The sequence below is a fragment of the Aplidium turbinatum genome, chromosome 4 (assembly GCF_918807975.1).
Source record: "Aplidium turbinatum chromosome 4, kaAplTurb1.1, whole genome shotgun sequence".
Taxonomy (NCBI): domain Eukaryota; kingdom Metazoa; phylum Chordata; class Ascidiacea; order Aplousobranchia; family Polyclinidae; genus Aplidium; species Aplidium turbinatum.
Window position 1 is genome coordinate 4,504,052 of NC_137475.1, and position 72,089 is coordinate 4,576,140.

At 38.9% G+C, this 72,089-nt stretch overlaps 3 protein-coding genes across 4 annotated transcripts in view; all 3 read right to left on the reverse strand.

The window, feature by feature from the left end:
- LOC145768477 (retinoblastoma-like protein 1) overlaps positions 1 to 5,453 on the reverse strand; it is a 17,244-nt gene extending 11,791 nt beyond the window's left edge. Inside the window, exons 1-8 of the mRNA XM_082579975.1 lie at positions 5,238 to 5,453; positions 4,343 to 4,482; positions 3,847 to 4,089; positions 3,699 to 3,763; positions 3,401 to 3,532; positions 2,788 to 2,984; positions 2,510 to 2,565; positions 135 to 306 (exon numbers count right to left, since the gene is read on the reverse strand). Coding sequence (XP_082436101.1) covers positions 135 to 306; positions 2,510 to 2,565; positions 2,788 to 2,984; positions 3,401 to 3,532; positions 3,699 to 3,763; positions 3,847 to 4,089; positions 4,343 to 4,482; positions 5,238 to 5,372 — 1,140 coding nt within the window. The 5' untranslated portion in view covers positions 5,373 to 5,453. The remainder of the gene's footprint in view (positions 1 to 134; positions 307 to 2,509; positions 2,566 to 2,787; positions 2,985 to 3,400; positions 3,533 to 3,698; positions 3,764 to 3,846; positions 4,090 to 4,342; positions 4,483 to 5,237) is intronic.
- Positions 5,454 to 21,588: 16,135 nt separating this feature from the next.
- On the reverse strand, positions 21,589 to 37,848 carry LOC145768626 (transmembrane channel-like protein 7). 2 transcript variants are annotated; one of them, XM_082580171.1, is made up of 18 exons: positions 37,762 to 37,848; positions 35,895 to 35,934; positions 35,031 to 35,330; positions 33,660 to 33,726; positions 33,239 to 33,320; positions 32,643 to 32,810; positions 32,206 to 32,291; positions 31,315 to 31,454; positions 30,776 to 30,920; positions 29,958 to 30,283; positions 29,365 to 29,494; positions 28,924 to 29,021; positions 28,167 to 28,277; positions 26,931 to 27,137; positions 25,832 to 25,987; positions 25,488 to 25,566; positions 24,799 to 24,875; positions 21,589 to 24,487 (listed from the first exon to the last, which is right to left on the reverse strand). In XM_082580171.1, exons 1-18 carry the CDS (start codon positions 37,766 to 37,768, stop codon positions 24,364 to 24,366), a joined length of 2,343 nt encoding a protein of 780 aa, XP_082436297.1. In that variant the 5' UTR covers positions 37,769 to 37,848; the 3' UTR covers positions 21,589 to 24,363. The 2 variants fall into 2 exon arrangements, with proteins under 2 accessions (XP_082436297.1, XP_082436296.1); XM_082580170.1 differs by lacking the exon at positions 37,762 to 37,848 and adding an exon at positions 36,459 to 36,620.
- Positions 37,849 to 71,200: 33,352 nt separating this feature from the next.
- Positions 71,201 to 72,089, reverse strand: part of LOC145768844 (protein FAM200B-like) — a 1,062-nt gene continuing 173 nt past the window's right edge. Inside the window, exon 2 of the mRNA XM_082580450.1 lies at positions 71,201 to 71,756. Coding sequence (XP_082436576.1) covers positions 71,201 to 71,756 — 556 coding nt within the window. The remainder of the gene's footprint in view (positions 71,757 to 72,089) is intronic.

Sequence of the window (72,089 nt, forward strand, 5' to 3'; positions counted from 1 at the left end):
CACCTTCAAAAGTAACAGTTACAGTGGTCATCAAAGTAATTCTCATTTTATGAGTTGTGGCAAAAATGATACATTTAAATATGTAACAATATCAGCAAAGCATCATCCGACATGCATGAAAAGACTGCGCTCACCACGGCCAGATGTTCGGCCACTTCGCGTTTTAATTGTTCCATCCGCGATTGGGCAGGGGGAGATTTGATGGGGGTACCCAATTCACGATCGACGTCGTCACAAAGAAACACCCGCTCATCGAAATCCCCTTCGGTTAGCACGAATTCTTCATAGATTTTGTTCATGGATTTACTGAAATCGACAAAAGTAATTGGAAATCGTGTTGGAAAACAATTGCATTGTACAAAACAGCATAGGCTATACTGTGAATGTGATATTCCAAAACCTTACCTAATAAAGATGCAGAATTACAACTTGATATTTTCTGACGTTCAAATATTGGTCTAGATCAGGGGTCCGCAAATAGTGGGTCGCGACCCAAATTTGGGTCGCGAAACCATCCGCAGTGGGTCGCAAAACGGCTTAAACTTACCATAAACATAACTTGTATGGCAAAAATAAATACAATCATATAGTCTTTGATGTTCTGAGTTTCGTACAATTTGGTAGGCTACAAGAAAATTTATACTTTCGATTGCAGTACAGTAGTTAAGCCCACGGTTATAGTGTATAGCCTGGAAGACACCTTGAGGCAGGGCATGAAAACTCTCTCAGCTTATCTCCAGAACTGGCGACTGAAACTCAGCGAAATCAAAACATTGGCGGCAGCTTTCCACCTACACAATCGGGAAGCTAATCGTGAGCTACAATGGAAAACTTCTGTCTTTCTGCCACGAACCAAAATATCTTGGGGTGGCACTATGACAGATCATACACATACCGCCACCATTTGGTGTCACTGCGCAAGAAAATGACATTCCGCGCTGCACTACTCAAGTGCCTGGCAGGCTCTAGCTGGGGGTCGAGTGCTGACACTTTGCGTATAGCAGCCTTAGCCCTTGTTTACTCTTCAGCAGAGTACTGTGCATATGTTTGGTGCCGCAGTGCTCACTGCCATAACATCGACACTGCCATAAACAGCGCCCTGCGCACAGTTACCGGATGACTGCGTCCCACACCATTGGACAATTTTGCTATTCTCGCTGGCATCCAACCTGCGGAGCTTCGTCGCGAAGAAGCCACTCTGTTTCTTGGCCGACGGGCACTAGAGCCTAACCATCTTCTCCACTACAAGATCTCTGCTCCCCCAAACCAGCACCCCCGTCGACTGAAATCAAGACATCCAATCGTGCCAGTCGTTCAACTTCTGATCAACGAAGCAGATGAACTTCATCTCTGCGACTACTTGGGCGGACTATAAATGGAATTCTGAATGGAAGTCAAGTACCACCAGACTCCATTCGTTCATCCCCGACGCCGACACATGCCCATCGGCCTGACACTACCTAGACAGGCATGAGTGCGCCTCAACCGTCTCCGTACAGGCGTCGGGCTTTTCCGCTCAACCGTATGCACCAAAGAGGAATCGGCCTCTTCCTCCTCCTGTGATTGTGGTGCCGAGGAACAGACCGCAGACCACATCATCAATGATTGTACCATCTTCAAGTCACCTAACGGAGTGGAAGGTCTGCGTGTCATGGATGATGAAACTAAAGACTGGCTGATCTCTAGTAGCCTTCCAGTGTAGTCTGGGAACATCTTGAATCGGGCGGTTAAAGGATAGAGTAGACCCTCGGCCCAAGAGGCTTGCACGACGACGAAGCACACGGTTAATAGGTCCACCCGCTTATTAAGCCCAATTTGGTCCATTCCGGAATTACTGAAGGTATAGGAGGGGTAGAAAATTGTCCCCCGCTTTATAAGCCAAAATCGTCCGGTCCGATGTGGCCTTAATAAGCGGGGACGACCGTAGGCTATTGGAATTGATATTAATTTGCAAAGTGTTTTGCGCATTCCGAAACCTTTGGGTCGCAAAGATTTCGAACGATTGCTTTTTGGGTCGCACCAAAAAGTATTTGCGGACCCCTGGTCTAGATAAGCAATTTTACTGTAACAAACTTATCTTAAAAGCTACATAAAAGTAAAACAGATCATTCAATATTATTGGGAAAATGTACGCCCGGTTAGCTCAGTGGTTACGCGCCCGGCTCAAGATCACGTAGCGCAAGTTCGACTCTAGGTGTGTGCGCTTGAGTAACGCATTCTAACGACTGCTCTCCATTCAGCGGCAATTAGTGCATGGAATAATTTCCTGGCAAAAACATTTCAACCATCGAAAACTTCACTCTGCCAATCTCGGTAACCGGCAATGCATCAAAAGCCGTTACTTCACAGAGCCTACAAGTATGCAAAACTACCAGGAGCAACCTATCAAGGCTTTGTCAGTCCGGGAATAAAGATTCAAAACCAAACCAAAATCATCAATCAAATGTGAAAACTGTTGAGTGTTGATATAATATATACTGTAAATAAACAGTTAAACACAACCTATTACCAATTCGTGTCGAAGTTTTCAGGTAAAAATAAACTTCGCTCATCTCCGACAAAGACCTAAAAAGTAGAAACTATTTAGCTGAACTTTCAAACTTGTAAGTTAAGTTGTCGGCTCACTTTTAGTCATTTACAACCCTAACCCACTTCTACCAAGGGTGTGATAAATGTAAGACAATGAATGTAACTAACCTTGCAACTATACAGTAATTTATACAGAGTTTTTTTTTTCTATGTAGTGCTGGTAGTGGACAAGTTTCTTTTAAGTTTATGCCAACTCACATCTTCAGTCGGGTTCAACAAATTGGCTATGAAAGTTTTCCAATTATGAATATTTCGAACTCGCGCTTGAAGGACAAATTCTTCGGCCTCCTCCTTAGACAACTGCAAGGCAGAATGCTGCTTCACAAGGATAGCAATAATGTCAAAGTCACCACTGATAGAGGACAGGCCCTCTTCTTCCCAACCATCGTGCAGCCCTGAATACAAACATTGAGTTGGATGAATTTTAGAAAAGTTTACTTTTGCTATTCTTGTTATATATACAGTATACAACATGAGTAACCTGTTTAGAGACTGATTGAAAGTTATGAAAAATAATTTATTGAAATCCTAAATCAAGAAAATGAAATATCTTCCGACAGGTGTCAAACCCACAACAATGCTTAATATGAACGACTCGGTTACATCTCTTGTAATGTAAATGAATATATTTTCACACGAATCAGTTCAATCATAAATGGCTAAAAATCGATTTCAATCAGCTAGTAGCTAGATCACCTTCGATTCTTCAGTTAAGCTTACTCAAATAGAAGTATTTGAACAAGAATGACATCTTAAATGTATGTTAATACTGCATAGAAAAATCTTAGAAATTCACTAAGTGAAAGCTAACCAGAAAATTCAGGATTTAGTAGAGCAGTTCGATGGTCGCACGCAAGCGCGTTCTTGAAGCACAGGTCGATAGCACTGAGCAAAAGCTGGAAAGAACTAATCAGTTCATCGCCCACATCTCTGTATTCAGTTCCTGGATAAACAATACAAATGGTATCTTTACAGCACTTACCGGTAGAATGTCATAGGCTATTCATAGCACTCAGGTTATCATATCCCTTAGTTAAATCATGAAATATATATTGTCGTTAGTAATTACCAAGCTTGAATGTATAAAATAAATGTAATTTTCAACAAACCTTTGGCATGAACGAAAAGAGTCCAACAGAAATTAAAGATTTCCCTTGTTGTGCACTGTCGCTTTCTGTAGGATAACATATGCAGTTGAAAACATGTAAAACAAATTGCAAAATAATTAGCTTCTCATGAAAACATTGTTACACTTACAAGTGCCTTCTGCTACGATGAGGACGTGATGGATTTTTGGTGCTTCCTTTCAAAACAGATTGTTGATTTGGGTGATCGGGATCTTTGAAAACGTGTCGGAAAACTAAATTATATTTCTTAAAAACCACAGTGGAAACTCTGAAACTTCGATCAAGTGTGGTAACATGTTCTGACAGAAGTTTGAGTGAACTCCTACTGTTCATGTTCAGCCACTTTTCCATCTTCTTCAAAAAACTTATAAAACTGTAAAAAAATTACATTATATTAATGTAATCTTAATCAGTGCTGGACAACTCTTCATTTTCACTTTAAACCAGACATGCAAACTTCCGAAACTCTAAAAATAAGGGAACACAAAACAGTGTGTAATTTACATTGGTGAGCTATGTGTGATTGGTTAATAATAATAAGTTTAAGTCACACACAAAAATTATTGTATCAAAATAAAAATAATCATAGCTAAATTTATTTATAAGACTGCTATAAAATCACTCACCTAAATTTTGCTTCTCTAAGCAACATTGTTAAAGATACGCAATTGCTTGATAACGATTTACCAGACACGGACTTCATCAAAGGCAAATTGCGTCGACAAGCAGAGTAAAGTGCACACACCAACCAATGAAGACTATCACCCTACAAGTAATAATAAGTGTATTTATATAGCACTATATCTATCATTCATAGATATATTGATATATATATTGATATAGATATATTGATACCGGCTCGGTGGCTTAGTGGTTAGTGCGCTCGCCTCTGAAGCGGTAGGCATGGGTTCGATACCTTGTCGGAATGTCGGGTCATACCAAAGACTTTTTAAAAATGGTACTGAATCTAATTTCTGCTTGGCACTGAGCAATGAAGTGGATTCGGGTAATAATGTACTCAGTTGCGCCTCTATACGGCTGCATTGACACTGTCTGCTTTGTAAAGCGCTGTAGAGCAACGCATTCTGCGATGGATACAGCGCTATATAAAAACTAACATTATTATTATTATATGATACACAGATATGTTGCTCAGCGCTTTACAAAGCAGACAGTGTCAGTGCAGCCGAGTACAACATCATCCTGAATCTATTCCTTTTGCTGAGTGCCAAGCAAAAACAAAATTCACTACCGCTTTTAAAAAGTCTTTGGTATGACCCACCAGGGCATTGAACCAATGCCTACTTATTCAGAGGCTGACACACCAACCATTAAGCCAGACATCAAAAACATGTTAAAGTCCGTGAAAAAGTGTCACAATTAAAAAATGAAAAATAAAAACCAAGCTCAAACGAGATAAAAATGGTACAAAGAGGTATGTATTACTAATGCAATGAATCAAATAAACAATGTCAATAAAAATATTGTAACAAGCTACTGAATAAAAATAATTACACTAACTTCAAGAGTGTAATTGGTTTTCGTCGTTTCATAAGCTTCCCAAGCTATTTCCATGGTAGGTTTATCCATGTTCACGGCAAGGCACAAGTCACGAAACCTTTGTTCCACTTCATCTTCTTCGTGGTCATGCTCCATTATAACTTTGACGATGGATTAAAACAATAATAAAATTAGTAAAACCAATGCTAGTCTAATATAGCATTATAGCAAACCTTAAAAAACTACAAATATATATATATGTCATTGATAACAATTGAAAGTTAACACAAATTGAAAGTTAACAGAAAGAAACACAAATTGACGCTGTTAGAAGGCTACTCAATATTTACAAACAAAATTTGCGTTCAAAGTCTATGTGCAAAATATGATTCTTCCCAACAAAATTGACAAAATTTTGCAAAAACTAGGCTATGACCTCAGAAACAACTTCACTTTGGTGCTGCCCAACTCTTTACTCTTCCTGACAAAATTGAAAAACTTTTAGTAATGCACCGAAGGCAACTTCTTGGCTAGAGAAAAGATGTTCCGGCTAGAGAATTACAACTCCGGCCGGAGCTTCCGGCCTTTCATAATATCCACTTCAAGTAGACAATGTTCCACTCGAGCGACTGTAGGCTACCACTCTTACCAAGCGCTCTAAAAGATGCCTCATTGTACTGGTAAGGAAGATGCGTTGTTTCAATAAAAATGTGAATCGTGGGCTGTATTGCGCGACAGCTCATATGAATGACTTTTGCTCATTGTGACGTAGCAGTAGTTCGTAGCAAGACAGGACGGAGCAATTGCATTGGAATTTTCTAGCTGTAGTAGCATTGGTAACACAACACATTATAGGCTACCGTACGTAACAGTTATTGATTTTGCTTGCACATATTTTAAAACTCTTTGGATCATCACCAGTTAATACACAAACCGAATTAAGATTGTGGCTCCTCCATTACAAATGATCACGAGCTGCCACACTGGAATGATCTATTCACTTTCAACTAACAAATTCAATGACAATTTGTAATAGAGACTCAAACAGGGAAATTAGCATCCAAAATAACGGCCGGACAGTCGGCCACTTCCTTTTGAAGCCACACCCACATACCTTGGGGTTCGATTTGATTGGTCTCTTACATACCGCAAACACCTGGAACACTTACGCGGAACAGTGACAGCTCGCTCTGCTCTCTTGAAACGTCTTGCTGGTACAAGGTGGGGTGCTAGCCCCTCAGTGCTGAGAACAAGTGGTTTAGCCTTAGTCTACGCCCCTGCTGAATACTGTGCTGCTACTTGGTGCAGAAGTGCCCATACATTACTGACCTTGTCGATGTGCCAATCAACAACTGCCCGCAAACTGTCACAGGTTGCCTCCTTCCAACTACTACTGACTGCTTGCCTGTCCTCGCAAACATTGAGCCAGCTGCACTACGGCGCCAACGTGCTGTTCTTTCCCTTAGTCGTAAAGCCCTAAACCCCGGCCATCTGCTACACGCAACCACGCTGAGATATCCACCAAAGCAGCGGCTAAAATCAAGAAAGCCATTTGTACGCACTGCACAAGACCTTCTGGCAGCCTCTGGTAGAAGCCCTAGCAAACAGTGGTGCCATGCGGCGTGGTGTGAACAATGGTCAAGCAGCACATCTCCACTTCGCCAAGTATTCAGATCCCCGCCCGAGAACCAGCTGGGCCATGGCCTAGGGATGGGCAATTCAGAATAAATCACTATTCCAGAATTATTCCGGAATACTAAACCGAATCCACAATACTGAAACCTATTAACTTCCAGGCTCCAGCAACGCAAAAAGTAAAAAATTTTAGACACAACAGCTACACAATCAAAGTAAATGTTTGTTGCAATTGCAATGTAACACATTAAGGCATTCTAAATGACTGCCAGCCAAACGGGAGCAGTGTTGCCAGATGATGGAAGCCACTTGGCACCAAAAAGTAACTAAAATTTCACCAGATATTTAAAACACCTTAAATAAAGCAATTTCGCCTAAAATACAAATAGTTTTTAAGACATAAGACACTGCCATCACGCATACACAAACCTCTTGCAAAACGTTTTCTATACGAGCAGGGATTATTTGCTAAACAGTTTTGAAAATTTAAAAACACTTTCTTGAAAAAAATTGAGTGGGGAAAATTCACCAGATATCACCAAAAAGTTATCTGGTCCCTAGGTCAAAATGCCTGGTGCCAAAGACCTCTAAATTTCATCACAATTTTTTAATTTGGTATTCTATTTCCACATCTGGCAACGCTGAACGGGAGCGCAGCTTAGTTGCCTCAAACCCGCACTGGAAAAGCATCTCTCCGAAGATGCTGATGTGGCAAGTACGCTGAGATATTTCAGAGCCAACTCCTTTAGCAGGGACATCTGCTCAATGTTGTTACGCCCACCAGCAAAACTATAGCAGAGTCGCATACGCACGTGGATAGAAAAAAGCATTGCACGACTGTGCATGTGTACAAAGCATGAAAAAATTTGCGCGCTTAGTTTCTTTGATTGCTCATGCGAGCGAGTGACATAGGGTTGCATGAGCCGTGCGCACACAACGCATGCAAAATGTTTTTGAAGGTGCGGAACTGCGGATGGTGTCAGTGCAAAGAAAAAAGTGATTAAACCACACTTTTTTCAGTTCACTGTCTCAAGCTGACAGCTTGCACAAGATTTATGCATATCTTTAAAACCGAATCTTATTACCCGGTTTTATTGCCGTTTTGGATTCGGATAGTTGAGGATCCGAATCCTTCTGCAGGCCTCAAAATTTGTACTTTTTTCCGGCGGTCAAGCATGTCCTACCGGACTGGTCCTTTCAGCGGACATTTAATATCTCAACGGGACATATTTTTTGCATACGTAGATTTTGCACAAAATTACACTACAGTATTGTGTAGTCGTGTTTGTAGAAGATTTTCTACAACAGAATAACTCTGCAATGGTTGATGGCTTAATTAACCGACCCTGAAGTAGGCTATACTGGAGCAGATTGCTTGCAAATAAATCAGTGCGTTAATGACAGTCGTGTAATGACGCAATAAACACAATTGAAAACAACAATCCAAATTTCTTTATTACAAAATCAACTACGATCACTTATTCCGTGGTTTTTGCGTTATAGAATCGTTGTGCCAAGCGATTACTGCCGGCGCGGGGTCGTAAATCTTCAGCACAGGACCGTCCAGACAAATGCGCATTAGTGACTCAATAGTGTTAGCCCTCAATAGTGTTAGTGTTAACTAATTAACACAATAGTGTTAGTCTAACACCCTCCCTTCTGTGCAGAAATTCTATTTCTATCAGTATCAGCGTGAATAAGGTCGCCACATTCGCCTGAGCACGTGCGGAACCCAGCTGAGACTTGCTTCTCTGTGACGTTTCTTATTAACAAACGATCAATGTAACGCAATAATCCTCATTGTTAAAATTAGAATACATATCCTGCCGAAAAGTTCAGACAACTTTATTTCAAGGCAACATTGCAAGGCGTTGAAATGATGTAAAAATGGCCACTTTTGCCATCAGCTCGTTAATCACGCCACTCTAATGTGATCTTTAAAGCAATTGCTTGTACTATTATTGCTTCAGCTCCGTATTTGTTCGCGTTAAACAAACAATTGTCACAATTCAAATTTAAAATATATTTTTGCTGCAATTAGCTCTATTTTTGTCAAGAATTTTGCGGCGGTCATTTATGACCGACCAATGAGTCGGCTTCGGCAGACATTCGAGGTCATTCCGGAGGTCATGTCCGCCATGACCGCCGGAATTTCGAGGCCTGCTTCTGGATTCGGTAATCTGAATTGCCCATCCCTACCATGGCCTCTCTAGACTTGCCTCATCGAGGCGTAACCGTTTGTTCACTGGTGTTGGACGCTATGGTGCAGACATGTTGCGCTGGGGCTTGGCAGAGAGTGTGGTGAAATGCAGACGGCAGCCCACATTATCAACGATTGCCGGCTATACAGACCACCTCATGGTATGGAAGGCCTAATTTCTATCGACGACGACACCAGGCAATGGCTAACCAACGGATGCCCTGACATATAGCTACAACACCAGAAAAGAATAATTAACTCAAGAATAAAATTTTAAAATGTTTGCGGAAACTCCAATCAGCGCCTTCGGCTTTGTTCTATTTTGTCTTTCGATCTTTTCAGGGGATGGAATAGGTTGCATCCACAATAAATTAAGTGGGTTTAGTTGCTAACGGCTGTCAACAGGAAAAAAATAAGGCTATTCTGCTCTTATTTATAAATGCCAAAGTCTTACATTTCTCCCTAGCTGCTTGGTATGGGTGCAACCTAGTTCGTACCCTGAACAGTTCGGACCCTCAGTTCGTACCCTGAAAAGATCGAGAGAAAAAATTAAAAAAAGCCGAAGTCGCTGATCGCAGTTTAATAGCACAAAGCCGAAGTCGCTGATCGGAGTTTCCGCAAACAAACTCGAGGCCTCGAGGGTTAGGGTTAGCGGAAACCGCGGAACTGCGGAAAAATATTTGCGGAAACTGCGATCAGCGAGGGTTAGGGTTAGAGCATAGATTGCTCTATAGTTAGGGTAAAGGTTAGCGGAAACTGCGATAAGCGAGGGTTAGGGTTAGAGCATAGATTGCTCTATAGTTAGGGTAAAGGTTAGCGGAAACTGCGGAAAAATGTTTGCGGAAACTGCGATAAGCGAGGGTTAGGGTTAGAGCATAGATTGCTCTATAGTTAGGGTTAGGGTAAAGATTAGCGGAAACTGCGAAAAAAAGTTTTCGGAAACTGCGATCAGCGAGAGTTAGGGTTAGAGCATAGATTAATATATGGTTAGAGTTAGGGTAAAGGTTAGCGGAAACTGCGGTTAGCGGAATCTACGGAAAATGTTTGCGGAAACTGCGATCAGCGAGGGTTAGGGTTAGAGCATAGATTAGCCTATGGTTAAGGTTAGCGGAAACTGCGATCAGCGACTTCGGCTTTGTGCTATCTTTCTCTCGATCTTTTCAGGGGGGAAATTTTAAAATGTTTGCGGAAACTGCGATCAGGGACTTCCGATTTTTTTAATTTTTTCTTTCGATCTTTTTAGGGTACGAACTGAGGGTCCGAACTGTTCAGGGTACGAACTAGGTTGCATCCGCTTGGTATCAAGTAATGGTCCAGTTTTACCTTACTGTATTTTACGGACCATAAGGCGCACCGGACTATAAGGCGCACTGTCAATAAATTGCTTTGATTATTTTTTTGTTCATACATAAGACGCACCGGACTATAAGGCGCACCGGACCATAAGGCGCACCGGACCATAAGGCGCACCGGACCATATATAATAGTATATCGGTACTGGTTTTGAGTGTAGGCAATAAAGCACTACCGCACTTGATCCATACATAAGGCGCATCGGACCATAAGGCGCACGATCAATTTATGAGGAAAAAAAGAATTTAAAGTGCGCCTTATGGTCCGTAAAATACGGTACTTGTTTGCTTGATAGCTCAGTTTGCTGATTTTATGAACAAACACACTTCAAGTGGTGCTGGTATGTCTCTCAAGGTGTGTGTAGTGTGTTTGAGCAACACATTTCAAGGACTGCTCTCCATTTAGTACTTAGTAGCATCTAATGAATAGAATATTCACAGACAACAACAAAATTGCAAGCAAACAAGCAGAAGCTTCACTTTGTCGATCTCAATACCCAGGTCTGCGTTATTGGTTCAAACCCTCCATGGGAAACTGCCAAGATTAAGGTCTGAAAGAAACCTTCTCAATTCAAGAATAGATTCTCAGAATCAATGGTTGGTAGAAAAACTACGGTACTGGTATCATATCTAGTCCTGTCCAGTACAACAAAATTAAGGCTTATTTTGCTAATAACATCAATGAAAAATTTATAATATTTCTTCTTAAACTTCTCTGCTGTTAAAAAGCTGACAATCTAACAATCAAAGCCCACTACTAGGCTATCAGTGTTAGCTCTTCCACATCAAAGTGGAAAATAGAATTGGCAACGAATATCCCGGTCAGCTGATCTTTTTGGCGGGAAAGCTTCATCACGTGTTTGTAACCAAGGAGAAAACGTACGAAAAAGTTCTGCAGTCACTGATCAAATAATATTTGTGAAAGGTTGTTTTTTTTTACAGAAAAATATTTAATCAATTATAGAATACAAAACCAAATTGTGCTACCTTACTGGCCCATTAACTACTACCAGAGTCACTATATACATAGTCTGGAAAGTCGTGTTTTGAGCTTGTTGTTTACAGCGCCACCTAGGAAAGCTATGGTTAAATCACAGAATCTGCTTGGAAGGTATGCAAATACAGGCATATTGTCTACTATCAACGGTGAAACTGTGCATGATATTGTGGTTGCAGACTTGTTTTTAACTAATGTAGAATGTTTAGGATTTTAGTTACAGTTATTATCTAGACAAATTCGTTTGGTCTACTTTTCTGAGGCTTAGGTTAGCATGACTACAAGTAGTTAAAAGATGATGTGAGTTTTCAAATTACTAAGGAATTGATTAGTTTATAGTTTGAAGTAGTGGTCTTTAAAGTTCATAAGTTTCAATGTGCCAAGTTTATACATCAGCTTACTAATTGAAGGGATTAATTAATAAATATTTGTGGAAGCTTTAAAGCTGAAATAGGCTTGAAATTAGTACCGTAATTGGCAGATGCTACTTAGCCAGCATCATTTCCAAAAACATTGATTGATCAACTAATTCAGTTGACAGTTATTTTAAAATAATGTATAAAGATACAACAAAAAGTTGTTAGGTTTCAATCTGTGGCACTCAAAATAGCCACTCCCAAAAATAATTTGGAAGATACAGCAGAATCAGATACCGTAACATGTTCCATATTTGGGGAACCTAGTTTGCGACATATATAGCATCTTAATTGATTATGTACAGACTGGAAATTTGATTGAATGGACCAGTTAAGGCACTTATGCTGACAAAGGTTATGTTTCTTTCCTTTGTGTTGCAATGTCCTATTCTTATTTTAAGCATGCCGTTCTTTGAAGATCAATTGGTCTACCAGCAGACACTAATGCATTAACTGGTTAACCACTACCTTTGTTAGCAATTATCTTTTGTTGTTATTAGCATTACAGTTCATAATGAAATACTGTACTTTATTTAGGGTTGTGAATTATCTTAGTTATGATTATTTAGTTTGATAATGTCCCAAGTTAAGCGTAAATGTGGTGGAATAAACTGCTGTTTACCACAATGTAACAGCAGTACAAATATGGGATTTTGTTACTTGTACAAAGTTCCAAGTGATTAAAAGAAAAGGTTTTCTGTTTCAACAGCACAGTGGGCAAAACAGTTTCATCAGGTAAGATCAACACAATAAAATAGTATAATTTTATGCTGTATATATGTCATGATGGTTGACATTAGTAAAAATTAAGAGCTTATGCCTAGTGAATCACGTAATGTGTCACACATATTATGTTTTTTTCTTTAATTTAAGCAATTAGCATTGGTGCTCACTGCTACTGTACGGTACTCGTATATTGAGAAGATTCACTAATCTAGCATCCCTGTGTATAGTTAATTAGTGATGAACACGTGTGCTAATTGTAACATACATTGCTAAATGTTATTTATGATAGGTCATTGATTTTCAGATTTAGTTGGGATGTCAATAGAGAAAAGGTACTACTAAGTAAAGCTTCAGATGCTCTTCTCGTATCGTCCTTACCAGCAATAATTCGAGAAACGTCTGCTGCTGGCGCAGATTATGTACCGTACCAGCAAGAATAAAGCAGGATCCTCTTGAACACTACTTCGGTCGACAGCATCAAAGAGTTGCATGTGATACCGTGCCTACAGTTCGAATGTTTAGCAGTACCGCTAAAACTTTAGATATTGTAAAGCACTCTGCAGTGAAGGGATCTAATGTTGAAAGTGAACATTAGACTAACCACTCCAGCATACTGCGCTTTACTCAAGACTGCATAAAACAGTGATTGAAATTGGCACTTTGAGAATCTGTAGGCTACCTACATTGAAGGAACTCCGTATCTACAATGCATACTGTTACTGTATGCTAATTTCCGGTACAGTAAACCTCACATATAACATACAGTATGAGTACATAAACGAGAATTTTAATCCGCATGGTTTCTTATACTTTTTAGTTCATTCGAATGAATGGGGGTTATAAGAGTGGTTTACTGTACTTTCACTGCAACTACATCATTGCCACATTGGCACCCTTCTGTGTACTTTTTACAGTATTTAAGTTACGGTATTAATAGAAAGCCTATTTTATTCTTTTTTAAAGTAATGCACTATGAAATCAGCTTGAAAGCATGCTACAATGTTTATTGTACAAATGAAAAATGGATAACAAAATACAACAGGAATTCTCCCTCAATGTTTGCTTTTAGAATTGTTTAAACTTTTCGGAGTGCTACGTAGTGCACTGTTCGGCTTATGCGATTGTTAGCTCCTCAGACGCATACAGCACTTTTTTTTATAAGTTCAGTTTTTTTTATTTCTGACCATCACAGCGAAAACAATACATTTTAACATAGCAAGGGTCTAGAAAAGTTCTTCAAAAGCGCCTTCGTAGAGGGTTTCCAGTTAATGGATTGCTGTATACCCTGCACAGTCCAAGTCCGGCAATAAGCTTTCTTTACAATAGTCATGATTGATATGCATTAGGCAGATTAAGGTTGTTGATTTCATTGAGCAATATGTCGGTGTAATACCCCACTTTTCGAAGAGAATTTCTCTTTCATAGACGAATTTCCACCATAAAAATCTTCATTCAACTGTAAAATACAAATAAATTCAGTAATGCACCATCTTCTTCAAGTGCTATTAATCTCTACGAACTAAGGTGACCACGTGATACCATTGTTCTTTAGCATACCAGTAATGTAAATGTGTAAAATAAGTCACATTCAATTGCTATATATAGTATGCAAAAAATGGCATCCAAAGAAGAACGTTCATTACTGGTACCTCAAAATGTAAATATAGCTCGGAATTATTGAATTAATGCACTTCTAAAGTAGCACCATCATAATCGTGTAAATTATGCTTTTGAAAACTAACTTTTTCAACCTGAAGGCCCTGAAGCAACTAAGTACTGAAGCAGTTAAGTATTTCAACCCTGAAGCAGTTAAGTATTTCATTGGCTAGATTTCCAAATTTCATATTGATAATATTATTATTACAATTTACCGTAAAACCCCTATTTGAGCGCCACCTCTATTTGAACGCCACCTCTAATAGAACGCCACTTTTAAAGAAGGGTTGAAAAATAGAGCGCCTCCCTCTAATTGAACGCCACTTCCAATAGAACACCACTTTGCCGTGTTGCCAATCCTGGGGCCTGACAGGTTGCTTCAATTTTAAACTAAAAACAAACGAATTTTAAACTAAAAATTACCTGTATATACCGGTAAATGTGTTTGGTGTTTTTTCTTTTCATTAATAAACTTTATTTCAAAATTCTGACCAGCTAGTCGAAAAGTAGTGCGCCAACCTCTAATTGAACGTCACCTCTAATAGAACGCCACTTTTAAACAAGAGTTGAAAAATAGAGTGCCATGGCGGTGAAATAGAGGTTTTACGGTATTTGCATCACACCAATAAGTCCATATTAATTACCATACATGCAAAAAGACAAAAAAAAATACAAGAATAATCACAATAACCCGGTTAACAGATAATGCTGTTGGGGAGAATTGTTAAAAAGTAAGCTTTAGGTTTAGATAGTAATAATTATATTTGATTGAATAGTATTTTGCATGTAAACAAGTCAAGCTCAACATACCTCATCGAAAAATATAAGATCTTCTTCACTCATGTCTTGAAGAGCTTCCAAGCATTGTGACAACATTTTAATGACTTTTAAAAATTGTATAATTGTAAACCTTTTTGTACACTTATTGCTGCATTGTCATAAATATATATATAATACATGAAATATAGTTATTACTAGAGCCATTTTTATATGACATTAAAAAATCAATAATATAACTTTATTTTTTGGAAAATATGACTTTATGTGAAAATCGTTTATTTTTACATGCAAACAATTCATGCAAAACAATTCATGCAAACAATTCACATATTTAAAATGAACTGCCAAGTTGTTGATTTTGACAAGTTATGATAGCTTATACGTAGTTTGTAACATATGTCAAGCAGATCACAAGCAATTAGTAATGGTAGCCACTTCAAGAAAAACTTCAGCCATGCCACTGAAACCTCAAGCAGTCATAAGCTTATGTTTTCTGTGATGTGAAAAAGAAGATGATACAAAGCAAAGTAGGCTAGTAGTTAACCGGTTACTGCATTAAACCAGTGTTTGCTAGTAGTCTCAAAGTAGACTGATAGACCTACAAAAAAACAGCATGCTAATAAAAAATACGAAATTGCAACACAAAGGAAATAAACAAAACATAACCTTTGTCAGCATAAGTGCCTTAACTGGTCCATTCAATCAAATTTCCAGTCTGTACATAACCAATTAAGATGCTATGTCGCAAACCAGGTTCCCCAAATATGGAACAAGTTACGGTAGGTATCTGATTCTGCTGTATCTTCCTTCAGCCTAACTAGTTTTAAGTTAAATCTCAGAACTTTGCGATATTGTTGCTTTAAATTACTGAACCTACCGGTACATACCGTACAACATACTTACACTCAAATTTGTCTTGCTAATGCTCTTTGTTTATGAATTATTTTTGGGAGTGGCTATTTTGAGTATTACAGATTGAAACCTATCACCGTTTTGTTGTATCACTAAATAAAACAACTTTATAGACCTTTTTAAAATAATTGTCAACTGAATTAATCAATCAATTAATGTTTTTGGAAATGATGCTGGCTAAGTAGCATCTGCCAATTACGGTACTAATTTCAAGCCTACTTCAGCTTAAAACTTCCACAAATATTTATTAATTAATCCCTTCAATTAGTAAGCTGATGTATAAACTTGGCACATTGAAACTTATGAACTTTAAAGACCACTACTTCAAACTATAAACTAATCAATTCCTTAGTAATTTGAAAACTCACATCATCTTTTAACTACTTGTAGTCATGCTAACCTAAGCCTCAGAAAAGTAGATCAAACGAATTTGTCTAGATAATAACTGTAACTAACATCCTAAACATTCTACAATAGTTAAAAACAAGTCTGCAACCACAATATCATGCACAGTTTCACCGTTGATAGTAGACAATATGCCTGTATTTGCATACCTTCCAAGCAGATTCTGTGATTTAACCATAGCTTTCCTAGGTGGCGCTGTAAACAACAAGCTCAGTCAGATTTGCCATTGACTTTCCAGACTATGTATATAGTGACTCTGCTACTACTGTCGCGCAAAACGTTCAGATAATAGCAAACCAAAAAACATTGCCGTCGGCTGCAGCGTGGGTCAGGTGTATGTCGGAAGGCGTACACCGATGCATAGCGCTCAAGTCCGCTTTCCCGCAATGCAGGATAAAGATAAACCAACAAACAAAACAAAAGTTTCTTCAATAGTAAAAATCAGAAAAGTTTCGAGATTTTTTGATAGTTGCGATATGCTTTCATATGTAAAAGATTATCTGAACGAGATGATGTTTATTGACAATTTTGAAAAGTTAATTTTATTGCTCCACATTAAATTTACTTGACAAAGGTTTTTCCTTGAAGATAAATTCCAGGAAAAAGCAAAAACAGTTTTCCTAATTATGAGACTACAAGACACCGTTATCTAATTAGAAATCTATGACACGTAGAGCTACAAATATTTTGAAATGCAAAATATCAACGACACTCCCTCGACAGCATTTATCTTCATTTATTAATTTATTTTACTAAAATTGATAACTGACGCCCTCTGGCGAGTAGATTTACTAAACTAAGAAATTTCTCCACGAATAAAACAAACCAATCATACAATGAGTCCAATTAAAAAATAAGAAAAAAAATGTAGGTCTAAGCTCATTTGTCATTTTGGAAGCAATGATAGTCTATCTTTTTAGATTTTAAACAACAATAAAAAAATTAAACTTGTCTATTTCAAACTGAAGAATTCCCGAGTAGGCCTACATTCTTACAAATAAAGTTTTTTTGGTGTTTTTTATTGGTAGGCTATTTTTATTTCAAAACAAAGGTGGTTATTTTTCTATTACCATTACCTATTAACCAGAGGCCGCGTCTATGTGCAATGTCAAGCCCATCGGGCTTGCGCAGAACAGGCAATTTTTCAGAAGGCTACGAGGGACTCCCCCTAATGGGTTCTGGTGGTTCCACTAAATCGAAAAAACACCCAGGCGCGGATTTATGGGGGGGGCCAAGGGGCCCGGGCCCCCCCCCGAAATTTTGTGAGAAATTGTTGAATGGTTTGATATGCTTCTAAACAGCTGATATTAGTCCCACAGCGGACCTAACTTATCCCGGAGGGGGGAGGGAATTATTTTTGTTATTATTAAGGTTGAAATTATCCATCGATTAGGCCTATACATTTTAATAGCAACATTTGTTGGAGTTGGCTCAGCTGAAACCAACGCTGAGCCAAATGACGTCAGTTAAAACAATCTGAAACCTGAATTGTTTTATAGTTTTTAGTCTTCATCATAATTTCAATCAATTATCGTAGGCCAGGCCCGCAACCAGCAAGTATTTTCGGGGGGGGCATTTAATTTTTATCAAAGAACAAACATTAAAATGATGCATTGTGACATTTTTATGTTATTGTCCACGCCCATTGACAGAGTGTGTGGCACTACCATGTTACGGTTCAGTGGTCATAACTTATGTCAATCACGTTCTAGCCTTTGTATCCTTTTCTCATTTAGCTATGACTACCCAAGGAAGAAAATTACGATAATACAGTAACGTGTTCAGTCGATTACAAATAAAATACAACATCTGTAGGTTACAAACTGCATTGGCACGACTGGAGTCATAAATTAATCAATAACATATATTTACATAAACAAACAGATACATATGAATAAACTCAACACGGTAATTACAAATTACAATCCTGAAACATTTTGTTGGCTCAACAAGTTTTTATGTTTGTAGGCCCAAAGAAGTTGACTTTGCAAATGCAAAATGACATTTTAATTTAGAGCATAATGTCTAACTTTCTACTTGATTTGGCAAGTTCGTTTAACACCAATTCCGCGCTTGGAATTTGAGTACGATGGATTTGCATGAGAGCTAGTCCAGAAAGCCTGTCCTGCCCCATAGTGCTTTCTAAGGTAACTTTTCAAGCATCGTAGACAGCTAAATGTTCTTTCTGCAGAAGCAGTTGTGACTGGAAGTGTAGCCAAAATTATCAAGAGTTTGTAAATGTTTGGATAAAACTCTTTTTGGGATTCTATTGCTGACACCGCATCAACCGCACTTGCTGGCCTTTTACTTTCAAGAATTCGTTCCCACTTAATTTTCCATCTGGTAAGCTCATCTATCATGGCTTCGCAGTTAATGTCTCCTTTGTAAAATGGTAGCCTACTGTATTGTCAATGTCACTATACCTTGTTGAAGCGACATTTCTAGGCACAATGAGTTGAATTTGGGCAGCTGTTTTAAAATGCTCATGAAATCTTCCTTGCAATTCTTGTAGAAGGCCATCTACATACGGTATGTGTACAGATTGACGATAGAAATCTTCCGGATCATTTGTCTCGTAGTTTGCTCTCATTGATTGGCGACCAGCTTTCCTAGGTATTGTTATTGCATCTAGAGACTATCTGAGTTATCGATTTTTCGACTGAGTTATCAATTTTTCTTCGTTTTGGAAAAAAACTCAATATAGAATTCTGTTTATTTGCCATGCCGCTTGTTACTGTAACAGTTTAACTTCAAAATGCGCTTCAGCCTTCGATCTGCTCAATCATAGAACAAGGCAATTTTTTGTGAAATTGTGATACAAATGTTTCTATGTGACGTATTTACAAATGCCTGAGCCCAACTGAGTAGCTTATTCACCACGCTATCGCAGCTGCTTTTGATCTCGAATTATTTAGTTGTTTTTAAACGCTTTTTATGGTGATGATGGATGCTGACAATATGTATAGGCTACGCTAACGAAACGGATAGTGAGGATGCAGCCTAATTTATCGAGCAAAATCGTTAGCATGGCTTCCAACCAACGTAGCCTACTTTCGGTTTCGATAGTCTACACTCTACAAGTACATTTCATACTGCACAGAACGTTTAAAAAAATTTCAAAAAATTTCGGGGAGGGCAAATGTCCCCAATGCCCCCCCCTGGTTGCGGGCTTGTCGTAGGCTATATGTCTGCAAACATATAAATATCCAATTGGTCATGGACACTGCATAGGCCCTACAGGATTTTAAACCAGATTTCAAGTTTACTTTGCATGCTTAGCAATTTTTATTCCAGCAAAATTTATTGATGAACATGGCTGTTTTAATGCCTATTTTATAGCATATCGTATAATAATGTCGTAGTATCATTGTTCACAGTGGCGTAGCCAAGGGGGGGGGGGGGGGGTTACAACCCCCCTTTGGCACGCGAGTGACGTCACGATATTGAGAATGATGTTCTCAGTCTCTATGTCTCGAAAACAAAGTTTGCCTAATTTTAAGCAAAACTGCATTAAAAGAGCGAGTTTTGCCAATACCAAACGTCTCTGCCAGGAATTAGCAACAAGAAAACATAGAAACTTAGTTTTATTACCGAAAAAAATGCCGAAGAAAACATGATCTTATCCTTTTGCTGTGCCACCGGACAGCACCATTTTACAGGAATATTTATACTCATAGTTTTGTTGAAAATGCTCTCAGAATGCACCAAATTCAAAATAATTTTTCAAAATTTTCTGGGGGAGGCACCCCAGACCCCCCGCCGCTGGGTGTTTCCTTTGGTGAACACGCCGTCGGGCTTCGCCTACCGGCCGTCCAAACCCCCAAAATTCCTGGCTACGCCACTGATTGTTCATATATGTTTTATCGTTTTCTTTCTTTTTAATTCATTTTCAAATTTTCTGGCCCCCCCCAAAAAAAACTCCTAGATCCGCGCCTGAAAACACCGAACCTATCTAAGATCAGGGGAGGACTGTGGTTCACGTGGCTGGTGTCGGGTGGAAAATTGCAAGCAAACAGTGGTCTGCATCAATCACCATCAAGCGACGTCGGCGATTTTTTCGGTTCTAAACTTCTAAGCTAGAACTAGCCTATTGCTCGAGATGTCGAGAGAAAGAAAGGCAGTTTCAAGAGGTTGAGCAAATGATGATGGAAAGCTCTGTAAGTGGTTGATTGAAGAGGTGTGCGACCGGTACAGAACCGTTGAAAGGATATTTTGGGCCCGAAACCTATGAGATCCTTATAGGCCTCAAATGAGGACATTTATTAGAAAAATAGGCTACACTATAACTTATCCAAAGAATGAGCTGTGGTTTCTTCTAGTTTCTGGGCCCTAGAAAAAGTTCCGGCTCTTAAAATTACCCCGAGCCCGGGTCCTAAAGTAGCCTATTACCTAAACCCCCTGTCGACGCTGCTGGACCAGCTCATCTTTTGTGTATGGTAGTTTACTACCCGCAGGAAACGTCGATTCTGTTGCCGAATCCGTCAAATTTCACCACATATTTGTCATGCGCGTTTCAATAACCGTTCCCACTTCGTCAAATTTTCGAAGAAGGTTACCATTGTGATTTGGATCAATACGAGGCTATCACATTGCAAAGCACACAAAGGGCGAGAATACTGAGACAGCGCATTGTCAGTGCGAAAGTCGCCTTCCTTTGCCTTCCATGCAAAAGCCTACATGTTAATTTTGTTTTTATGTGTTTGATGCATGGCAGAAAATTTCCACTAAGGATGAAAGGGAAAGTATATCGGAGCTGTGTGCGGCCTGCAATGCTATATGGTAGCGAGACATGGGTATTGAGAGAGAGTGAACTGGCAATCCTGAGAAGAACGGAAAGGTCAATGGTGAGAGCAATGTGTGGGGTGAAAACGAGAAGGGAAAAAAGGACTGAAAAATTGTTGGATATGCTAGAGATGAGAGAGACCATAGACCAACTGGCAAGGGAAAATGGAGTAAGATGGTATGGACATGTGATAAGGAGGGAGGGAGGAAAGAAGTTTTCTTAGAAAGGCACTAGATCTAAAGGTGGATGGGAAGGGGAAACGCGGTCGTCCAAGAAGAACGTGGAAACAACAAGTGAAGGATGAATTTAAAAAAGTCGGACTGAAGGAGGAAGATGCAAGGGACAGGGTGAAATGGAGAAAAGGGATTAAAACAATTGCTGCGCGGAAACAATCGGCCACCCCCACTAGTGGGGAACAAACCGACGATGGATTATGATGATGATGATGATACCACATAAGTTATTATTTGTACTGTCTACTATCAACGGATATCACTTGAATCAAAAACATGTAAGCAATCGTATTTATTGAGCAATAGAATCTCTAAAAAACTAAGCGAGGAGAAATGTACAGCACGATAACATATCACTGTAACTATAGTATACCATTGGATGACAAATGCAATTGAAGAGTTTTTTGGTCAATTACACAGAAAAAAGTTGATTTTGCAATAAAGGCGTACCGCTAACTAGATATTTGTGAAGACGAACTTAGTCCAAGAGAGACAGCTGGTCAATGATTACTATTCGGCGTTATATCAGATAAAATGCCGTGCAATATATCCATAAAACGAGCGATAAAACTACCTTCAAACGATAATTTACACAAGTTAAACTTCCTATTAATTTGATACTGGCATGAAACGAGCCGTTCAAACGATGTGATGGATGCACTACGGCGATTACGTATAAGCGCTATTTTTTCTAATCAGGCAGAAATATACAAAAAAGGCCACTGCACATCAAGTATTGAGTACAGACAAGGACAAGTTCAAAGTGCAGAATAAAAAATAGTCACATCAACAGAGCATGTAAGAAAATTTTACAATATCATTACACCACCTTGCAACCTTCACACAAATTCTTTTTCGGTGAAAAAACACACAAAGTATATGTATTTGATTCATTTAAAAAGATTTCAAAAAATCTACATCAAACGCTAAACGTTTAAGCAAACGCAGGCTGAAAAATTATGAATTGGTTTCAAGTAACCAGTGTTTGAAAAGATTCTACGTCAGTGAATTGGCGACGCGCAATTTCATCAAAAACGTAAGAAAATCTTTCTAAGTGCGGTGGTTGAAAGAGTCAATGTGGAGAGACAAACCATACCACATTAGAGGTCAAAGTCAGTTTGTTTCACACGACTCCCAGAGAGTGGGAATGGAAGTAACTTTAGCGTCACGTAACAATAGGTCATTCTGACATCACTCAAGGCATATGTGGCTCGTGAAAATAAGTCTTGCAAATATTACAAGCGAAAAAGTATAAGTAGTACCTTTTACACGTAATTACACTGCAATATATTAATTAAATAACAAATAGGCCAAGAGAAAATTGAGTACATCCACCATTCTGTGATGATACATCAGTGAGAAGAGACAGAGATTTTGAAGTGTGCATGAAGGATGTATGATAGATGGGTTCACAGTGACGTCAATGAAACTAAGGCGGTTCATACGAGGGGTCGTTATTTCTTTTTGTTCCCATGTTCTTTTCTTACATTACTTTTAGAATGTTGGTTTTTCAAATGTTGAAACCGTGGCTCAGATATTGATCATATTCATATTGAAACAAACTTTACATTTACATCGCTTTAACGTTACCACACGTGTCAATACCAAAATTGACACCTTATTTTGGACTGATAATTTAGTAATCGGTTAAAATGACTGGACAGAATAAAAAGTGATTTTAAAACGATTGGATGATCAATGCCAACAAGTCAATCAGTTTTTTTTAAACATTGATTTAAAGCCTACAGACGGTAAATCAATGCAAAAAAAAACTGATTTCTTGGCTGGGTTAGCACAAAAAGACCAAATTTACGTCACCGACGAATGAATACCAAGTCAAGGCCCTCTGTGTTACATCCTTGCCCCATGCCATCGTGGCTTAACTTATTCTTTGTAATTTTCTATTGAAAGATATGTAAACCAGTTGCCATAGTAATTATAAAAAACAAACAAACAATTGCATATATTACCGACGGTGGAACTTGTGACAAATACATAGTTCTATCACAATATTTCTTCCGTTGTTGCATACACAAAGTGTCCCGTACAATATTTACTTTCGTTAAACAATGAAACGAGTAATTGGCTCAACAAATGTTTTCGTAGTGGCCCTCCAGTTGCTGGGAAGCGTGCATGTCAAAATGTTATCACAAAGAGTAACTTATGATAAAAGCTAACGTTTTCAATACAAGGTTTTCAGCTTTTCAAGCTGTATCTTTTTTATCATTTCTACGTTTATATGCTTAAAATCAACGTCTAGGGAATCGCCAATTACAGAAACGAGAGGAAGCCACAGCAGGATGAAAGGTAATGTAGAAAAACACAAACAAGGCACGACGGGCTGGTCAGTGGGTTGAAAGTTATCGAACGGCAAATAAACAATGTCCTTACAGTAGTTTATGAAGTGTCTTTATACCCAGAAGCAGATCAGTCGTTCATTACATTGATTCAACGTCTGCAGACGTTATATCAATGTAATAAACGACTGATTTGCTGTCAAGGAAGTAACGAGATGTAAAAAAGTTGCAATATTGTAGCTTGTTCTAAATCGCGTGAAGAATTTCAAAGCTGCTCACACGAAGCGTCATAAAACGAGTGAAGTTCATAAAGCAAACGAAACCGCTCCCGATCGACTTCCGCCCCTATTTTCAACTTCGTTATTGGCCATTGGACCACTTGGACCAGTCACATTCTTAGCGGGCTAAAGAAGGAAGCGATAAAATTCGCGTTTCTCATTTAAAAGCCACAGTACATCGGCCTAATATCTCGATGCGTTGAGAAGAAAACATTTGCACCGTCAGCTTAGAATGAAAGAAAACGAAAAAAATCACAGAATCCAAAAGTTAATTGTGCACAAAGGGCAACACAGCTATCCTATTTCCGCAGTCAACCAAATCCAACCTTTCTTAAGGTTGTTTTAATCTCTGCACCAAATGTGGTCTCGGTTGATTGGTTTTGGTACGCCGTGTGAGCGCAACAATGCAATAGCGGACTAAAGTTCAAGGTTGAAAAACATATGAGTGGTAACAACGTAAATTAACGATAAAAAGCCTCAAAAATCAGCAAATTCAATGTCATCCACTTGGCCAGGTAGACTGCTTCCTGTCGATTCTCTGGAGTAGATTGGTTTGGTTTCTGAGGCGTCGCTGCTTGTGCGGGCGCGGCTTTTGTGAGAGCTGAAAATGATGGAATGATAACAGCATTTATACAGTGCCATATCCACAGTGCAAACTTTATGCTCCTGAGGGTTGTACATGAGGATAGCGAGAATAATTCACTTACTCAAACTGTTCAGTAAAATAGAATGTTTCAAGCAAGTTCAGTTAAAATAAAAATGGTTTCCTGGCTGGGTAAGGTTTATGAAAACAAACACAAGCAACAAAAATTGATATTAATATTTAGAGAAACAAAATTTACATGTTGAATAATATTTAACCAACTATTATTTGATGAATAATTAACCAACTATAGTGTGTCACCACAGTACCTGTCCTTTTTTTGCTGATGCACTTCTGCGTTTAATTTGTTTACTCTGGAAAGAAGGAATTGTTTGTCCTTCCCTTCCTGCAAAACAGATATAACCTTGTAAAAGTTAAACGGTAACATTTCAAAATACTTGTGTGGTTTTTAGAATGGAAATGAGAACTTTGCATTTTATTGAGAAGCTATCATCGGCCCGTGCTTGTAGCCGTGCAGTGAGTTTGTCTTCCATCAGGACAATCTATGGTTGGTGTCAATGCGAATGTGACTGTGAAGGTCTAGCCAGACGGAAAAAAATGACTGAATTTACTCCCTGGGTAGTCTGTGGTGGAACAAAACCAGGCAGCAGATAGGCAGATCTATCACAACCGTAGCGAAGCGAAGGATCAACCACGACTTTCACAGATGTTGGAACTTGGAAAACAATGGAACTTAGGGTTCACGCTAAATTTCAACATCTTTAGACTTCTAATCTCCAACGAAACGTCCAAAACCATGACTCAAAGCTGCGCACTTCGATGAAAGACTAACACAACAAATTTAGATCGAAAGAAACATTTGGAATAATTTTGCTCAAGTACGTCTAGAGATGTTGAATCAACGTACAGTAAGACAAGTTTGCTGGTAAAGGAAGAAAACTATGATCAATTCAAAACCGACAGAAAACTCGACCAGCTACATAGACATAGCACCTACCAGTGTGAGTTGGTTCTTGAGGAGAGTGATCATCTTCTTGTGGGCGGAACCAACCGCAAAGAAGTAGTAGAGAACTAAGCTGTGAAGAAAACGTTCCCGGATGTTAGGTCACGAGCTGGGTTAACCAAATTGCAGCATTTGAACAAGTTAACGTACAAGATGCAACAACAATTTACAAATGATTTAAACGTTTGGTGATTTTGTAAAGTATAGATTTCAAAATCATGGAAATCGACTCATTTGGCCAGCGAGCATAGTATCTGCACATTGGCGGATGGCTCTCATGTACACAGCTGCCTTTGTTGCTAGAATTCTCACTCTTTGATTTATGATGTCACACTCACCAGAGCAGAACGATGATGATGGCAGCGAACCCAGAAGACCCAAAGAACCAAAACATGTCCTGCATCCACTGGGGGAGGTTCCTAATGGAGTCGGTAACGGCGAAGAACATGGTAGGCCACTGTCGGAAGGGACCGCAATCTAAACTTGGTCTTAATCTAAACATCAATAAAACGTTACATTACCAAGTGACAACTATCTTTCTCATCTAGGACGAGTAGACTTTCAAAATGGCTGCTTATTCTCGCAATGGCATTTAACCCATGGCACTGCCCCAGTCCCAAAGGTGGTAAGGCGACATTGATTGACCGTAGATTGGCGACAAACAGAGTTTCAACCGATGAAGTGGTAGCAGATGACCAACACTAGCCCTCTAGATCGTGATGAATGCAGACTGAAGATGTGCCTTGCCAGATTCCGTCCTACCCTGATTCTAGAAAATGAGACGTAAAACAGGAAGTGAGGTAATAAGTTGAATCACAATGGTTGGCATTGTTTGAGTTGCGAATGTGTGTTTTATTTATCATTTTGAACAAGCCGGTTGGCCTTGTTGCTGTGGAAACAAACGATAAAACCAATAATGAATTAGGAAGAAAAATACTTTCATGGCTTGTCAAAGAAGTGTAGAATAAATTAATACAAAAGCAACATAGCAGGACGTCAAATCTATGCAAAAGTGGAAAAGTGAGTCAACACACTTCTCTCTTGTAATGTCTACACGTCAACCACTTCCGGTAAATAAATACACGCTCGACGCTGCAGTGCCATCGCGTGAAGCATCAAGTATGTGTGTGATGGCATCGACGTGACCTGGTGTCAGAAGTTGCTAGCGAGTGAGTGGAGAACGTCGGGTCTGATTCATAGGTTCAAACCCCGGACAGTAGGTTAGTTGTTTTTGCAAATGGATTTAGCTTTTCATAAATTGAATCAATTTGATTTGCCAGTGACCCATGCGATTCAGTATATAAAGCCGACATTTTTTGGAATAAAAGGCCACAACACTGAACAAAAAAATTCGCAATCAATTTTACCTTGTGTTGAATTTACGCAAAATTACGGGCTACTTTTGATAAACTGTATGTGAAATCAGCCAATACTTACACGCCCACGCTGACGACGACAGGCAAAACCGCTACAGCGAAACCAACCAGAAGGATGAGATAGAAGAAGGTTCCAGACTTGGACGCCCGGTACGGACGGGTCGCTGGGCGGCAGTTGTACATTAGAGTCAGTTTTTTCAAGTAGAAGAACACGAAAAACTTCATAACCACCATCGCTGGTAGCAGTGGAGCATAAAAAGCACCGATCCTGAATTCGAAGTAAAAACATCAATTTTACGTGGTTGTACATTGATTCAACAAACTTTTTAATCGAAAGATTTTCACCACCACACAATTTTAAAGTCATCACAAGGTTAGGTGCCAAAAGAATTTCTATCTTCGCATAAAATAAAAGCCAATGTGTTAAATACCTAAAATTAGACGTAAATTCAAAATAGACAATCTATCTTCTACATCTTGTTAAGAACTAAGAGGGAAATCCTGATGATCTAATCGCTAGAAGCTCATCTCACAAGACAAATGACAGCTATCTACGTAATCACAAACTCTGACCTGATTGCCTAATACAACAAAGGTGGCCTAAAATAGTAATGACGTCATATCATTCGCTGGCATTAGTTGATTCATCGCATCCCTTGCTCTGTGCTTTTGGTTCAAAGCAATACGGTATGACAACTAAACAACCAATTTGCTTTAGGAAAACTATCTCGTTGTCGTCAAGTACAGCTTACTTTTCAAGTAAGTTGTACTGAGCTTTTCTATAGGACCCTCTACACCAGATGAAAGCCAAGTGACCATGCACACACTAATTTGTGACAAAGAAAACGACGCAAAGTCAAATTTGTCAAGAAATTTTGATATTTACTATGATCAGTAACCAACCACACGTGTGCGTAGCCGCTCAGTCCATGAGTACATGATCAGTAACCAACCACACGTGTGCGCAGCCGCTCAGTACATCTTAACCCACCACATAAAGATGTAAATGCATCTTAACCCACCACAGCACAGTCTGAGAACATGTGGCCCTGAGCACATGTGCTGGGATGTTAAATTCTTTCAAACACCTTACTCCTCATCCAGCGTCTTACACGCTCCACTAGTAATCTAACAAAGCATCAAACAACATTAAGCAACAATGCATTTACGTAAAATGCCACTTGCTCTACACTGACGAGGTCACACCCAAACAGAAAATCAATCGATGCGCAGTTAGATTTGATTTGGGACTACTTTAAACCATGTAGAAACGGCGTGAAATGTAATATCTCCTTACCAGCCAATGGTCTGAGCGTATACAATGTCAAGTACATTTGAAGGGATTGAAAATTCCTGCTCTCCAATCCAGTTCGCCAACCCCCCGCAATGACAGTGGCTCACTATCAATCTGTTAGGAAAAATAACACTTCTATGACATCAGTATGTTAAGACAATCTCATCTATGACATCCAAGCGACAGTGACAAAAACACAACCTGTAATTATAATTGACTGCATGACATTCATTGCAAGGGCTATCCCAACCAGCAAATCGGTCCTTTTTACATTGATTCAACGCAATCGTTGAATCAATTTAAAAAAGGACCCATTTGCTGTTTAACCAAACACTAAATTTTGTTTGATTTCACAGCTTCCGGTTTGTGGAACCAGGCAAGTAAAGTTTATATTTCATTTATTCTAACGTTTGGCGACGTTGTAACAACGTACACTTCATCAACTGAAAACTAAACAACACAGCTAAACAGAAGGTGGCAGACGACTCGAAGCATTTGGTCCAATTGCTTTTACAAAGTTGAGAAGGAACAACAAAATCCGCCATTTTACATTGATTCAGCGTCTGCAGACGTACAAATGACGGATTTGACTGTCTGGGGAGTTTCGCGAAGCTCGGTTGTTGACAAAAAATGTTTACTTTAAAAGCATTAGCATCATACAGGTCGCTATCATGATGACGCAAGTACATTAAACATACAGCACAAGTTATTTGCAAGAGAATACACAAAGTACACTGCAGATTGGATCCATCCCACTTACTTTCTGGGGAATTCCAAAAACAGGATGACAGCTATGACGATGAAGAAATCAAGCAGGGTCAGTTTGTACATTTCCTGGCCTAGATAGGTCTCCCAGCACTGCAAAAAATAATTGAAATACACGTCACCAGATTCAATGCTGTCCATCATCCGCTGGCATCGACGTCATCTTCTTTCGTGTAAGACAGTCTTCAATATCAACAAGTCAAAGACAACCCAAACACCAGTAACTTAACCACATGCGTGAAAATATAATATAGCTGAGGTCATGGCGACCTATGACCAGGCAGAAAAATCCGCCATTTTTGCACTGGTTCAACGTCTGCAGACGTTGAACCAATGACTGATTTTGCTGTCTGCGTATCCATAGGTCGCTATCCATAGTAACATTCGTCCTTTTCAATTGAGAAAAGTCTTCAAAAAAATTAAAATATTAGTTCACCTCCACTCCTTCGCAGAAGCTGCAGTTAGCATTGTACGTTGTGTCTACGATACTGTAGGAGTTGCAGTTGATTTGAAGGTAGACTACCACGTAAAGGAAAACCACTGAAGCCAAGCGCAAGAAAACAGTCCTGAAAAGAAGAATATGTATATATTCAACTAGCAACATGGAAATATAATCGTGGGACAAGAGTATTCAGCCCTCACAAACCGCTAAGTAAAAAAAAATTAACTGTTTTTAGGCTATGTTTATTTCTAAAATAAAAATTTGGTATTGTTCAATTACATCTCTCCCAAAACTATACTTTCATGTTCAAAAATGCAAAATTTGCATGAAAAATGCGACCGGTAGGTAAAAACTTTTGCCTTCCTGGCGCAAGTTCCTACGTGTCACCATCGTGGCACATTTGCTGGTGTGAAAGTGAAGAGGAAAAGCTTTATGTGCATATCGGGTGCAACAGTTTTGTTGGGGAACCATTATATTCAGCAACAGAAACGCTAAGAACATTTTATTAAAACAAACAATGTACAAGCTTAGACGAGTTTTAAATTAAAGATTAAGCAAACAAGAGGAAGAAGTGAGGTCGTTGTTACCTTATAAGGGTGAGGCGGATTGTGAATTCCGGAGAGTAATCTTCGAATTTAACAAGAAATTCGAAAAGAACAGGAGCAACAAAGTTAGCCAGTGTGATCACAATGGAGGTGAGGTAGGTCACAATGAGGTCCAGGAAGAAATCTTGGTCGTATGTTGATCCGTTCTGAAGGGCGAATTGTGCAGCGAAGAAGATAGCCACCAGAGATGCTCCAAGGATCAGGAGGACAACTAGATTGATGAGGATACGTTTTGAGTACAAGATCGCTTTCTCCTTACGAGTTCTGCTGGCCTGACGTTCTCGGATTCTTTCCTCCTCAAGATCAGTCTGTGATCAGGATTGTTATACATTTACCACGGTTTTGAGACGTCAAAACACAATGAATTAACTAAAAATAAAACTAGTAAAGAACAGCCTTGGTAGAAATGTAGCTTTGAGGTCGCATCAACGCAGTTTAATGTAAGAAACCTGCACCGCTTACGTCATCATATTACACATCACAAAATGACCCAAACTTTTTCAACTCATTACATGTCAAGAATAGAAGCAATAAATTACTTTCCCAGACAGTAAAATCCCACGCTTTTACATTGATTCAACATTTGCAGACGTTGAACCAATGTAAAAATGTCGGATTTTGCTGCCCCGGGTTGTATATTTCTGCTAATCAAGTGAAAATATATAATAAACAAAACAAACACGAAGACAAAATTGAAAAAAGTTATAACTCTAAAGCGTGAATTGCGCATAATTATCATACGGGTTGCTTTGTTGTTTCGTAGTCTGCGCTACCGGGTCTAGTTGACGTGTACCAGTCACCTGCAGTTCGTATTTCAAACTGTTTTGCTTCAGCTCCGCCGCGTACTCGTCAGTGATGCAATAATCCCAGCCGCCGAACACTTTATTGCAATACGAGTAGAACTGGTCGTCTGTTGCCAGACTCTCCTTTAAACCATGGGCGGCTCTATGGAAGGACAATTAACGCATTAGAATTGTACCCAGACAAAAAAATCCATCATTTTTACATTGATTCAACGTCTGCAGACGTTAAATCAATGTAAAAATGATGGATTTGTCTGTGTGGGTATACGATACATGCTCGGCCGTTTGAGAATGGGCAGGTATTGCTACAACGTTTAAAATCGCTGCAAATTATACAGTTCTCGCAAGAAATAAATGAAAGGCGAAAAGCAACGTAACGCTAACGTTTAAAGACAGCACTTAGACCGAAAACGTTGCTTTTCGCATCATGAATTTCGGGAGAAAAAGTTGCTTATTTGCAAATGTTTTTTAAAAACTACTTATAAAAATGTTTCTTGTATTTGAAGTAAGCGCAGTCAAACCTAATCTGCTCTTACCTCCACACTAAGAGAACAAGACTGAGCATGAAGCAGCAAAAGGCAACCAAGAGATAAGCCAGTGCGAGGTTGTAGACGAACCCCGTCGCCACCGCGTTGTCATAGTAACCGTAAAACAGAAGCGTGTTTTCCATGAAGCCCTGTCGTAACAAAAAATAGGGATTACGCGGGTGACAGCGCGATGTTGGGCACAATAAACAATATCCATCAAACGTGAAGAATGGAGTTAGACATTATGAAACAGTTTATTAGTTAAGGTGGGGCTATTATTTTTCTTCATGGAGAGATTAATTTAGCAAACAACGTCAATCAAACAGAAACAGCTCAGTCAACAAACATGGACACCTTTACATCGTTTCAACAACGCCAGACCTGAAAACGATGTAAAGTGGCAACTGACAACTAATTGCCCGATGCAGCTTCTTATTGGGTGCACAACTCTAGGGGTGGGCACAATGCGGCATCAAGGGTTGAATAGATAAAACCAGTGCCTCAAGCGTTGAACAATTGAAAAAATGATCCCTCAATCAAATTTTCTAGCCTTGTATTATAATCATCGAAATAGTGAGTGGCGCCTTTATCTGTACCTCTAACTAGCCTCTCAGAGTTTCGTGAACAAATATTTATGCTACGTCATTTTACCATGCAGTGCTGAAGGCGAGATAAGTGCACTAAAAGATTGGAAACAAGAAAATCTTTATTGTACGAAAAACAAGCTTGACCCACCAAGAAATCCTTTCTTATAACTGGTTAACTAAATAATTTTTAAACATAAACAAAACTACATCTTCAAAAAATGACAAATCCCAAGAATCGTATTGTGGCGATCAAGTCAGATCAAAATTGGTGACTTTGTTGCCCACAACACAAGGGACAACCTTTCCAACATACCTGGCCAGTAAACCACCATATTATGTATTGGGGGAAAGTGTTGATGGAATTGGGGTCGTATGGATTGTAAGCACACTCAGCTGACACTGGAGATATAAAAACATTAACGTCGGTTAAATATAGAGTTATAGACAGTGGTGTTTTGTATTAAAATTTGAAGGAAAAATTAACTGGTTTGAAACAAACTTGAATTACAAAAACTGCACTTGAAAAAAGTTCACATTAACAAGTCAATTTTGCAGGCAAGTTTAGAAGTTTTAACTTTTAATCACTTAATATTTGGCAATATCACTACGTAGATTTAGAGTTTCAAACTTTACATCAAGGCTTCAATAGAATTTGTCTGAAAAGCATCTAAATCCTTCAAATGTGCTCCAGCTGCCTGGCACGTTTCATTCGGCAACTGGAACGTTATAGACTTGTACTAGAGCGTCTACCGTTAGTTGCTGAGCTGACGACAACAATCGTGCCAGCATTCCTGCCATTCTCAAACAGGATCGTGGGTAAGACGATGAAGAAGAACACCAGGATGAAGATGTAGATGTTGAGGAGGAAGAGCCATCTCAGGAAGGCGAAATATGATCGGATCCCGGATCCAAATCTCCCTGGAGACGCAAGTCAGCACACAACCGTTAAGAAAAGTCGGGTCGAGAAGTTTTTGTATTCAAAAATCAAAATTTTATAAAACTTCCACTACTCACAGCATCCTCAGTTCACACACGGTTGTGTACTTCGCGCAAATTACCTTCACAAACATTGACTAATAAATCATCATTGTCTTATCAAGACTCGTGTGACATGACATGTTAACACATAAAATATTACACACGGTGCCCATTTGCCACATACAATTACAAGCTACTGAACCGCGTGTTAAACCATTTTAAACACTAACATGTATATACCTTGCAGCTTCATATATATACACATGGTCTTACAATAGATGTGTTTGCGTTGGAAACTAACAAGGAAAAAGTAACTTGATTGTCACCAAACATACGGCTATGGGCGCAAATTTGTTTTCAATAACCACCTTCAATTTCATGAATTGAAGATCTCCATAGATAGACGTTTTGTAAAGTGTCGCTGCTGTCTTCTTTGAATCTGCGCCATCTCTATGAAATAAGAACAATCGACTCGTTACAACACGCAATGTACCATTCTCGTCAGCAAACGTTGCCGTTTTTGCATCGTTTCAACGCCAGGCGATAACAAAACGATGTAAACAAAAGGCAACTTATGCCGGCTGGGATGAACAATAAAGTCAACTGCTGAGTAGTTGCCGTCAAATATTTCAAAACAAAGTGAAACAACTGATCCAGTTGCGACAGTGAACGAGGTTTAAATGACAACGTAGAGTTGCCAGATTGGGCTACTTATCGCGAATTGGGCTACTTTCCAATCCATTTTGCTACTTTTTCTGACAAAAATCTGGCAACTCTGTGACAACGTACCACATCGACACCGGACGACCACTTTGAGTTTGTGCCAATCTTTCCTTTTTCTTCTACCATTTTCGCCCTGGAAATTACACACAATGACGTCACGTTACGTAACACTGCGACAGCATTGCACAATGCTATGGCCACATTTACGTCCAACATACACACCACAAGTACAACTTCTACAGTCCATTAAACAGGGACCAATAAATACAAAGTTGAAATGTTCAAGATAATTGCAATCCTTCACAGCTTATACACACCTGGCCCAGGGACCTCAGTACTTCAGAGATCCCTGACCTGGCCATACCAAGATAGCATAGAAATCGGGATCTGAATAATATTTTTCCAAATTCGCATGATTTGTCAAGGCATGATGGAGTGTGTTCATGAATCCATGTATATACCGTATACCAGACAGGAAAATCCGTCATGTTTACAACGTCTACAGACATTGAATCAATGTAAAAATGACGGATTTTGCTGTTTAAGATGTGCATGAACATCCAGCTAAGTAAACAAATAAAACAAGCAAACAATCGTCAGGAAAATTTTCAAGTGCACTGGATTCATATCTAAACCACTAATACACTCGTACTCCTCAAGAAATAAGTACACGAGGTTGATTTAGTGCGTTGTACAAATAGCACCTATTGTGAGCCCATACCAAAGTACACACTGACGTGAGTGCAAAGTACACACAGGTCTATTTTTCGCAGGAAAACGGATAATTTTCTAGAAATCAGTCTCGCTTGAATTCAAAGATAACAGCATAAAATCATGCAATGTCAATATTATATTTGTGACACCGAAAGCTAAGTTGTCCTGTAAATTTGTACGTGGATCAAACCAAGCCAGAAAATTATTTTTCACAGTGATTCAACGGCTGTAGACGTTAAATTAACGGTAACGAAGACTGATCTGCTGACTGATAAGGTGGACGTGGAATCAATGTAAAAATCACGAATTTTTGCTGTCTGGGATCGTTAAAACAACGAATAAGGACAAGTTCAGTATTTGAGACGAATAAAACAATTCAGCAGAGAGAATGTTTAGCCATGTCATTGTAATTCCTTTGTTCCACTTATGTGCCAGCTACGAACATTAAAAACAAAAGATCAAATTACCATCACACTAGGGTTTGTTCGCATAAATCGGCTGCCCGGGAGAGCAAGGGAGCAACCTTTTCAATAAGCTGAAACACTATAGACTTGCATAAATTAGCCTAATTTTACTCCAAATCTGATCCCTCTGATACATACATCACAATAATAGATATAAAAAACATTAAATCTGTTAGAAACTAAAAATAGCATAAAATGAGTCTAAACTTCACGTAAATAATCTAAAAAAAAAGAGATCAAACCTGTGCAATGTGCATACCTTAAAGCTTTCTTTTTTGACATGCTGGCATTCAACTCTTTTAGCATATCCAAGTCTTTGAATGTTAAGTCATCAAGGAGAGGGTCAGAAATCTCTGAAACTGTCACATGAACAGCCCTGCTAGATCTTCTTTTGAGTACAGTAGAAGTTCCTACATTGCTCATAAACTCCGTGTCTTGGTAGCTAGGGTTCCTGCTGGTAATCTTATCATTATCGCTTGTTATCCGTGCAGACTTCCTTCGCTCTGCTAGCTTCTTCCGAGCCAACGTTGTTCCTCCAACGCCATGCATTGCCTGCTTGCTGAAACAAGAAGGCGTTAACTAAGTTGCTGATCATGTAATTAAGCGTCAGAGCGAAAATGGCAGGAAAAATCATTGTAACCTCAAACATCTAAAGTTTTTAAGACAAATTTTGTGATCACAATTTATTGAATACAAGCAATAATGTAACAGCTAGAGTAAATTTATCTACAAACAGTTTGAACAAGCTAATGATTTTAACTTTACCTTGCAGCAGCATCACTACAGTTTTGATAACACTTTTAAAATCAAGTTATGAAAGTGGTAAATATTTGAACAAAATCTTTGAATACATTGCAGTTAATTAAATGTGAAATGGCAACACCAATAATCCCCAATGCACAGGAGGATTGCATACAGAAGTAAAAGCATTGCAATTCAACTAACTTTGAAATCTGAACAGACTGTTTAAATCAGAGAATAATTAAAACAATTTTTTTAATTGAAAAAAAATACACAAAGAATTGTTTGCTTTATTGTTTGTAACTGTTTGCAATCAGTTAACGATGTTGATGTTTGCACAATGCACAGATAGACATTAAGAAAAAACTTATCAAAATACTACCTGGGCAACTGTGACTCCAATGTCCTTCCTCTATTTCCATCTGAAGAAAACAAACAACGACGTCATCTTAAAGTTTCTCATAACTTTGAAAAGGTGAATAAGTGAAAAGGAAATACTGAAAAAATTTTACAAAAAAAAACAAAAAACAATTAATCTATACTTAAATAGATGTACTAGCTAGTAGCTACCACTCACTGATAGCGGAACACAAAGTTAGTGAAATGTAAAAGATGTTAATAAGATCACCAAACAAAAAGATTTTTTTATAAACTAGGCCATTCATTTTAAAACTAGGTCTGTTAGTAAGATAATGCAATGAAACGACAAAACAATTGAGCAGAATTGTCATTCATATTCATAATATCGGTGACACATGCTGTATAAAGCTTTTAACAACACACACCTCAAAGGAATAATCACAAATCATTCACAGATTGCCACATAAATTAACATCAAGTCATGCAATGTTTAACCCACTTTAGGCTGTCTAAGATTGTGCATGCACAGGTGAGAATTACAAAAACACCAAGCTTATGCAAATCCACACTACTACTGCTGCTTCACCTTGCCCAGCATCATACCCATCTTCATAATCTAGTGGACTTGGGCTCCAAGACATTTCAAGTCAGAAGAACTACTGAATCGCTATAAAGACATTGAAACTACGCAATAGATGCAATATGGCTATCATGCAAATACAGTGAAACAAAGAAATATATATATACAAAGTGATACATGCCATTGTTATAACAGTGTGGTGGGTCTACTAATGACTAAAACCCAAACAAATATTCTAATCTTCTTTAAATGATACCACAGTATGTAATGAAGCGACTGACATACAGTATACATTACAACTGAAGCAATTGCTGCTATTTGCTCTGCTTGGTTTTTTGCTTTGAAATTTTTCTACATGTCACACACATGAAAATGAAACAGAAGGCCACTTACTTCAGTGCATAATTTATCAAATTTCATGTGCAAAACCCTTGCGACAATGAAGAAAAGTTTAGAATATTTTTATTTAACTTTACCGTAAAATAAGATGCATCAAGATATTATGAGAAAGCTGTTTTATGAAGCACCACGCAGAAGAATTTCATAAAATCGTATGTTACTGTTAGATGTGAAAATCCCCAACACAAATGACATGTGTAATGGAAATAAGGTACCAAAATAGTGTTTCTACTCAGGTATATACAAAAATAGTCACAAGTGGTATGTAAAGCCACATATCTTGCATCCGTGCCCCGTGGGCAAAACATAAAAATGACGTATACAAAACAAGTTTAGAATGAACAATGGAATGTGTGGACTGTGGAGTAAAAAACAAGGAAAATAAAAGAAAACTGAAGAAATGATTGACAAGCTTGAGATGAAGGGACTATAGATCAAATTGCAAGGGCAAATGATATTATAAGTGCGTGCTAAGAATAAGAAAAGTTTCTTATGATGACAATGGCTTTGAAGATGAATATGGGAAGAGGAAATGGAAATTTCCAAAAAAAACATGGAAAGAACAGATGAAGGCGAGGGGGTTAAAGTTGGACTAAGAGGAAGATGCGATGGACTGCAGTGAAATAAAGAAAAGGGATAAAAACAAGGAAAAAAATTAGTCATCCCAGTAGTACTGTAGGAACAAAACTAAATTTGGGTGATGAAGTTACATGATATAAGTAATATGTTTACATGATTGTTTAGATGCTCATAAAAGGAATTTGCTTTTTACAAAGTAGTCTTGACTAAAATAAAAAATAGCATATTTATCTCCTGTCATGCAATTAATTATTTAGAAAGTCATTTAAAAATGTATATATAGTTTGTAGCTGTTGAACATCTAAGTCAAAAGATCATCACAAATCATTACCTTCCATTGGACCAAGGTCTAAATTCAGAAAATTTGGCACAAAAACAAAACTTGTACAAATATGTACTGCAAAATTAATATAACAATTCAACCTAAAAAACAAAAATAAAAAGAGTGAAACAAAGTCTATTTTTTCCAGTTGCATACTTACATTATTCAAGGTTGTATTTTAGCATAAATTCCATCCTGGCTTTTTAATATCAATATTTACAACATATATTTATTCTTGTTCAATGTTCATGATTAAATGCAGTAGTTTGAAAATTTAAGCTTTTGCAAAATTAACCTTAGAGCTTGCTATACTTTGCCACTACAAATTTATAAAAATTCTCACAACTATACATGCCCATAAACATGAATAGCTTTTTAAGCTTGGAAAGAAAATGTTGAATGGATACGATTGGATAGCTAGTCCATGTTGAGCCAGATTAGAAGGTCAATCAATTGACTGCAATAAACCAATCTTTTCAATATTCTTTCTTTTCTTGCTATCGTTTCGATTTACTGGCTGCCTTATTTATCAAGAAAAAATGTTTTGCTGCAAAGCACATTTCTTTGCTTTCTGTGCTATCGCTAGACACTTTGTGTCTGATCTGGATTTTAGCTATATCTTGCTTGGAAAATTGCAATCAGATGCTCTAGTATCAAGATGTGGTTAATATCGTCAAAATGTGTGGAGGAATCATTTTGTTTCTGTACAGCAAGTTCTACAAAACAAATGAAGGATCAAAACTATTTTGGCTATTGTATCCCAAAAAATGTAATATTCAATTTTTTTTTCAACACCATAAGCTGTTAAAATTATAGAACTATTTTTTGCAGAAATAGATCATTAATATTTATAAAATATTTATTGTGTTACAGAGGCAATGACCCATTCACAGCTTTGCAGCAAACACTTGTTCTGCTTGTTCATACAGTTTTTTTGTCAAATTATACTGCATTGATTGTAGCCTATTGTATCAACACCAGCCTAATAGCCTATAGCTCTGCTCAAAGTCATAAATTGGTTTAACTGTCTGTGTTGCTTTACATTATCAAATTAATAACAAACACTTTCTGCTAATTTCTTGTTATATTTCTGAATAATGTAGGCACCAATGCATGCTCTGTGGTAATGTTTACTCATGGTACAGTAAGCTAATTGCTGTTTTGAAGATCTAAAGCAAATAACATTCGTGTTTTGCACTTCTACCTTTTTCTAGACATCTGTTATGTTTGGCATGTATTGTTTTCGTTGTGATGGTCACAAATTAGAGAATAAACTTGCCACAGTAACAGTACAAGGATCTGGCATTGTTGTAACCATATAATTATGGTATGGTAGTTTGTAGGTCATTTTGTCGCTTCTACCTTTTTCCAGACCTGCTATATCATGCCAAGTAATACTTTTCGCTTTGAGGTTGAAAATAAAACATGGAACTGATTCACCCACTTCAAGCTTCTTCTGTGACCCGTAGTGGCAGTACACAACGCCGTGTTGTTACCAAGTAGAAATGCCACTGCCAATCAAAAGCGTAGACACCAAGTAGAGAAATCTTTTTTTGACATTTTTTAATTTCCAGATTTATCCCAGATTACAAAATTTTGTCTGCAGACGTTGAATCAATGTGAAAAGGACTGATTATTCTAGGTGGGTTCCCTGTTTTATTATAAAGGCATAAATAGCTGGCAGCACAATAAAAACTGGGTATCACTACAGGAGAAAAATAATACGTAGCCTATCACAGATGATTAAAAACAACGTTGAATTCCAACTCTCAAGTTGCGGCACTAAGAAAGCAACAAGACAGAACAAAATTCAATCGTTTTCCGTGCAACACTGTTTGCATGTTAAGAAAATAACAAGTTACATCTGCAGAAAAATGATCAACAAAATATACGAAATTAAAAAAGATTTGTTCAGAGGTGGGCAGTAGGCTATAGCGCGCTACTTTTGTAGCGCTGCTCCAAGTGCTACTTTTTTGGTGGGGTAGCGATAATGGTAGCGTTGCAAAACTTTTTGTTAAAGCAGCGGCTGCAGCAGCGACGAGATCAGTTCATCACGAGTCCCACTAAAGCTGAAGAAAATGCAATTTTTAACAAAGAAATATATTTTCTATCTAGTTTTTTTGCTTAGGCTTTTAACTACATTCCCAGGTAGCAATAGTCGGCGTGCAGCTGGCGTCATCAGGGCGGCGAGCGCTCACATTGGCGACATCGAAAATCGTTAGCTGTAGGACAGCGCCTCACTGGCGAATATCGTCATGATTTTTTTTCTTTAAAGTCATGACGATATTCGCCAGTCAGGCGCTGTCTTACAGCTAACGATTTTCGATGTCGCCAATGTGAGCGTTTTCTGCTAGCTCTGCGCCGTCGACTTTCGAGCGAGAGACGCGCTTTCGATTTTCGCTCGCTTTCCGCTGGCAACGCGCAGTCGAGTTTCGTCAGATGGTGTTGGTTTCCTACGAAAGGCCGAGCTTCGCGCTTGATTAGAAAAATTTCGTCATCATACCGTTTAGTTGCGCTTGATTGAAGTCACGTGCCATTTCAAACACGCGGTTGATTTGATTTGAAGAGCCTGCTTGTCTGATTAATTGTCTTTTCACTCTTTTGCGCTTGCTCAGTTATTGGGTAGACCACTGCTGTACAATAAAGCTTACTTTGCACTTATTTTGCTGTACCCGGTTACGCCTACAGCATGTAAGAAAGTGTCGAAAGAGGGAACTGTGTCCTAGTTTATTGTGTTTTAACCTTAATTACATGAAGATTTAAGCAAGCTAACAAACGCTTTCTTTTTGATCTGGAAGAAAAGTTAGAAGCAGATGCGGATGTTTTGGCAGCTATTGTAAGTCACTGTACTCATTTGTTATACACTTTTATGCCACAAGCTACATGTGTGGTAGGCCATGTCGGAATAGGTACATGCAATCATATTCCGACATGGCTACACCAGCCTTATGTCATGCAACAACCGATCAGTAAAATTCTAACATGACGTGTTGACAAAATATTTGTTATTGCACCTATAAAGTAACTGTTGTCATATTAGTTACATGTTTGTTTTCGCTTTGCAGGTGGTAACTACAGTAAATCATACTCAAAAAAGATTAGAACCCCTTTTAATTATTCAACTGCTCAGTTTCAATTTTTAAAACTTGTTTGTTTTGCTCTAAACGCTTCCACATACATTTTGTGTGCAGAAATACTTTAGTTTGTAAAATAGAATCATGTTTATTAAACCAATTTATGATGATTTTTAAAGAATAACCTAACGATTAACCAATATATAGAACGTGTGGTTGTTTGGTTTGAGTTCACGATCTAGACTTCGCTTGTTACCTTGTTCAGTTCTAAACTGACTATTGAGTAACGTGTGGATGTTCATTTAACAGCGATGGAAAATAACAACGGTTGGAGGAAATGATTGTACGGAAACTGTGTGGAGAGTTATGCGACTTTTAATGAATGACGATCTGGCCGCTCAGTTTAATTGAAGTGGAAAAAACGAAAAAACTGCCTTTCTTGATCTGAAAATAAAAAAGTGTTATTTGGTAAGTTTGTATTTATATAATTGTATATTTAAGTAGTTTTACGAGCTACCGTCAGTAATAAGTGCTGCAATGCTATTGCTAACACCATGCATACTACAGTACGATGGTGGAAAATGCCAGGCTTCTTTGTTTTTATGAATGGAAGTTAAATATAAATCAAATCAACTGAGGATTGACAAATTGGAAGATTTATCAAGGAATGGAATATTTTTCTGTAATATAAACGTTAAAATGTGACAACGTCCTGTAATATATCAGTTTCTACTATTTAGCCATGCCTTCCCAATATCACATGCGTGGTTGTTGTTGCAGGATAAAACACTGGTTTCAGCAGCACCTTATCACAAAAGATATTTCAATATTGCTAAGTATTATCACTGATGAATTATATTAAACCCTCTCCCCTACCGATGTGACGCTAACGTAACGCTTTACATACCCCCCCCCCGTCGCAGGCGTTACGTAATATTTGAACGTTCCCTAATTACAATTTTGTTTTATTACTACCCGTCTTGCTACGTCATAGGGGGGTTTATACAGTACATTTAATTGTAATGAACCCCGCTTATGTCCTCATGCAGGTTAAGGACACTTGCCATCGGTTCGATCCCTAATAATGAGTTAGTAGTGTAATTAAGTTGTTGTTGTGAGCGAAATTGTCTTCACAGAGAGCTCATATTGTATTATTACAGATGTGATTCGAAGACAAGCCAAGGCGACGGACAAAGTTTTCAAACCTGCAGTGAAGCGGTATTTGAAGGCGGCTGGTGACAGAAATGAAAAAAAAAAAGAACCGGGCAAACAAAACTTCCGGCGCAGATAAAAATTCGGACGATACATGAACGCTATCTGTTTTTTGATTGTCTGTTGACCTTTTAGTGTTCTCTTTTAACATCTTGCTGCGAATTATTATTTTTGCGTGCCTCTTTCGGTTTGCTTCCTTCGTACAGTAGTTGTATTTGGGAAAATCTTATCCCGACAAGCTATTGCCAAACACTGTTGTGCCGTCTATGCACTAATATTAATTCTTGTGGTGAAGTCGAGTTTAATGTTATTAATCATTTAATTAATATCTTTAATGTTGTTATTCAAACGTGTTTTCGGAGGGGTGTTTTGCCGCCAGTCCTAATCCCTAACATTAACCCGAACCAAAGCTCTTTGGCGTCAAAACGACCTGTTCCCATTTTTTTTATATTTACCTAATGGATGTCGGAACGCAATAATTACTCATGATTGTTGGTATAATGCATGTATCCTACGTGGATGTTTGAATTTTGTGCTATCTGGCATTGAAGGTTGCCAGCATGACAGCCACAACAGATGTGCAAACGAAAATGCGTTATGGTCGTCGTTCAGGTGGCCCTTCCCTATAATTGTGGTTGCCGTGCTGGCAACCCTCAAAGCCAGATAGCACAAAAAACTCATTAATTTGAATTTCCCTGCTGGCTACGCATTAATCTTTATTACATCATAGAGTACAGTGGAAGCAATAGTAGTGTTCTTGATGTTGCTGTGTATTTTCTTCCAGTGCTGTGATTTTGACGTATTGCAATACCTATCATATAATTATGCTTATATAATTATGATACTGTCGGTTTATTGGTTTCTAACCGGGAGTAAATTTTACTCACCCCTACCCTAGGCCTAAGGTAAATCTTGCAAGCAAACATTTTAATCAAACTCATTATAGTTTGGAAAACCAAGAAAGTTTTTTTTAATAGAATTTTTTGCTTAAAAATTAATGTTTCGCGAAAACTGTCAAAATTCACTTAACAGCTGCTGGGCTTTTACAAATAATCTCATGTTTATAGTCTTTAGCTTTGCTCTCACATGGCTTGGACTTGTAAATTGTTCTGTTATTTGTATTACAAATGATCAGAAAAACCGCCATTCATTATTACTGAAACATTTTTTAGCATTGTGTTACGAAAATGGAGCTGTGGTAAGACAGTGTATTAAAAATCTTCATTGTTTTCGTTGTTTTACATTCTTGAATTGCGTCTCGCTTTAATCACAAAAAGACAATTAATACACGAAATGCTTCAAAAAGTTTTAGTGTTTTGTTTTGATAATTTCGCAAACAACAGCTGCTGCTGGTGGCCGAAAAAAAAAGGGCTTCAGCAGGGCGACATTCGTCAGTCCAGCGACAGCGCGCGCAGCCGCAAAAACGTGCCAGTAAGTTTAGCGAAATTCGTTGGCGTACAGACAGCGCGCCGTTAACTAACTTGAGCGACTTTCGCGATCGAGGCGCTTACGCACAGCCGACTTTATTGTCGAATTTCGCCAGCGTTACGCCGGCTATGCGATGAGCAGATCGGTGGCGGCTGGCTGGCGATTATCGCTGGCGCGTCGCCAATAACTTCGCTAGCGTGGAGCTGGCTAGACGCCAATCTTTGCTACTTGGGTTAAATTCAATTATCCCGATAGAATACGGGCATGTCTTCATGTGTGATAGCCTAGTCAGGGATACAGGTGATAATGCCTTAGAATAAGATGGTAAGGCAAAGAGTAATGTGATAATGCCTTAAGTTATTACTTTTAAATCAGTGTCGGTAGCAGATAAATTTAACTTTCTACACTTTTTCCATTCTGTAATTTAGTGTCAATCAGAGTGGAGTTTTTGAGACTCTGACTCCACTCTCACTCCATGAAACCAGACTCTAGCCTACTCCAATCCGACTCCGAAATAATTCATCACTTTAGACATCGAATCCACTCCAAATCTAATTCTAAGTAAACATGAGTACAAGTAAACATTAAGACATGTGCCAATTCAAATACTATTGGCCTTATGCCAATGTATTTGGAAATCACAAGAATGGCCAAAAGATTGGAAAAGATCAATATTTATTCCAAGTCCAAAGAAAGGAGACATACGGACATGTTCAAACTATCGAACCATAGCCTTAATACCTCATGCAAGCAAAATTCTTTTGAAAATCATCCAAAAACGACTGGGCTCAATTATTGAAAGAGAAATGCCAGATGAGCAGGCTGGTTTTAGAAAAGGCAAAGGTACCCGTGACCAAATTGCAAATCTCAGATGGATTATGCAAACCAGCAGGGAGTACAAAAAAGATCTGTAGGCCTACATGTGTTTTATTGATTATTCGAAAGCTTTTGATGTTATCCAACATAACATTCTTTGGAGTAGTCTGAGAGACATGGGAACGCCAATGCACCTGCTGGAACTCATAAGGTCATTGTATGAAAATCAAGAAGCTACAGTTCGAACAGCATACGAAAATACAGTTTGGTTTAAAATTGAAAAAGGAACACGCCAAGAGTGCATTTTATCTCCTTCTCTATTTAATATGTACACAGAAATGGTCATGAGGAGAGCAGGGTTGAATAATTCCAATATAGGAGTGAAAATCGGTGGCAGAATTATAAACAACTTGAGATATGCAGATGACACTACCCTTTTGGCCGAGAACGCACAAGATCTTGAAGACTTAATCATCAAAGTGAAAAAGGAAAGTGAAAGGGCTGGATTGAAACTCAACATCAAAAAAACAAAAATTATAACAACTGGTAAAGCAGATAACATAAACATCAAGATCGAAAATCAAGAAATTGAAACAGTGAATGAATTCATATTTTTAGGCTCAAAAATAAGCTAGGATTCTAATAACTCCCCAGAGATAAGGAGAAGAATAGCGCTGGGAAAAAATGCATTTGTTGGAATGAATAGCATTTGGAAGAGCAAGGATATAAAATTAGAAACAAAAAAGAAGCTGATAAAAACTATAATATTCCCAATTGCAACTTACGGATGCGAAACATGGACAATGAACAAAACAGACAGAAGAAAGATTGACGCATTTGAATTGTGGTGTTGGAGAAGGTTACTGCGTGTTCCTTGGACAGCCAAAATAACAAATGAGAAAATTCTTGAAAAAATTAAACCGGACATATCCCTAGAAGCTAGAATCGTCAGGCAGAAACTTTCATATTTTGGCCACATAATGAGACGCAAATCAATGGAAAAAGACATCATGCTTGGTTTGGTGAGCGGAGGAAGAGGAAGGGGGCGCCCAAAAACAAGATGGCTTGACACGATTGTAAATGACAGTGGTATGGGAGTGCATGAATTGAAGGAGGCTGCGTGGGATCGAGAGATGTAGAGAAAGATGACGTATAGAGTGACCGAGAGTCGTAAACGACTGAACGGATGATGATGAGACTTGCGGCGTAGACTTTTTGTTTACGCTAACGCTTACGGCCACATTTTTTGGATAGTTTGTGCTTGAGGCTACGCCGTAAAATTTTCGCGGTTTTTTAGCGCATAGCGTCAACGCATACTTTTTAATGTATTTTTTTTTCGCTACAACACGCCAATACCTTCCAGCGCTGCAGTTGAAAGAATGTTTTCAATGGGCAAAGACATATTGGAACCAAAACACAGCAAAATGTCAGATGATTGAGATGAACTATTTCAGATGCTTGTGTTTCTTCGTGGAAATTCAAAATAAAACTTGTTTGTTTCGAGTGGTTTATACCGTGTCAGGGACCGTGTGAATGTTTGGCACCTAGCAAACAAAATTAGTTTACGCTAGTGTATGCGCTGACACTGACGCCGCCAACTTTTTTACAAGCTACGTTAACGCATACGGCGTATGAATTTTCGAACGTTTGCGTTTACGCTGACGACTTCAATATTTTTTGTATGCGCTTACATCACTGCTACTAGCCAATACTATAACACAGTGGTTCTCAAACTTTTTTTGTTGCGACGCCTCTGGAAAAGTTTTTTGGACTTGCGACGCACCAGCAAATAAACGTACGTAAATAAAGAAATTTATGATTAAAGTTTTGTTTATTGATACAACAACAAAAAGCAATGTGTATTATTTAATGTGACGTGTGGACTTGTTTGTTTTCGCAAAGTTCATTGAATCTTGGGAGAATTTTTAAAATTGCCATTCGCATTTCTGTTTCGCCGTTTATTCGTGATCGATATTTGGTTTTATCACCGCCAAGGCAGAAAATCCTGCTTGACATAAATACGACGTGGCGAATGGGATAATAATTCGCAGTGCTTTGTTTTACCAAACCTGTTTCACCAAATCGTCATTCATTGAATCCAAAAATTTTCGGATTTCCTACTACAAAAGGATCACATCTCCATTCGTAGTTTGATAAATTTTCCGGGAAGTATTTTGCAAATTTCGACTCGAGCTTGGACAAATATGTTGGCCAAATGTGCTTCGCAAATTTGAAGGAAAAAAATACACTTGCAACCTCGGTAGGCACTTTTACATCACCCACTCGTCGAAGAGCGCCTGCTTTTCAATGTGAAATTGCTTTGTGTTTTGTTTAGTCACAGTTTTCCTTATAAACTCCGTTGATTGCAGTCAGCCAGTCATTAAGATCCTTCTTGCACTCAGTTCAGTTGCAGAAGAAAAAATACTATTAGCAGAGGGTGGGAATCGAACCCACGAAATCGAAATTACTACTCCTCTGCCCTAACCATTAGGCAACGGTGGTTGCGGCAAAGCATTCAGTTAAATTTCTTTGTATCAAAATTTTTCGATCAGAATATCACGTGTGAGGTCACATGACTGAAATCAGCTGAATCGCGAGTGAACATGTCACGCATGATTGCGTACCTCTTCGACGAGTGGGTAATGTTAAAGTGCCTACCTGCAACCTCAACTCTTCACTGTTTTCAAACAGAAATAACACCAAGAAAAATGATTCAGAGTTTCCATTTTTTTTTATTTAGTTTGAAGGATAGACCATCCATCCAATACTACGTTAGGGTATCAGCAGTGGCAATTTTTTTAGTTAATTGCGGTGTAATCGGCTAAGTGCATGGAACACATGTGTCCCAGTGGTGCTCAAAGGGTTAACCTCATTTTAATAAGATAAAGTGAGTTCAGCCACGTAACGGAACTATTCTGCGACGCCTTTGGAAAAGTGAAACGACGCACCAGGGCGTCGCGACGCACAGTTTGAAAACTACTGCTATAACGTGAAATAGCTCAACGGTGCAAAATCTTTGTCAACCATCGTAGCACGTAAATGTTTTCAGTGGTGCACACATAAGCATTTTACCGCTTGGTCGAAAATCGTAGGGAGAGTTTTTTTTTTACTTCTACATAATAGAACTATAATTACTACAAGACGAATTTAATTTAACTAAACCAGACTTCGAATCTACTCGCAACTTTTGGGAAATATGAAACTTCGAATGTAGCCTACTCCACTTTCTGAAAATTTTAAAACAGCAGCGGATGTAGCCTACTAAAAGAAATGGAAGAAAGCAAACATTTTTCATATAAAACGGACAATATAACTTTTGAGTTTGATCAACAATCCAAAAGATTAGCAGAGGCTTCGGGGGAACTTGAACCCGAAAAATTCTGACAAACTTGCCATCTTTTGCTCGCTTTTAGGTATTTTTTAGCTCTGAAAATGACTGTAGTTCAACAGACACAGATTTTATGTTTCTCAACAGCCGATTGTAGCAAGAATTGACAGCGAAACACGGTGTCTATCGCTATCAATTCTTGCTACAATCAGCTGCCGAGAAACATACAGTTGATTGGATGGTCTGAATGGCTAGCGTGGAAGCTACATCGTTATGGTTAGCGAATCGCAACTGCTCGCTGAACTAGTGAGTGCTCAGCCTTGTGCTGATAGCCAGGGAGAACGCTCTCTTCTTCACAAGACAAAGATTTAGTAGGACTATGTAACTGTAATTCCCTATCAAAGCTGAGTTTCTGTAGCCCATACCTCACGCTAGATTTTAAACCTTTGATTTTAAATCCAATTTAAAGTTTAAAACTGCTTCCTTAATTACACATCAAGTAGGCTGCTGTGCTGATACTTCATTAATGTCTTATTGATGATGTTTGATCGAGCGAACCTAATCTTCGTTAATTCGGGAAAGGCGACAATTACAGTAGAACGTAGAAGAATTGGAAAAAATAAACGTCTTGATAACACTGTAGCCCACGTAGCTGAATAAGATATTTCACACACAAAGTAGCCTTTTTCAATTTTTAAAAGACTTGTAACTAAACTTCTTCCGCTTATTCTCTCAACTGATTTAGAACACCGGTGACCATATAGCCTAGGGGAAGGTGGGGTTAGTTGAGTCATGTTTCAGATTTTTCCTGATATTTTTTTACCTATTGTAGATACACCTATGAAACTCTAAGTGAAACAAAGGTAATGAAGTATGCTTGCTACTATCCATTTATCAAAATGCTATCTCATGTTTAATTGCCATTTTTATTACCTCAAACATAGAGTACCGTTTGACTCAACCAACCCCGCAGGCAGGGTTAGTTGAGTCAGTGGGTGGGGTTAGTTGAGGCGCAATGGCATTCATGAGATGCATAACTTTTTGGGGCTATTGGGCACCGTCCCCATCTGGCAGACTGGCACCTCTGATCTATACCATCAATGAACGTTTATTGTATTCAGGAGTGGGGAATAACCTACTTTGTACTGTGGGCCACAAAAATTATTAACAATACCAGGCGGGCCACATGGCCCCAAATTCGCCCGTTTTAACAGAGTCTTCACTGCAACCAGACCCAAATTTTCCTCGGTTATTTTACCTGACTTTATGTCGTTTCTCTAAGAAAATAAAAATAGATCTTTACTGCAACCAGGGCCTAATTTCTCTCGATTTTGCCCTACTTCATGCCATTTCTCTAAAAAAAGTCTTCAAACCGCCTAGACCCAAATTTCACACATTCTATCGAAATTAGTGACGTGAAATCTTATACTTTTCATGCTTTTCCCGCGGGCCACATTGTATTGCTTCGCGAACCAAATTTGGCAAAATTGGAAGTATTTCCATTAGAGACACATAAGTGGTCTTTGAACTAGCTGAATTTCGAGCAGAAGTTACGCTGGAACAAGCTTGATGTGCAGCACTAACGTTGGGTGTTTCGAAGGTTGCGGACAACTGATCCGTGTGTTCATTGATTTCTGAAGCACAGTTTTCAGCTTGAATCCCAACACGTAACTCTAAAGGTCGGTTGGTCATTTCTGATGGAGCAAAATCTATGTCAGTGAAAATGTCTCTGTACACAGGATATATCCCTGTTGTCTCAAAACCGGCAGCAATATTTTTGTGGGAAAAAGCATTTTCATAGGCTTGGTTTGTAATGCCAGACACATCATATATACTACAAACCTTTCCAGGATTATTTATTTGCCAGGAACTCAATGCTCTGTTGTAGTAGGCCTTAAACGGGCCATACACAGGCACACAGCCATGTCCAAAGACTGTAATTAATGAGATGTGTGAGCCTGAGGGTGTAAAACTAAATAGAAAAGTAGGCCTAATGGATAATTTTAATCAAATAATAGCTCATTTTGTCCAAGTAACTGATTTAATAATGCACGTTTAGCAATTCAAATTCAGAAGTAAGATTTCAGCAGCCTGCAACTTGAGGTAGGGTGAGTTGAGTCACTGCCTCAACTAGCCCTGCAACTATTGACTCAACCAACCCCAATCCTTCCTCGTGACAATTATTGAACATATTATCTATACGTAAAGCTTTATCGGTCTTACACAAAAGTACTATGCTTAAGATAGTTATAAACTATATGAAACTTTGACGCTATCTTCGCTTACGCCTAGCATAGCTTCAGCATCCGGATCAACTTTGAGCTGAAAATATTTACTTTTTAGTCCAAAAAATGGCATTTTGCTGACTGTATAACCTGTATAACTTGCACGGCTGCTAAAGCAAGATGGACGCAGTTACCCATAATGCTTATTGTTTCTAGCAATTAATCTTCACAAAGTCATGCTTGGCTAGTCAGAAAACAATGGTGACTCAACTAACCCACTGACTCAACTAACACCACCTTCCCCTACCATTGACAATAATAATAACCTAATGATTTTTTTTTTTTTTTTTCATAGCGCTGTATCCCATTGCAGAACGAGTTGCTCCTCAGCGCTTTACAAATCAGATAGTGTCAAACGGGTGATCACTGATCAGAAGATCATTTTTCACGTGACCAAGCGCCCCCCTTAGATTAATTATCTACTGGTTTCAAAATATTTTTGTCAAACATTGTAAAATTGCATTAGCAGAACCTCACTCTGCTGCAATCCTGGCATATAAGCTACACAAACACAAAAAAGATTCGTTTAACTTCATTGAAATATCGTTTTATTTTAATACCGCTATTGCTTGCTCAAAATAATAGACTGTTTCAAATTCATTAAATATATTTGTCAGCTTGATAAATTATATTATTTTATGCAGAAGTTTGTATTATAGACAACAAACAGAAAGGACATTTAAAATTCGGTATTTATATGAATAGGCACAGAAGTAAGTTACCGGTACATATGAAAATACGCATAAGTTTGTTAATTGTAACAATTTCACATATGCTTGTTGATCAAAAACGAGCAGGCACAGATATACAGCAAATAATTATTAACTTACAACAAATCTTGCAACCAATACACAAAATTTTCAAAATCTCACACAAGCTTTAAACAACGGATTTTGCTAAACATTTGTTAATTTATCAAATGAAGAAAAAGTGGGTCTATATGATATGCTTTTATGCGTTTATTGTCAACTTCAATAATAAATTTTGGGGGTTTCACTCTTGTTTAGCAGCTACCCTACAAGTAGGCCACTTGATAGAAGGCTAAATTTGATTTAGCATAACTATGCTTACAATCAATAATTATAATGTGTGTTAATAATTTTACGGATTTGCTGGTTTAAAAGTTTAGCTTTGTACTTTTTGCGTATCATTCTGAGCTTTGCCAGCAATTCCGCTTCCGGATTTCGTTTTGATATCTTATGAATGTTGTTGTTGTTGTTGCTTTCACTTTGTAAATCCAGTTTTTCCTTTGATAAATCGAAACTGCAAAAAGTGTAAAACAACAATATGAAACAATGATAAGTTGAAACATATGAAACTAATTTATCAAACCATGTTCATCAATCTCAACTAAATAGTTGCAGCATTGAAAAAAGATGCTGTAAGTTTCCAGTGGTGAGAATATTTATACCACGCCCGAAAGGACGTGAGTTCGACACCGCTTTAAAGCACGCGGCTGTGTCTTGGCAGGACACTGGAATACCAAAATAATGAGAGCAGTTGATTCGACAACCATAGTTGTCTCTTGTCTGCTTCCTATTGCCTTTTGTTTAACATCTGTAGCCTAATTGCAATGCGCTGCATGTTGTCGCTATGGGTACAAAATGAAATTTTATTTTATTATTATTTTTGCATAATCTCAGACTTCTTCGTTCATGTGAAACTACCAGGATTAGGCATTCAAAAAGATTTCTCAGTCCATGGAGAAATATTTCTGTCTACATTTTTGTTTTTGTAGGTCAAGCATGCAATTTTTAAAAAAGGTAGGTCTTATGCAGAATAGCTCAGTTGGTAAAGGGTCAGACTTTGTGAACGGAAAATTGAAAAAATCAAGCGGCACCGGTTCAATTCTCGACGTGTGAACTTGAGAAACCCATTTTTAAAGACAGTTCTCCGTTCAGCGGCGCCTAACAGATGAAATGGTTTACAGACAAACACAAAGCAAAAGTGGTATCAAGCTTGTAGCCTACAAGTGGGCCAACTGGAAGAATTAAGCTGGAACAATTTTTTCACAGACCGAGGATAAACATTCTACAAGCTATGTCAGGCCTGGCCAACCCGAGGCTCGCGAGCCGCATGCGGCTCTTTACCCGGTATAATGCGGCTCTTTCGTTCATATTGTATTTATGTTTTTAAGGAATTAGCAACAAGAAAACATAGAGACTTTAGCTTTATTACCGAAAAATGCCCAAGAAAACATGATCTTATCCTTTTGCTATGCCACCAGACAGCACCATTTTACAGGAATATTTATACCCACATTTTTGTTGAAAATGCTCTCAGAATACACCAAATTCAAAGTAATTTTTCAAAATTTTCTAGGGGAGGCCCCCCCAGATCCCCCGCCGCTGGGTGTCGCCTTTGGAAAAGACGCCGTCGGGCTTCGCCCGCCGGCCGTCAACCCTCCCTCCCCCTTTCTTAATTCCTGGCTACGCTACTGCCAATGTGTATGATGTGGCTCTTTGCGGTGAACACAATAAGAAATGAGGCTCCTAGTCTCTGACTGGTTGGCCACACCTGGGCTATGTAGTTACAGGTCTGGGTCTTGGGATGCAGTCTCAACACATATACGTCATTATATGTTGTTTTTGTTGCGACATAAACTTGATATGAATCACGATGTCATAGCCTATTTTATAACTGGACTACATGGTAGATGTGATAACATCTTTATAAAAGGGCGGAGTCCATGTTAAGCGGTGAGAGTGTTCACTGTTCAAGGTACTGACCTTTCTGTGTCGTATCCGTTTGTCATCTGAGTTTCCTAGAAAATAATATCAAGTATTTTGATTTTCTTACCAAAACAACACTTTCGTTTTCATATTTTTAGGTAGGCCTACTCATGTTTTTTTTTGCGTGTAATTGGTAATTGCTTTGTCATTTTTTCATTAATTAAAGTAGCCTACTGCAGTTATATAAGAAGATAGTAATCATTGTAAGTTATGTGAAAACAATTTAATAACTAAACTTCAATGAAAACGCAGTTACACAGATGCTGTCAATGAGGTAGCCTACAGACAAGTTCTTTGAGAGAACTATTCGGAACCCAATAAAATTACTGGCCTGCCAAATTTACACACTTCCTAAAAACAAGCCAACTCTTCAAAAGAGAAAGCTTTGAAAAGATTACTTAAGATAAAAAAATCAGTAAAATCATCAAAAAAAATAGATGGTTTTGATAGCTCCCCTTCAAAAAAGCATGAGTAACTGTTGTCTAAAAAAAAGAAATAGGCAAGAACAAAGAATTCAATGTATTGTATTAAAACATATTAGCCTTTATCAAATAAGGACACAGTAGTTTCATTAAGTCACTGGTATCCTGGAAAGGGTTTGAAATGTGAATGAATTGATGTATGAGTGATGAGGTGAACTACATGTTTATATTGCTAACTCTTTCAGGGGTTCGAAGAGCACTAACTGCCACGATTAAACTTTCAATAAAGTTTTGTCAGTCCGAGAATAAAAGCTCCTGCAGTCAATCAATCACTACACAAAACTTTTGGCGAACATTTTGCTGAACAAACTCACTTGCGACTGGTCTTCATCCAGGTAAGCGTCTTGAGAAGCCTTTCCCAACTCTTCCGCCAAAGTCGTTGTTACAAGAATGCAAATTCCGATAAAAATTATTCTACTCATGTTTTTACTAACTTTGTTACGTATTTACTTGACAAACGTAATAAAAAGTATAAATAGGTCTGTTGAAAATGAAGTGCCATCACGGGGTAATACTCACAAAGGTTAAGATTTTCGAAGCTAATAAGCAGTTCATTCAAGTCATGAAACTAAGCTATATAAGGGGTGTTCAAACTTTTTTTCAGGCGGGCCAAATTTAATGATGCGGAAGTGCCAGCGGGCCAACAGCCTAGAGCGTAAAGAAAGATGCATGGATAGTAATATTGTATTATTTTAATATCATTTTCATACAACAATGCAATATGCAGGTTTAAGTATTTTGTTGTAGCTTATGCATATCACGGATATGACAAGTTAGGCTATGAACATTGAACAAGTTATCTGCTTTTCTATCAGAAATTAACACATCCAGAAACTTTGTAAAACACGTAGGCCTACAGCTTTCTTGATGTGAAGGATGAAACTGACGCCTTGATTTCAATACCCAGGTCAAGTCTGGATAATGGGAGACAAGCAAAATGTCAAGTAGTTGACAGCTGCTCAGTTTTGATCTCAAGCCATTCTTGTTCAAGTTCATAACCGAGAACACCTGCTCACACAAATATGTCCAAGTCCAACCGAACAAGCTTAACAGTTACTTTGCAAACTTTGGCATTTATGTGTTTTTTATCCAGCAGTTGGTAAAAAGACCAGAGAGAAAGATACTGCTGTCGGCTTCGCAAAGAAGTTCAATTGGTTCCAGGTGAGGTTAGCTGGAGCCTCATCAGGATTGAAGCCGAAAGAATTGAATAACAATAAACCTTTTAAATTTGCGACAAAATCTTGAAAGCGGTCGTTGCATTTGGTAGCAAAAACATGAATGAATGCTCGACTGCATCACTCTTTACTCTCCAAGCAAAACGGCTAATAATAGTTCATTTCGTTATTACGATGCAACAATGATTCTAACTCTTCTCGCTTGTGTTTGTCTGTGAGAAAATGCTGTTTCACTAAATTTTAAAAATTCAAGTTAAATGTGCATGATTTCTGCGTGTCTGTTGGCCAAAATTAACACATTGTGCAGCAACAGGCGTGAACCACACAAAAACTATTGCCGGCCGGACTTTGGGCACCTCTGAATTATATGGTCCGGAGATGAACAAACTGTGGCTTGCAACATACATGCGGTGGGCGGTCTTTCTTTTGTAACTCTTCAAGTTGAACAACAATTCCTCTATTTCACCTGAACAATTTCTTACTATAAAAGTATTAAATTCACAAAAATAGGCTACAGCTTTTAAAGGCTGTACAAGAGGCGTAGTCAAACGGTATATGATGCCACCACAAACTGTGACCTACAATCCTTGCAAGTGCATTGCGAAAACAAAGCGAGATGACACGACAGAAGAAAAGTCAAAACTTTAAACTACATTTTAAAAATAATAGGCAATATCAATATGAATATATTTTGTTGTTCTTTCCAAAAGTTTTTATAAAAATTATTTTAAATTTGATTTGACGAACTTTGGGGCTATTCACGAACATCTACAGTTGTAGGCAGGTTCCACTGAAAACGCAGTTGAACAAATAAGCAGAGGCAGAGTCTATGCTGTTCTGTTTTGCCGTAGCATAAGTAGGGAGCTCTTTATAAGGAGCCTCTGTTTGTTCGAGTTAAATTACAAACAGTCATCATAGTTAGCGACCAGATAATTATTTCTCCAAACTTGATATTTGTACAACCTCCTCAGATTCCTATTAAAGGCCAACCAAAATGGAGATAATAAAAGAGGGTTTGTTGATAATGTTAAAAGGATATGAAATATTGAATTTTCTTCAAAAACAAATGGCAAGCATAAGTCAAAGACTAAAATGTTAAAAACATAATTCACCACATTTTGTTGTTTGGCAAGTGACTCGAGAGCCTGTAACACCCGCGGATGTATTTCCGTGGCGGTTTATTCAAAACAAATTCAAGATTTAACAGAAAGTCAAAGTTGAAGAACTCCTTTGACTACAATGACTAATTTTGGAGTCCACGAAAATAAAACAATGCTTCAAGAAAAATTGCATCATAGCGTCTAATTACAATAACTTGAAGCAATACAATTACAAGAAATGTGATGTGAAGTGTTTACGTTAGTTTGCCCTCCACGCAAACTTCAAGAAGATGTTTCGAGTTTTTGATTTGTTTAGTATTTTTGATGTGTAATAGCATTTTTATGATGTGGTTTGCTGCATGTAAATCAAATGGTGCTTGGTCTAATTGTCAAAAGCATATAGCATAAAAAAAACTTGCTATAAACTAAGTCGCCATACTTTGCCACAGAAAGGTAAAATGCATTTATGTTTTAAATTCAAAATAAAAGTTATGCAAAGCCAATCAGAAAACAATTAAAAAGTTATCTAGGCCTATTTAGTCGAAACACGTACATAGTTATTGAACATTGTACATTGCAACTGTACAAATAGGCTAATGAACTATATTTTGGCACTTCTACTGAAAATCCAAAAGCGTCTCGCATCACTGGTAGGCCTAATTGGGAAAGATTTGTCATTTTTTCAATGTGAAATTAGGCGTACTGCACGGATTGGAGATTTAGTGATCACATTTTGGCAACTTAGATTCTCAAAACTGTTAGTTCAAACAAAAATAAAGTAAATTTAGCTTGGAGTTCAAAATCGAAAATAGGCTACATCGGCTTTCAGTTAGGCATCCTGTTCGTATACGTTATTAAGGCCTGCTTATATAGCAGTATAACATAACAATGTGATTCCCTTAACTTCTTAGCTGTATGATTAACCACATGATTACAGCAAATCTCAGAAATTATTGTTATGGGGACAGACACAGACAGGCACCATTGCCTTTTTTGTTATTGTTTATAAAACGTTAGTTTTGTTTAGGCTACTGCATCTTTTGCCTGGAGATTGTAGAGCAAGGTTAGTGGGGAAAAGTAAGGAACATATTCTTTGTGTCTATCTTCGAACTTAGCATCGTGTATGAGTAATAAAGTGGTTCTGGTGTCTCTTCGACCTCCGTTCTGGTTTCTCGGTTGTTAGGAGAATCGCAGATTTAGATTTCATTAGGTCCATGTGTAAGGATGCCGTCAAACGAATAATATCAGTAAATAAAACTAAATAAAATTTATTTTTTAAATCTAATTTGGTTGCCAAACCTGGTTGTTTACTAACATTGTGTAGTTTGAAGGAACAGTAGCTTGACTTCAACCGGTATGAGGTCGAATTCCATAAGTAGCCTACAGTTCGACTATCTCACAACTGGGACAAGATAATGGAAATCAAGGACCAACGGCAAAGCAGAAAACGAAACTTTCATTTTGTTCCATTTGAAGTAAAGTAACATCACAGAGTTTTAAGATAAGCCTAAGTTAAACACCAAAGCATGCATTTTGTTCACATGTAATAAACTGCAAGAGCCTTTTCAAATATTTGGATCACGTGAAAACCTCCATTCTCTTTTCACCAGATATCCTTGTTTAGTAATGTTTGTTTTTCTGAAATGCTTTGCCAGTCATACAAATATCGACAATAAAAAAAGATCAAATGTGCCGAAAAGTGTTAAAGATCACCTGATGAAAGTGCAAATGTCGCTTTATCAGAATAAAAAATCCCAATCACGTGACACATCACAAACCAGCTGCTTTTTGCACCTTTCTTTTGTGGTCTCGTGTGAGTCACGTCCGTTACCTCTGAAGTTCCATACCTCCAACCAAGGTGCGGTTTTCTTTTAGCCTATTGATCAAGATACAACGAAGAAGCATATTGTTTGCTGATTTAACGCTGGTGAAAATGATCGAACGGTCAAATAAATACCAACTTGAAACACTTGAATGACCTCTCGATGAACCAGCCGTGCGTTGGCTACAAAGCTGCTTTTCGGGTGCATTATTATCAGTCAAGGTATAAGTAGACTCAGGAATGACCAAGGGCCAAGGTGTGGCAATCAAAAAGCGGTCATGGAACCACTTTTCCCTTTCACAAGAGAGTCGCACAATTTGGGTTTCTTCTAAACACATATTTTGCGCTAATACGTGACATTTTTATCAACAATTTTTTCAATTGGCCTAACCAATTTTAATAACTCTGATTGCTAACCTGAGGAAGAAACCTAAGTAGCCTACCCTTTTTCATTGACTAAACTGAGCTTCCTATCTCGAGAGTCTATTATAGTACAGCTGAGCCTGATAACCTCTCAAAATCATAACAATTGTGCAAATTATAACTAAAGCGTGAAATTTTCACCAGTGTTGGTACATACCATAAGGGTCATTTTAAGATCGGGAGGTAAGTCAAATTTGACCTCTGATGATCTTGAGGGGTCAATGAACTCAAAGTATCAGAGTATTGATATTTGGCGTCATTGGTTTGTTTGTTTTTGTTTGTTTATCTTTATCCTGCATTGCGGGAAAGCGGACTTGAGCGCTATGCATCGGTGTACGCCTTCCGACATACACCTGACCCACGCTGCAGCCGACGGCAATGTCTGTTTCCGGTTGTCTACTCTACTTATGACATAATTTGGTACTACCCATTACTCGAAATCGATCACTGGGTAGAGGCAATTATCGTAAAGTTTCTTGCCCAGAGAAACAACAGCAAGTGCGGGTAATCTTAAAGGTGTGTATGATGTACAAACCATGCATATGTGTTATAATAAAAGTTTCTACACATTCTACAGAGTGTTAAATGTCACAAATTTGGCCTTGTTTGAAGTCGTTGGGCCAAAAAATTGGGTTTGGCCTTTTGGCCTTATTTTCGCTTTTTTCATATTGGTTTGGCTTTAAATTTTCTGTTTGGCTTTTTTTGCATATAGCCTACTGTATTTTGTAAGATTGAAACAACAATGGCAACACTTGTCTTTTATTCTTTCAGTGCTTTCAGTAGTGGTGATTGTTATTTGTGACTGCGCATGTGCAGAGTGTGCACTGTGCAGTGTGCAGGCAGCAAGGATGGAAGTCTTGCTCTTGTAGCAATGGTTGTTTGTTTTTATATTTTTAACATATAGGATAGGCTTCCTGATCTGAGAGCGCATTCGCAGGGCCGAGACACACTTCTCTTGTTTAAGAAAGACATAGGTCCAGCCCTGATGAAGGCCTGTGATCATGACAGTGATGCGATGTACCTAGTAAGAGCAGCACTGGTAGTCTGTAGAGAAATGTTTGAGACAAGATTCACCTTTGACGGTGCCGTTCTGAGCTGATTCTCAGATAAATTCTGTGACACCATCCCTCTCTGGTTAACATGCAGTGGTGCCGAAGTTAATTGAGGGTTGGGGCAGTGCCGGTCTTTGGGGTGTGCAAACCGTGCGATCGCACAGGGCCGGCCAATTAGGAGGCCCGCAATTTACTCATTTTTGTCATTTCCAATGGAAAAAATTCAATTCGATTCACAAGCAAGTACCGGTATCCTTGAAGTCAGTTGCGACTTTAGGAATTAGCAACAAGAAAACATGGAGACTCAGCTTTATTTCCGAAAAATGCCAAAGAAAACATGACCTTATCTTTTTGCTATGCCACCGGACAGCACCATTTTATAGTTAATGTTCATACCCAAATTTTTGTTGAACATGCGCTCAGAATGCACCAAATTCAAAGTAATTTTTCAAAATTTTCTCGGGCCCAACTCCGCTGACCCAACTCCGCTGGACTCCCCAGACCCAACTCCGCTGGAAGTCGCCTTCGGCGAACACGCCGTCAGGCTTTGCCCACTCGCCGCCAAACCCCCCTCCCCTTTCAAAATACTTAGCTACGCTACTGAATTGGATCATTGTCATTGGGGCCCGCAAAGCACATTCTGCACAGGGCCCGAAATACCCTAAGACCGGCACTGGTTGGGGGGATAAATCAAAATTTTATAAAATTTTAGACGATTTTGAACAATGGGGGGATGCATATTTTTATACACAATTTTAGTGCGAGGCTACTAGTATTAAGTTTATTAAACAATTACCGGACCTCGGTAAATCAGCTGCTAACAGCATAATATAGGCTACATATAAGAAATCATGGAGATAAAAGTGCTCTTGTGAATGACTGCTGCAAGAATAAGAAACAAGTAAAGAAAAATTGGTACCTCCAGAGGGATTCGAATCTATGACCTTCCAATGAATACTTAGGTTAGTTTTTCTAAAAAAAAACAGAAGTTATACTTTTCTTCTTGCCCTCTTCTTCACTAGAATCACTACACTTAGTGCACTATAATAGGACAAAGTCACTACTCAGTGGACTGAAAACAATCGAAGCTACAGAAGAACATCTTCAAATTTATGGCAAAAATGATAACTTTCAAACACATCACAAGAACTTGTTACAACCGAACATATTGCGTCTTGCGGTAGTGCGCATTGAAAACTCATTAGCACTGTTATTTATGCTGATGTCATTAGGAATATTGTCGTGAATGTTGCAAACAATGCTAGCATTCAACCTTTCCTGTCCCAAAGTATTTCTCAGCCAGGTTTTCAATCTACGAAGTTTGAAAAAACACCTCTCACAAGCAGCAGAGCTTATACCGGGCAAACTAAGAGGATCTTAATCAGCTGCAGTATTTGAGAACAGAGAGGTTTTTCCAACTCGGACAATGCCTGGTAAGCTCTTTTAGCATCGTAGCCTACAGAGATTTTGCTTCTGTTGCCTTTCTGAATGAATCAAATTGATAACTCATCGATTGTCTATTCAGCTCAGGATAATTTTTGACAGTTTCAGGAACTAAGCCGGTCTTGAAAATTCGTTCAAGTTCTTTATACTTTGCCGAATCGCAATCCAGGCTACTTTCAAACCGTTCGGTCAGTTCAGAGATAACTCTGTCCATGAACTGATTGTAAAGTATTTTATAATGCAGTTGAGTGTCTGCAGTAGCTGCCATCGAGCTTCCACCAAATCTTTCTGGGACTTTTCTTTGCCGTGGTGCTTGCAAAGGCGTGATAAAATTAGCAGCAAAGTTTTCCGGAAGTGAAACTGCATTTTGTAATTGTTCTGAAACTCCAAATCACGATATTTCTCTCGAATGATTTTCAGGGTCTGAAACAGCTCTTCACAATAGTCAATGTCAAGCTTTTCTCCTTGCAACGTGATAGCCTACTAAGTTGCTCTATAAGTGCCAAAGGCTTCAAAATCAGCACAAGTCCCAAATACGTTTCTGCAGTTTCTTCATCACTGCAGTGCCGTGGCCAGTGGCCTGGTCCAACTCGTCCTAAATACCTTCAATGAAAGTTCTTCATTGTCTAGCGTCAAATCTAAGACAATTTAGAATTGTAATCAAACATCCATAAAAGAAAAACAACAGCAGTTCCAGATGCTTGCAAACAACTAAATCGAAGTAAAATTTCATAGCAAATTTTATTTTTTCTAAATTATTGGGGGGGATGCTTCCAAAATATTGGGAGAGATATATCCCCCCATCCCTCCTACTTCGGCACCACTGTTAACATGATTCTCGATGGTGCGAACATCAAGCACCAGACTCAGTTGGCCAACACAACTGCTGCGCTTACACTATCGCAGCTACTGGTGTTCAACAGTGTGAAGCATGCATGCTGCATGGAGTCAACCTCAGTGCGCCACAACCGCGAGAGAGAAACTCTATTCCCACGCTACCTGACCCTCAAGACTCATACTGTGACCAGGAGCAGACGACTGATCGACACACGCTTTAGCCTGGAGATGTGTGCTTCGTATGATCGATTACTACAGCTCACAGCAGACATTGCCAATGGCGTCTGCCAGGGCTTCAACATGGAAGAAGTTGTTTGCCCACCCATGGCCACCTGGAGATGCGGCCTGATTTGTCAAATTTTGCAGATTTTGATTACAGCTACTACTAGGCCTAGTGCTTGACTGACATTTTTTGAGATGTTTTTACTTTTTGCGGTTTCCTAATAACATAAAACTTTTTTGTTGCCTTGGGGAAGCAGTAGCAAATGAGAAAAAGTACCGTAAGTTGAAAAATGCTAAATCAGACTGTTATTGAAAAATTAACAGTCTGTCTAAAATCTTCGAAATCAAGTTTTCTTTGTTTTCCAACATGTGAGGATGTTAAAGTGCCCCTGACAGGTTGAATCCAGATATAGTAACTTTTTAAAGCATTTCCTAGCGCAGAATTACACTTAGCGAACTTTTTAATCTTAACCTCGTAGCTCGACTGGTTAGGGCGCAATTTAATAAAACGACTGCTCTGCAGCGCCACCACAGGCGAAACTCCATATTTCACTGCTCTGGGACGACTTTGGTGGTATGACGTCATCCTAAGTGGACGTCGTTCGCAACGGATGAAACAAACGATTCTTAGATGTAATTGGTGGATCACAGTTTGGTCGGAGTTGGTACAAGCGGTTGCTTTTTTCGAAGATTTATTGTTTTTTGCAGTTTAATAAAACTGTACTGGATACGTTCCTACAAAACCTAAAATATACTTGAAGTGAAAAATGAAGAAATCGTACGAATCATCATTCATATTTAATTCATCATCACTATTCAAAAATAAATAAAAGTTCCCTCTCTCTCTCATAATGTGCCTTCAGTTGGCCATTGAAATCCTGTGTAACGGCCATCTGGATCTGGAAAATTGTTTCGGATTCGCCAAACAATGCATGACGGCATCACAATCCGATTGTTGCTTCCGAGAGCATCACCTTGTAGTATACACTCCAACACATGCCTGAAGGCATTTTTACTTGAGTGGTATTAACAAAATAATCTTCAGTGAAGTGAACATATACGACTAGTTTTGTATGGCCCATCCCACTTTCGAACACTTGAAGAAAACTTTGACCATTTTCTTCTCAGTACCTTGTTTTGTGGGAAAGTGGGAAAAGAAAGCACACACACGGTCTTTGTCACTGACAATGTCACATAAACAGCAATTTGTAGGCATTACCTCTACCATAAATTAAAGGTACTGTTTGTGAGATACTGTTGTTACACTGCAAATGGCTGTAGCCAGATTAGGACAAATAAAAAAGTATGAAAATTGTAGCCCTATGAAACTACAATTTCAATTGAATTGAGATGCTGTTTGATAAAAGTAAACTCAACCTATTTGATCGAAACCTGATAGTAATAATAAGTTCACTTTTTCATTTCGGTAATTCTTAGTTTGCACATGCTTTAGACCAACAGAGCCCCACACATTCACGTTTTGCAGTAGCCGTACCATACTTTACCAAGTCATCATAGAGAAAGAACGTATCCTTCCCGCTTACTGTGACGTCACAGCGGTGTTGCCGTTTGTATTTTCGCAATTGAATGAGTGCCAGATTCGCCGATGTCAACGAAAGTTTGCAAGCGTGTAACTTAGTAGCCTGTTGATATTTTTTACGATTTGTTGGTCAGGGAAGTTTGTTAGTGTCATCTTTTTGGTATCTTAGGTAAATTTAGCGAATTTATTTACCTGTCAGGGGCACTTTAAAACCTATTGTGTCATCTGGGGAAAAGAGTAAAGAAAGCGTAAAAATCTAACTTTAAAAAAAATGTATTCAAACGTTCGCCCAAAGTTAGAAAAACCTGGATATTTCTGCAAAATGTGACAAATCAGGCCTTATCTTTAGGTGGCCATGGCCCACCTAAGCTGCGCCAGGGACTGTTCACTACTGGGGCTGTTGATAATATTGACCATAACCCTAGCTCTGCTACAGCCAAGGATTCTTTCCATGGCACTGGCATATCCCTAATGCAACATCCATTACACATAAATGGCGGACACTACCGTGGTGTATTTGTGCTTGGGCAAGACATCTTCACCTCTAAGACAAGACGGTAACACCTCTGTCTTCAGTGTATATAAGCATAGCCGTAGGAGAGTAAAACATTTTGGGGGGGCGAACAAAATTTGCCCAAATTGTGTCTTTGCGTATGTATTTTCAAAAACACAAAATTACTCATAACCTTTGTGATTGTGCAGTCTAAAAACTCCACAGACATCAACTTGGCGGTGTACAAAAACACAGGCAGCAAAACGTTCAACTTAGCAAAACAAGGCTGAATTAACTTTAAACTAAATATACCATCAAATTGAAATAATTTTCTTGTGGCACAAAAATATGTATATATATTAGGCCTACCTGGACTCAACAACAATTTAAACTGAGAATTGAACAATAACTGGACAGCAGTGGCTAAATATCCATATCGTCAGATCATTTCAAAATCTCTAGCTCAATTGCAATAAAAAGCCAGACCAAAAGTAGCTGAATCTTTTCATTATAAAGATAGTTAAAAAAATCAAGAGTCAAGATTCGTAAATTTGCATTGAAAAAATCTAAAATGACAACCTATATTTACTTATCAAACTAGTAACATTACTTAATCCATGCTACTTAAAACCTTACAACCTGAAAAGAATTCGACAGTTTATCATACTATGCACATCATATTTGCACCTTTGAACAAAACTAAGTTGCTATTAGTATGATTATTGATTTCATATTACAGTGAAGTTATAGCCAATGTTTTTTCATTAACATCACTACCAAGATATTCTAAGTTCATGATGAAGCAACTAGTGAAATCGCAGGCACTGAACTAAAATAACTCATATACCGTAGGCAATAACTTCAAATTCAATTCTTGCCAGAAAATACAGACAACATCATCAATGCTGTCTACATTGCATGATATATTAACTGCATGAATTGGATGCAAAAGCAACATAACACTTGCCTATATATTTGATCATTGATTGCTATAATACAGTGTCATATATGGTAAATAGCTGAGCATATCAACCCTAGGACCGGCAAAGACAAACAGTTGTTAAGACAAAAATTTATTTTTGTAGAAAACAGTTCAACTGTAGCCCACAAAAACATGAAATCAAACACTGGAAAATTCACAGATACTAAAACGAAGCTTACCATTCTCCACAAATTGCAACATATTAAATACAATATTTTCCAAGATTGAAGATGGCACAGTTTACATTCATGGGAAAATTTTAATGTATATTTCATGCAAAATATTACACTATAACAAATCAAATATACAAAGTTTTTAAACTGGTAAGATGTTGAAAACTCATGGTAGCCTAAGATGGATTTGCCAAATAACTGGATATTTTTGCCCAAATATTTTTACAAATAAATACATCAGTAGAATATAAATCAAATATAGTTATTACTATCTGAGTCGGTAACAGCCTGTTTCACCTAAACGGATCATCCGAAGGTTCTTATTTAAAGAAGCAAAAAGCCTCATAAGATTACCAGTACCCAGCAGTGTTTCAAAATTCCACCAATGAAGAAATGTAGTGTATACTGTATATCCTAATCAAATATTAGTAATAGCTTACCTTTGCTTGCTTATTGCATTATTTTACATTTACATTTTGCAGATATATACTGAATCGAAGCTTAACATTCTGCCCAAATTGCAATATACCAAATTCAAAAGTTCTAAAATTGATGACATTACATTTAACATTTAAAGAAAAATGTTAATGTATTTTATACAAAATGCAACACTATAAACAAATTCCTAAACTAGAAAGATTTTGAAAACTCATGGTAAGATTGATTTGCCCAATAACTGGACAATTTTGCCCAAATATTTTTACAAATAAATACATCACAAGAATATAGATAAAAAAGCAAAAACCTCATAAGATTACCAGTACCCAGCAGTGTTTTAAAATTCCACCAATGAAGAAATGTTGTGTATATCCTAATGAACATCAGTAATAAGCTTACCGGTACCTCTGCTTGCTAATTGCATTTTTTTACATTTACATTCTGCAGATATATACTGAATCGAAGCTTAACATTCTGCCCATTGATTTTCCCAATAACTGGACATTTTTGCCCAAATATAGTTTTCCCAATAACTACATTAGTAGGACATGAAGTAAAAACCTCATAAGGTTATTAGTAGACTACCCAGCAAGCTTATAAATCTCACCTGTGAAGAAATACAGCCTACGTACATGCTGGTGAATATCGGTACTAATAAGCTTAACTTTGCTCGCCAAATATGTTCTTTTACACTTTACTTTTTGCAGGTGTTAAATCGAAGCTTATCATTCTGCCCAAATTGCAATACCACATGCAATAATTTTCAAAATAGATGAAAATGCATTTTACATACCGTAATTGATTGGAAAATATTAATGTATCTCATAAATTATAACAATTACGTAAACTTTCTAAACTGATAAAATATCGAAACATCACGATAAGATTGATTTGCCCAAATAAGTGCAGATTTTTGCCCAAATTCGCGGTGTTTTTTTTTCAGCGGGGGAGCGACCGCCCCCCCTGCCCCCCCATCTCCTACGGCTATGTATATAAGTGTGTCACCCGTTGCCATGAAGACGAAGCACTTCACTGCTCGTGCACACGCTGTACAACGTCCGGCAAGACCTTTCGACCTTCTGACTGTAAAAGCCGCTGTACACGAAGAGTATTGGTGGTTGAGGACAGTGATGTCAGCTCTAGAGAAGCAATCCATAGAAGAATAGGTGTCTGGTACAAGCCAACATTGTCAGCTCGGGCACTGTAGATTACTTTATTAGAGCCAGTCATGTTACCAAAACTCGCCATGCAGACCAAGTCACTGCTGCAACCCTCCACACACTACTCAAGCAGGCGTACAGTAGGGACTGCACACCGCATGATGGCAACAGCACTCAGCCAGATGATGAGATCTTTGAGAAGTGGTGCACACAGCAAGCAATAGCAATTGTGCACTTCGACTACTAGCTCAAGAAGCTGTTAGTAGAGGTTCTCTTGCTGGTGTACATCCGATCGCTTCGTGAAAGAAACTTTGAGCTCTATGTGCAATCCCTGACACAGATCATGCCCTAGATGTCCCCCTATGTTTCCCCTGGATATCGCCTTAGATCACATCCACTATTCCAGGTGGCTTTCTATACACGTCCGTGATATGATAATCCTCATTGACAAGCACCCAGTCATTGACAAGCACCCAGTCATTGACAAGCACCCATTGACAAGCACCCAGATTTCTCTGGGCAAGAAACTTTACAATAATTGCCTCTACCCAGTGATCGATTTCGATTAATGGGTAGTACCAAATTTAAGTCATAAGTAGAGTAGACAACCGGAAACTGACATTGCCGTCGGCTGCAGCGTGGGTCAGGTGGACGTCGGAAGGCGTACACCGATGCATAGCGCTCAAGTCAGCTTTCCCGCAATGCAGGATAAAGATAAACAAACAAACAAAACAAAATGTCCTTGCAGAATTCAAGTATGGAAACTTTGTGGTAGGCTACATAAGACCAGCAATAAGTTCCCGCTGAGCTTTGTCGCGAAGAAGCCATCACTCTGTCCCTCGGTCGACGGGCACTGGAGCCTAACCACCTCCTCCATCACAAGATCTTCGCTCTCCAAAACGAGCACCCCCGTCGACTGAAATCAAGACACCCATTCGTGCCAGCCGCTCAACTTCTTATCAACGAAGCTAATGTACAAGACATCTCTGTGGCTGCTTGGGCGGACCATAAATGGAGTTCTGAATGGAAGTCAACCGCCACCAGACTCTATTCGTTCATCCCCGACGCCGACACACGCCCCATCGGTCTAACACTACCACGACAGGCTTGGGTGCGCCTCAACCGTCTCCGTACGAGCGTCGGACTTTTCCGCTCAACCATGCCCCAATTGGGAATGGCCTCTTCCTCCTCCTGTGAATGTGGTGCCAAGGAACAGACCGCAGACCACATCATCAATGACTGTAGGCTACCAAGCCACCTAACGGAGTGGAAGGTCTGCGTGTCATGGATGATGAAACCAAAGACTGGCTGCTCTCTAGTAGCCTTCCAGTGTAGTCCGGGAACATCGTGAATCTGGAGTGGTAAAAGGATAGACCATCGGCCCCAGACGCTCACACGACGACGACGACGAGTTCTCTGCCATGGCGATCGACCAATGTCATAAGCAGAACAACGCTATAGTCAAGAGTCTGGTGGAGCTATTGGACTGACAGGAAACCCTGGAGCACTCAGGCGCTGGATGGTGGAAAGGCCAGAAATAGTCACGATCGTTACAGACTTTAAAGAGCAGGCCAAGAGAGGACATGACGACATCAGGCATCTTCACCATGACCAGACATCTGGAGTACAGACAGCCTTTGTGAAGGATGTATGGGCACTTATGGAAGTGTTTCAAGAGATGGGGAATCCCTTTCTAGAGAACTCTCAAGATTTACTGGTCCTTGACATGAGGGACATCGTGAAAACCCCAGTGGCAGAAACTGTGAGGAAGATTGAATCCCTTGGTGAAAAGCAATATACAATGTTTGTTAAAGAAAGACTGGAACTATGCATGAAGCCAGTTGCAGACGCACTGACCACGAACAAGTTGCCGCTCTTCAGTCGGCCACAGACCAAGACGCAGTCAAAGCAGCAGATACAACTCGCAGCAGTGAAGAGTGACTCTATCTCTTCTCGAGGCTGTATATTGCATGTCAATCACGTGACGGGGATCTTGACCAGTTCTTCTCCCATGAGAACCAGGCAGCTCCGTCTTCATTTTCAACAGGAGGCGAACTGCGCATTGGAGCCAAAGGGATGTATATCTACCTGACAGCCTGAAGGGCATGACCAGACAGAAGAGGGGTAAGGGTATCAGGAAAAGAGTGGCTCCCTTTACCGCTATGCTTAAGAACTGGAAGGACTTCATTCGTGTTGAGCAAAACAAGACTGAACTCTTTGGTTTCTTGTCACGAGAGACCATTCGTCTTCCAATATTTGATGGCAAGGAAATGTATTCGACCTGTGGAACTGATGTCTTGTGCTCTCCTTCCGAGTCCGAATTGACCATCCTCTCCCCATATTCTCAGGAGGAGGCGGATACACGCATGCTTCTACAAGTAGAAGATTCTGTCCAAAAGGGGATGAGGAAAATGACCATACGCACTGTAGATACTGATGGTGTAGTACTGGCTGTGGCTTCCTTCAACCACATTAACCCTAAGGAGCTGTGGATAGCCCTTGGTACTGGGTCCAGCTTCCGGTACATAGCTGTTCATCGCTTGGCTTTCGCCATGAACCCCAGACAATGTGCTACTCTCCCGGTCTTTCACGCTCTCACAGGATGGGACACTGTGTCTGCATTCGCTGGCAGAGGGAAGAAGACTGCCTGGGAGATTTGGACAGTTTTCCCAGGGGTGACTGATGCCTTCGAAGAACTACTACGCGTGCGAAGTGATGTCAGTGAGAAGTCAATGTCACTGCTGAAGCGCTTCGTTGTGCTGATGTATGACTGCACCAGCGACATCATGGAAGTGAACGACGCTAGGAAACAGCTCTTCGCACACAAGTCGAGAGCTCTAGAAAAATCCCTCCTACGCAGGAAGAACTCCAGCAACACATCAAGCGGGCATCTTTCCAGGCCAACTGCTGGAACCAAATTCTGGTCCTGAATCCCAAGTTTTCGAGCCCATCTGACTGGGGCTTAGGGCCGTAGCCAGACCGCAGAGCAAGGGGGGGCCAACTTTTTCTTAGGGGGGGCCAAAACTTTTAAATGGTTTAGGCATTTTAACCTCTTAAATAACGGTATCCACAAAAATTGCAATATATCAGATTAGTGTTAAGACCAACACTGGTCTCTTATTTTATCTGCTAGTTAAATCACGAGTGCGTAGGTCAGTAGCGTAGCCAGGAAGTTTGAAAGGAGAGGTTTTGACGGCCGGCGGGCGAAACACCCAGCGGCGGGGGTCTGGGGGCCCCCCAAAAAAAATTTGAAAAATTACTTTGAATTTGGTGCATTCTGAGAGCATTTTCAACAAAAATTTGGGTATGAATGTTACTGTAAAATGGTGCTGTCCGGTGGCATAGCAAAAGGATAAGATCATGTTTTCTTGGGTATTTTTCGGTAATAAAGCTAAGTCTCTGTGTTTTCTTGTTGCTAATTCTTGGCTGAGATATTTGAATACTGTATTTGGTATTGGCAAAACTCGCTCTTTTAGTGCAGTTTCGTTTAAAATTAGGCAAACTTTGTTTTACAGACATAGAGACTAAAAGCATCATTTTCAATATCGTGACGTCACACGTGTGCCAAAGGAGGGCGTTGTAACTCCCAAACCCCCCCTCCCCTTGGCTACGCCATTGCGTGAGCTAGTCTATTGCAATTGCAGTCGCGGATGTTTGGAGGCAAACCGTCTCACAAACAAGTCTAAATTGATAGATTTCGATACAGAATGTTCAAAGGTCATAAGCACCAAGTTTGCCTGTTTTGGTTGTAACATGCTCCGTCTAGTGCAGGGGTTCTTAAACTTTTTGAGCCGCGCCCCTCTTTGACGTGCCATCCAAACTTGCGCCCCACCAAACTACAAAATTAGAAAACATTAAAGTGTAATGACTACAGGAATTCATATTTAGCTTTCATCAATGTGAGGGATGTAATTGTTTTTCGGAAACCAAAAGTTTAATTCGAGGCTTTGTAGCTGATAATGCACACTTCAGATCGGCTTCACAATCAATAAGTTTGTTTCGATGTTTTGTTTTTATGTTTAAAATTGTAGAAAAGCCACTTTCGCACAGATAAGTGGATGAAAACGGAAGAAGTGTGCGTATCGCCACGCTACCCACTCCCTTGTATCATCATCATCGGCCATGCCTGAATAAGGCGTCGGCTACCGTGAGTCTCCACAACGATCGATTGTCCATACTTCTAATTAGGTTTTCAAAATTTTAGTTTGTCCATGTTGAAAGATTTTTGAAGATTTCCAAATGTGGACGCCCTTGGTGTCTCTGACCAGAAAGTCGCCCCATCATTGCCGAGTGTTCAATTCCGCGTTTGCGGTAGACATGCCCGATAAATGTCATTTGCCTTTTTTTGATAGTTGTGATGAGGACGCCAGGGGTGCACCCAGAGCGTCTCCACACTTCTTCGTTAGTGATTTTATCCATCCAGTTAATTCCCATCATTCTACGAATGAACCAAATTTCAGCACTGTTGATCTTCTTCTCTATCTTCGGGCATACAGTCCAGGATTCACAGCCATATAGCAGATCTGACCAAATGTACACATGTAAAACTCTTATTCTAGTGTTTAGAGAGATTGAATTAGATTTCAGTATTTTGTCCATTCACTCCCTTGTATATGTGCAAATATTTAACCCAAAAATCAGCTAGTGGCATTGCTTCATAATCGTCTTTTGCAGTGGAGTTACACTTTATTTCCAAGAACTCCTCTTGTAAACCGTCGGGAAGAATGTCCTCGTTAGCACGAAAGGAATTTCTTGTCATCTTCCATTCTGGAAGGTCGGTGTCACCCAAGTCTGGGAAATAGCGTTCGAATTCTTGTTTCAAAAGCTGAAGGTGAGCCTCCACTTCAGCCTTAAGCTCACCTTCCAGTTCAAGTTGCTTTTTGTCAAGTGCAGTATCAAGTGCAAGTACTGAAGAATTGTTGGATATGCTAGAGATGAGAGAGACCATAGACCAACTGGCAAGGGCAAATGGAGTAAGATAGTATGGACATGTGATAAGGAGGGAGGAAGGAAGTTTTCTTAGAAAGGCGCCAGATCTAAAGGTGGATGGGAAGAGGAAACGCGGTCGTCCAAGAAGAACGTGGAAACAACAAGTGAAGGATGAATTTAAAAAAGTCGGACTGAAGGAGGAAGATGCAAGGGACAGGGTGAAATGGAGAAAAGGGATTAAAACAATTGCTGCGCGGAAACAATCGGCCACCCCCACTAGTGGGGAACAAACCGACGATGGATTATGATGATGATGATGAGTATCTAGGTTGGTAAATGAAGCTGCATTTCCTATTTGTATTCGACACAACCCCAACTTTGTGCCACAACCCTAGCTTTGCCACAAATGCTCGAATGGAATCATAGCTATTAATCCGGTTAGTATTTCTGCCCTGCAAGAGCAGATTTAAGTTATTGAGGGCCTCGAAAATGTCCACGAGGTATGCCAACTCCAGCTGAAACTTCTCTGATGAAAATGGCAGAAGGAGATCTTGCTTCCCATGAGCTTCCAAAAATAGCATCAGTTCATCTCTCATTTCATACACGCGGGCTAACTGATTACCTTTCGATAACCAACGAACAGATGTATGGAAGAGGAGAGTCTTATGGTTCGAATCCATATCCTTGCACAGCTTGGTAAACAGTCTCGTATTGACGGCACTGGTTTTGACGAAGTTGACGGCTCGTATGATTACTGTAAGCTTATCTTTCATTGCAGCTGGTAGAGTCCTGGAGGCCAGAGCCTCACGGTGAATCACGCAGTGAGATCCAATGACATTGGGACTTTTTTGCTTTATCCTGGCAATAAATCCACTTAGTCACATAGTTTGACATCGCTCGCGCCCCCCTTGTGAACCTTTCGCGCCCCCCAAGGGGGGCGCGCCCCCCAGTTTAAGAACCGCTGGTCTAGTGGGAGCGTCAACCCTTGTTAACACTGAAAATCCACACTCACAAACGGCAGTGCTAGATCCAAATTTAGCAATATCTGCTAATCATTATAATTTATAATAATCATTATAATTGTAGCTGTTGCTCGAGAATGTTGGGATTTTGCCAGGAGGGGCGAGGGCGCGAGGCCTCCCCCTGGCCCCCGGTTGGCTACGGGCCTGCTGGGGCTGGACAAAGGAGGCT

Bases quoted from the DNA above. Each gene is read 5' to 3' on its own strand.
- LOC145768626 (XM_082580170.1), bottom strand. From the start codon at position 36,513: ATGTCTTGGAGCCCAAGTCCACTAGATTATGAAGATGGGTATGATGCT. The intron at 35,331-35,894 runs GTAGTATTTTGA...TTCTTGTTTCAG, and splicing joins TTGGAGTCACAGTTGCCCAG to CAAGCAGGCAATGCATGGCG. The intron at 31,455-32,205 runs GTATGTTGGAAA...TTGTTACGACAG, and splicing joins TATGGTGGTTTACTGGCCAG to GGCTTCATGGAAAACACGCT.